Source organism: Cervus elaphus, chromosome 2 (assembly GCF_910594005.1).
Source record: "Cervus elaphus chromosome 2, mCerEla1.1, whole genome shotgun sequence".
NCBI classification, from domain to species: Eukaryota; Metazoa; Chordata; class Mammalia; order Artiodactyla; family Cervidae; genus Cervus; species Cervus elaphus.
In genome coordinates this window covers 5,928,008-5,992,671 of record NC_057816.1, presented here as the reverse complement: position 1 = coordinate 5,992,671, position 64,664 = coordinate 5,928,008, and the positions used below count along the sequence as shown (strand labels likewise).

Here is a 64,664-nt window from a genome sequence, read left to right as displayed (position 1 = left end):
TGGCTGAGACGGACCTTGGCAGCCCCGCTGGCGTCAGGATCCAGGAAAGTGGGCCCGACCGCAGACCAGACGGCCGCCCTGGGGCCTCCCAGGAGGTGGGCTCTCCTTTAGCGCCAGGGCTGGGATGGGCGTGGGAGGAAGCGCCGTCTCCTCGCACACCGCTCCCCACCACCACCCCACCCGCTACTGTGGCGGACGCTGAAACCCCCCTGCCCCCACCCACCGCCAGGCTCCCAGCTCTGAGCACCAGGGCCAGGCGATCCATTCAGCCAACACTCAGCAAGGCTCACTTGGAGCCCCGCTCCTGCGAAGACTTCAGAGAAGATGACAGGCATCGCCCTGCACGCGCCCCGGGGTGACAGTCCGGCAGTGATCCAGCACTCCAGAGCCGGCTAGGGAGCAGAAGTGCCCAGAGAAGGGCGAGGTTAGCTCTTGGAAGGAGGGCATCAGAGCCGGCTTCCTGAGTAGTGGACAGAAGAGCTGAGTGTGGTTCACCCCCGTGGAGGGTTGGAGAGGGCGTGGCAGGAAGAGGGAACAGCAGGTGTGAGGCATGGAGACTTGGACCAGACGGAGCATTTGGAGATCAAGGCATGACTCTGTTTTGCTGGGGAGAAAAATGGGAGTCGGGGAGGTGAGGACAGACAGGCAAGCGGGAGGAGCTCAAAGGACCTGGGATGGACTTCACCTGAGGAGTCCCAGGGAGCCGCGACAGGCTTCCAGGAGAGGAGAGGAGGGAACGGAGAGACATTCCCCGTGATCCCGGGAGGATGGGGAGGGGAGCAGACCGAATATTCCCACATTACAGCTTAGAAGCTCAGGGGTCTTGGAGGGAGGCAGGTGGCTCAGATGTGGACGGTATTGCACAATCAACACAATGTAACCAGGACTTCCCTGGGAGTCCAGTGGCTACCGCTCAGCGCTCCCAACAGGGGGCCAGGGTTTTAGGGAATTAGATCCTACAGGCCATAACTAAAAGTTCGCATGCAGAAACTAAAGATTCTGCAACGAAGATCAAAGGTTCCACGTGCTGCAACCAAAGACCTCGCAGCTCAGACGAGTAAATAAATAAATGTTACAAAACAAAAGCAATGTAATCAATGCATATCTAACCACAGTTCCTGGTCTAACTCTATTGGGAGGGTGGTTGAGGGGTGATCAAGGAGGGCTCCTCTTCCATTGTAGAAAGCCCATGGATGATGTCTACATTTGAAACACCAAGAAATTGCCATGAAAGCATATTATCTAGAAATCCAGAGGTAAATCCCAGAGGAAACACCTACCCAAGCTGAAGCTGTGTGTGTGTATGTGGGGGTGGGGTGGGGGGGGTGGAATGGGAGAAAGCAAGAAAATGCTGCTGTCTTCACAAATTTATTGTTCAGTCACTCAGGCGTGTCCAACTCTTTGTGACCCCAAGGACTGCGGCATGTCAGGCTTCCCTGTGCTTCACCATCTCCCAGAGTTTGCTCAAATTCATGTCCATTGAGTCAGTGATGCTATCTAACCATCATATCCTCTGCTGCCCTCTTCTCCTCCTGCCCTCAATCTTTCCCAGCATCAGGGTCTTTACCAATGAGTTGACTCTTTGCATCAGATGGCCAAAGGATTGGAGCTTCAACTTCAGCATCAGTCCTTCCAGTGAATATTCAGGGTTGATTTCCTTTGGGATTGACTGGTTTGATCTCCTTGCTGTCCAAAGGACTCTCAAGAGTCTTCTCCCATACCACAGTTCAATAGCATTAATTCTTCAGCTCTCAGCCCTCTTTATGGTCCAACTCTCTTCATAAGTGTAGACTTCTTTTGAACTAAGTACCTTTATTGCTTCAATAATTAAAAAAAAGAAAGAAATGAAAAAATACATTTAACATAGATTTCTTTTTTGACCACAGATTGAACCTGAGCTTTCAGCAGTGAAAGCTCAGAGTCCTAACCACTGGACTGCCAGGGAATTCCCTAAAGTCACTTTAAAAAGTAACACAGGGCAACTGGCAAATTTGGAGTATGGTCAAGATACTAGATAATAGAATGCCATCTTTGTAACATTCCCTGAATTTGATGGGTGTGGCATAAGAAATATATATTTGGTCTCTGTCCCTATTTCCTGGCACAGAGCTCCTAAAACCCTAGGAATTTCCTGAGTGATAGAGGTGTTAGGAGCATCTTTTGTTATTTGTAGTAAGCCCTTTTCAGCCAGATTCTTTACCATTGAGCCACTTGGGAAGTCCCATATTCACTTTATTTGAATACTAATTCAAACTATACAAAAAGTAAAGATTTATGAAATATCTGGAACTTTGAATATTGACCAAATTTTTTATGACGTCAGAGAACAATTCCTTCTTTGACAGTGAAAATGATATTATAGTTATACTGATAAAAGACTTTCCATCTTTAAGATTAGTCTTAACCTTTGTGGATAAAATGATACGTTACTTACTTTAAAGGTGAGGGAAGTAGACAGGAATGAAGATGAAGCAAGATCAGCCCTGAGCTGATAACTGTGAATCGGGGGGATGGGGACTGGGTGAGGGTGGGCCTTCTGCTTAATTTTGTATATTTCAAAAGTCTTCATAATCAGGTTTTGAGAAAGCAGTCCTCTGTGTCAGTGGTGACCCCATGGAGCTGGCTAACATACCTGAACAGCTCTGGACCCCAATTCACCTGCCTGGATGTGAAGCTGGGGGCAGGGTGCTAGTGACAGCGTGTTAGATGACTCTCAAAAGGGCTTTGTCTGGTGACAGAGACGCTGTTGTCCAAGGTGTCTGGGGAGACTCTGTTCCCAAGTGTTTCATAAAATGTGAATGTTGGAAAATGTATCCAAAGCAGGATGTGGCTGTTAGCTACTCTGCTCTTGTTGAGGATGATGGCGATGCCCGTGGTACAGGCTTGGTACAGGCTTCCCCTCCCCCGCACAGTGGAGGACACGTGCTACTTTCCACTAGGACTGAGACCCTGAGCCTGACACCAGGAGGAGCAGAAGAGAGGGGCCGGATGTGTGGAGTTCCAGACCGTCCTGGCCAAGGCAGGAGGGACCACTTATCTCTGTATATTTGGAAATCTGTGGGCGGTGTTTATTTGCTGGGAAGTCTGGGCCCCTTCCTCTGGGGGTGCTAGAAGCCACAGGAGCCAAAGAACACAAAGTGGAGGTGGGTCTAGATTGGCAGCGTGGGGTGGCTGAGGCCAGGGCAGGTCACAGTGGGAGAGAAACAGTCGCAGACTTGGTGGGGTCAGAAGTGGCTTAGGCAGTGTGGGAGGGCCTGGGCAGCAACATCGACTTGCCGGGTGGACTCAGATAAGCGTCCCCTCTCTGGACCTCAGCTTCTACATCTAAGCAGTTATACACAGGGTCAGACAGACCAGGTAGGAATCCTGGTTTTGCCACTTGCTGGCTCTGGTGTGGTCTTCCCAGGCGGCACTAGTGCTAAAGAACCCACTCACCAGAGCAGGAGATGCCTGAGACAAGGCTTCGATCCCTGGGTTGGGAAGATCCCCTGGAGGAGGCCATGGCAATCCAGCGGGGCTCATTGCAGGGATGATTCTGCTTTCTCATCCATGAAATGTTGTCTACAAGGGGACCAGCATGACAAGCTGTCCTCAGAAATTGGGGAGGTGACCTGCAGAAGCTCTTAGGATGGGCTAAGTGCTCCAGGAATGCTTGCTACATAACTATAGGTGCCATAAGCAGTTCAGACCAGAGTGTGCTCAGTCTTTCAGTCGTGTCTGGCTGTTTGTGACTCCATGGAATGTAACCCACCAGGCTCCTCTGTCCATGGGATTCTCCAGGCAAGAATATTGGAGTGGGTTGCCATTTTCTACTCCAGGGGATCGTCCCAACCCAGGGATCTTACGTCTCCTGCATTGGCAGGTGGGTTCTTTACCTCTAGTGCTACAAGAGATGCCACAAGAGATGTGGAAATAAAAAGTAACTAGACAGTGGAGAAGCCTGCCCAATACCACATCATCATCTAACCTATCAAATGGATGGTGCCCAGTGTTGATGAGAGTGTAGGGAAACACGTGGTGCTGGCAGGAGTATAAATTGGTACAATCTTTGGAGGAGGCAATTGGGCTGTAACTTATTATTTCTTTATTTTGGCTGCACTGGATCTTCATTGCAGAGTGAGGGTTCTTCTCTGCAGTATGCATTCTACTTGCAGCATGCACGCTTACTTGAGGCATGGGGGGGGGTCTTAGTTTTCTGACCAGGGATCGAACCTGGGCCCCCTTCACTGGAAGCACAGTCTTAACCGCTGGGCCACCAGGGAAGTCCCTTGGGCTGTAACTTTTAAAATAAAAATGCCGGTGCCCAGTGTGTTCACTGTAACATTATTTGTAATAACAAAACTTAAGAACAAACTTGACCCTTCAATAGGAGACTATGATGCACCCATACAATGGAATATTTTTCAATTAAGAATAAGTGTGGAGATTTCCCCGGTGGTCCAGTGGATAAGACTCTTCACTTCCAGTGCAGGGGGCTTGAGTTGGATCCCTGGTCAGAGAACTAAGATCCCACATGCCGAAACTAAGAACCCAGAGCAGCCAGACAAATAAATAAAAGTTTTGTTTTGTTTTTTTAGAGAAAAAGCATGAAGTAGACCAACTGCACATTGAGTGTAACAGTCACTGTACCAACACTGTATAGTTCATCGAATACTTGCCTCTCTTAAATGTCATCTTCACAACTCTGGGTTAATTATTATGCTATTCCCATTTTACAGGTGAGAAAATTGAGTCACAGAGAGATTACGTAATTTCCTCAAGGTAACACTTGAGGAAATAGCAGAGTGAGGATTTGCATCCAAGCAGGCTGGCTCTAAATGACACTGATGCACAGTCACAAATCTGTGTGCATAAGTGCATGCGTGTGTGCTAAGTCATTTCAGTCGTGTCTGACTCTTTGCAACCCCATGGACTGTAGCCCACCAGGCTCCTCTGTCTGTGGGATTCTCCAGGCAAAATACTGGAGTGGGTTGCCACACCCTCCTCCAGGGATGGAACCCGTGTCTCTTACGTCTTCTGCACTGGCAGGCGGGTTCTCTACCACTGGAGCTGCCTGGGAAGCCTGTGCCTATATGTATATGCACACGTGTAAACAAACACTTGATGGAGATACTTACCTTCAGACAGCAGCGTGGGGGATGGGGCAGGGGAGGGATCCACCCCATCTGTGTAGTAGAGTGTATTTTGATCCTGCAGTTGTTTTTGTTTTCCCTTTCATTTAACTCTTCCCTCCCCCCTCCTCCACCACCTCTGCACTGACCTCTGGAATTGGGCTCCTTGGCACTGATTCCTGGGAGTGGGGTTGGGGAGGTGGGGTGGGGGAGGCGGGTGCAGAGGAACAAAGAAATCCTTGATCAGCTTTGGGTTTCAAATTAGACTTTTTAAAACTCACAATAGAAATAATACAAGCATCTCCCCGAAGGGGCTTTCTGTTGTGGGGCTTTCTGTGGGTCATGAGGTTTGTTGAGAAAAGAAGGGCTTCAGGCCTTGGAGGGCTCACAGTAAAGTTTTCTGCAGTGGGAAAGAGGGGCATGGGGGTGTTCCATGTGCCCAGCAGGTAGAAAGAGCAGACCTAGGGGCCTGAGACCGGCCCCAACCCCACACACACCTCCATCGCTGTCCACCTCCCCAGCACCTGCCCCCCACCCCCGTGCCCCAGAAGAGCTGTGAGGCCTCAGGTGAAACCAGGGGGCTGACCAGCTGGTGCGGGTGGTAAAGAACCCCCCTGCCAGTGCAGAAAACATAAGAGACTCAGGTTGGATCCTTGGGTCGGGAAGATCCCCTGGGGGAGGGCATGGCAGCCCACTCCAGTATTCTTGCCTGGAGAATCCCATGGACAGAGGAGCCTGGCGAGTTACAGTCCATAGGGTCTCAAAGAATCAGACATGACCGAAGCCACTTAGCATGCACACCCGGACAAGACCTGCAAGGAGGTTGGCTTGAGCCCTTGGACCCCTTGACAGAGGCCTGGTCAGTGGTAGCTAACACTAGACAGAGGTCAAGGTCCAGGAGCTGAGGGACAAGCCTCCCTCAAGTGGGGACAGAGGAGTGCCAAGTGGGGACCTGGCATACTTTTCCTGGCTCTGGAGCCATACCCAAACCCACAGAACTTCCCTCTGCCCTGATGTAAGCAGATAGGGTACAGGGTCCCCAGGGAAAGAAAACCAGTCATGGCTTTCTTGACATAAGAGAAGCCAATTTTGGCCTAAGCCATTTTGCAATCTAAGCCTGGCCACAGTGCTTGCCCTTGAACAGCTCTCAGTAATTACTGATCTTACGGGAACCAAGGAATGCAGAAACAAAGGAAAAGCAGTCAACGCAGTCAAGAAACAACAGTTCAGTGATAAAAGGGTCCCAGTTCCTTCTTAAGGGATACACGGAACAATCTGACACTGACCTCAGGTGACCTGGGCCTGCAGGGGCTTGGAGCAGCACTTGGGTTTCCAGCCAGAGATTGAGGCCAGGTGGTGGCGGTGAGAACACCAGATCCTAACCACTAGACCAGTGGTCAGTGACAAAGATCCTGGCCCCTCGGCTTTGTAGAAAAGAATTCCCACAAAGATGGAAAGTAGTGAAACAAGTGAAGTATTTATTAAGAGGAAAAGAGTACAGTACGTGTGTATAGACACACGCAGACTCAGGGAGAGAGAATTGCTGAGTCGCGCCTTCATGGCAGTTGGAACTACTTTCATGAGATATTTCTTCCCGGTTTCCTTTGGCCAATAATTTTGATTTGCCTGGTTCATAGTCCATACTTGGTATAACTCAGGATCCTCCTATGGTGCGCAGGCGTCTCTTAGCCAAGATGGATTCTATGGAAGAGGCCTGTGGGTAGCCTGGTATTAGTTAACATCACTCCCCTTTGACCCCTAAGGAGCCTTTCGGTGAATGCGTGTGTGTGTGTGGGGGGTTCTCCTGACTTCAGGAATGAGAAATATGTGGTCTGGGGAGGGCCTAGCCTCCTTTCTTAACTGTTCTGCTAGTCTCATCTTGGAGTTTCAGTCCGCAGGGAACAAACCTCCTATCTTTTTACCCTGGGGGATGGGGGGCATCTGTCTCCTTCCTCAATACACACTACTGTATAGCACAGGGAACTATATACAGTATCCTGTGATATTATCCTATGATAAACCATACTGGAAAAGAATGTATAAAAGATGATATGTTTATTTGTAAAACTCAATCCCTCTGCTGTGCAGCAGAAATTAACACAACACTGTAGATCAATCGTACTTTAATCAAAAAAAGAAAGAAAAGCAACACTCTGATATACATCTTCAAGTTGTGAACTACACGCTAATACCCCAGACACCAGACTGGTGGGAACCTAAAGAATGATGACATTGACCTTCCAGCAGTCAACTAAGGCTTGGACTCTGTCAACCTTTGCCTCAATTCTGTATTGAATTCTCCTCTATTCAAACGCTTTCATGAATATGCATATGTCATTCAAGCCCCCTTCATGAATATGCATATATGCTTAGCTTACAACTTCCCTAATTTTGCTGTTCAGGGAGATACTGCTTTAGAAAAGATCTCTCGTGTTTTCATCATTTGGTGCAAGTGATAAATCCTTCCGTCTCCTGATCTTTGGCTTGGCTCTGTCTTTTGACTTGATCCCCACCAAGAGGCAAACTTAGTTTTCAGGAAACACTAGAAGAGGAAAAGGGCAGGGGGAGAAACTGGCTTAATACCCATCAGTGGTTCTTAAAATTCAGTGAGTCACACAACAGACTAGAATCAAATAAAACAACACAGAATAGAATAGAAAATAGAAACAGGATAGAAAATGTCAGAGAGTATCAAATCAGGTTTTATCTTATGAAACTTTTGCTCCTGATTACTGATTCAATGTTGCACTGGGTTCCAAAGTGCAATGAGTTTCCTACTGTTGACCAAGGTCAAAGATAGTAGAAAAACTTTCTCAAAGATGACAAAATTTAAGTACACATGGAAAGTGCCCAGTGGTAAATTTGGCACTATTAGGGATTTTACTGCTATTGATCAGAATTGTGGATTCAGAATTGAGTTCAGTTATTGCAGGGTTTTTTGGTACCCATTTTCAACTGGTACAAATTTTCCAAATTCCAATCTTTAAATCTTTTAAAAAATATATATTTATTTATTTAACCACACCAGGGGTCTTAGTTGAGGCATGTGAGATCGTCAGGCTTCATTGAAGCAGATAGGATCTTTAGTTGCAGCTGGCAAACTCTTAGTTGCAGCACGTAGGATCTAGTTCCCTGACCAAGGATCAAACCTGGGGCCCCTGCATTGGGATCTGCATTGCAAAGTCTTAGCCACTGGACCACCAGAGAAGTCCCTTCAAATCTTAAACAACAGCCATTTGTTTGATTTTTGTACAGGGAGGATTTGATTGTATGGCTTCCTTAATTGAAAAAAACAACGCATTTCTTTTTCTTTTTTTGCATGTATTTCTTAAAGGCTATCATGACTGCAAATAAAAAGAAAAAAGGACCAAAGTCTGTAGATCATCTGGGGTTTTGACTGATTTAGTTTTTTAAAAGCCACGTGATTGAGAATCCAAAAGATCAGTCTCTCATCTGACCTAGAAGTGGCCAACTCCTTCTCCGTTTCAGCACATGATCCTTCCTGCACCCTCCTGGGTACAGTCAGAAAGGATCTGGGGGAAAACCATCCAAGGTGACAAGCCTAAGCCTTGCCTTCAGTGGAGCTTATCATTTATTGTACCTGCTCTGTGCCAACCTGTGCAAGGCACCAGGGTGAAGATGATGACAAGAGTCCCTGTCATTGCAAAGACACCAGTGGGACTGATAGACATTGGCCACTGTGATGTGAGATGGTGGGAACTCCAATGGGGTCTGAACTCCAATCAGATCCCAGCCATGGGGACCGAGGGAGGTAGGCAGAAATAGCATGCAAGAAGAGGAGGGCTCTCGGCACATTCTGAAGGTTGAGCATGAGTCAGGCAAGCAGGAAAGCACCATCCAGGCAGTTGACTAAGTCCCTGAAGTGTGTGTGTGCCCCCCACCTGGTGGAGGAGACTGTCTGACTCCACCTTCCTCCAGGCCTGGGGAGTCCCCTGGCCCTAAACAGTGACAACAGACCAGATCAGGAGTAGGCTGAAAACAAAGGGACTTTCCTGGAGATCCAGTGGGTAAGACTCCACACTTTCAATGCAGGGGGCATGGGTGCCATCCCTGGCTGGGGAACTAAGCGCCCACTTGGTAGGGCCAAAAAAAAAGGAGTAGACTGAATAGGGCACAGTTCTGTCCCAGGGTGAGGAATCCAAGAGAAGGCAGGCCATCACTAAGGAGGAAACCAGAGCCAACTCCAAGGGACAGTGTCACCAAGCAGGTCCAAGGAACAGGCATGAGGCCGTGCTCAGGCAAAGGGGCCAGGACGCAAGAAGCTCAGTGTCAGAGGTTGTGTTAGAAAACTGTGTCTCCCAACAAGTCATGTGTGGAAGCTCTAACCCCGCAGTGTGACTGCATTTGGAGGTAACTAAGGTTAAATCAGGTCACTAGAGTGGACCCTAATCCAAGAGGCTGGCAACCTTCAATATAGTAGCTAATACATGTTTTAAATATCTATTTATTTATTTGGCTGTGCTAGGTCTTATTTGCAGCATACAGGATCTTTACTTGTAGCATGCGAACTCAGTTGCAGCATGTGGAATCTAGTTCCCTGACTGGGGGAGGGGGTCAACCGTGGACCCCTGATTTGGGAGTGTGGAGTCTTAGCCACTTGACTAGCCAGGAAAGTCTCTGGCACCTTTACAAGACACGAGCACATACTGTCTCTCCATAGGCACAAGGCCACTAAGGACATAGCAAGAAGGCCAGCCCTAAACATGCCAGAAAGAGGAGTTTCACCAGAAGTGAACCCTGCCAACACTTCAGTCTGAACTTAACATGTCCAGACATATGACAAAGTCAATTTCTGTTGTTTAAGCCACCCAGTCTGTGGCATTTTATTACTGCAGCCCAAGAAAACTTAGATGGATTGAGAGGAAGAGCTCAAGGTGGGGCAAGGAGAGACACAGTCCCAGCAATTTAATTTGCAGGGCCTCATGCAACACGAAAACGCTGGAATCAATTCAAAAATTATTGTGCAAAAAAAAAAAAAAAGTTATTGAGCATTTCAAGAGGGCAAAAGCTGGGCATTATACCACGCACAAATTATACACCCATGAAGCTGGGCCTGAAGAGGGGATCAGCATGAAGGCCTTAAAGTAACACAGGGGTGGAGGGTCAGTCTACCCTGCATGCTGCAGCCTTCCTGTGGGCTTGTACACAGAGACAGCTACACACGCACCAACTCAGACAGAAAGCAGAACGCGATCGGAGCTTAGATGGAATTACAAACGAAATGCAGAAAGCACAGGCAGAGAGAAATTAATTCCTCAGGAAGAAAGGGGGTGATGAGTGAGCAGGCAGCTAAAACATCTTCTCCGGCTCAACCACCTCGTTCTCTGAGGGCAAGCCGCCAGCCGCCATATTTGTACCACGTGAAGGCACTCCCGGCCAAGGGGATTGGAGTAGGGCTGATCACCTGATCCACAACGGCCAATCAGAGCTCTTCCCTGAGACTGTGGCCCAGATAGATTCTAAGGATGCAGTTAACCAGGTAGGTGGGGGTGAGTCTTCCCCCGTAAATGGGCTGAGAAAAGGAAGAAGAGGAAGTCGGAAGCTGAGCCACAGAGGGGAGCCATTAGGGCTCGTGAGAAGTGTTTCCGTCTCTGATTCTTGTTCTTTATGGACTTCTGGCGCCACTGATGCTCTGGGATGCCTTGAAACACTGGATCTTTTTCTTAAATTCCCCTTCTTTGCTTCCAGTAGTTTTCGTGAGTTTCTGTTACTTGCTGGCAAAGACTTCACAGAGGAGGGGGAAGTTTTCAGCTCAGCCCTGAAGGATGAGCAAGAAGTAGGGAGTGGATGACATGATAGGAGAGTGGAGTTCCTGGTGGGGTGTTCTGCTGAGCAGTTCCTTCACACTCCTTCAGGTTTGCTATTTTTACATGAGAGTTCTCAGTTCCAGAGTGGGAGGCAATAATGAGAGGGAGTCAGAGAAGGAAGAATATATTTCTTTATTAAAAGATTTGGATCAAATCTTTTTGATCCAGACATTCTCTGCATGTCTGAAGGGGACCCCCTTCCCCCCAATCCTGAGGACATCTTCTTATTTGATTTTCTCCTCCTTTCAGTCCTTTTACTCGGTGTGATCATTCATCAGCTCATGATTTATTGTAATATTATTGCAGCTTGTTACTCTTTGGAATCCCACCTCTGCCTCTTGTTAGTGTTTGCTCTTGGTCACATTTCTTTTTTCTTTCTTCCTTCCTTTCTTTCTTTTGGTAGAAAAATTACTTTATTGCCCCCCCCCCCACCAGATAAAAGTATAATCTAATTATAGGATCATCAAATACATGAATGCCTTCCTCAGGTCTCATTTATATTTGTCAGAAACCATTCTGTTTCTTTAAAAAAAACTTTTCCCCAGATTTATTGAAGTATAATTGACATATAACATTGTGTAAATTTAACGTGCTGATTTAATACACTCATGTATTGCCAGGGATCCACAGAGTTAGCTGACACCTCCATCACATCAGGTAATTACCATTTCTTTTTTGTGGTGAGAATGTTGAAGATTTATTCTCATAGCAGCTTTCAAGTATGGAATACAGTAGTATTACCTATAATCACCATGTTGTGCATTAGACTCCCCAGAACTTACTCATCTGTAACCAAAAGTGTGTACCCTTTGACCAACATCTCCCGCTCATCCCCGCCTTCCCCCAGGCCCTGGTAATCAGCAGTAAGCAGAATTCTCTGCTTCTATGGGTTTGACTATTTTAATTCCACATGTGCTGATACCATAAAGTATTTGTCTTTCTCTGTCTGAGTCATTTCACTTAGCATAATGCCCTTGGGTTTCATACATGTTGTCACAAATGGCAGGATTTCCTTCCTTTTCATGGTTGAATAACATTCCATTGTGTATAGCTATCGCATTTTTATTCATTTATCCCTTGGCAAACACTTAGCGTATTTCCATATCTTGCTGGCCACGTTTTTTGACCTCTCTATGCCTATGTTTCTGAATACACTGAGTTGGGACTGATAAAGTAGTCCTCATTGTAGGGGTGTTCTGTGCTCAGTCACTCAGTTGTGTCCAACTCTTTGCGACCCCAAGGACTGTAGCCCACCAGGATTTTCTGTCTGTGGAATTTTCCAGGCAGAAATACTGGAGTGGCTGCTCCCACTCCTTATGCCTACTCCCAAGGGATCTTCTAGGTCCAAGGATAGAACCCATGTCTCTTGCACCTCCTGTATTGGCAGATGGATTCTTTACCACTAACACCACCTGGGAAGCCCCCTGTAGGGGTGCTGGAAGCTTAAATGAGTAGACACATGTAATGCTCCAAAACCTGTGCCTAGCACTGAAGATCTTCTTTAATGTGGGTTCTTGGGACTTCCTGGTGGCCCAGTGGTTAAGGCTTCACCTTCTAATGCAAGGAGTGTGAGTTAGATCCCTGTTGGGGGAGCTAAGATTCCACATGCCTTGCAGCCAAACAACAACAACAACACATAAATAGGAAGCAATATTGTAACAAATTCAATAAAGACTTTAAATGTCCACATGTCCACATCAAAACATGTTTTAGAAAATATATGAGTTCTTGAGTTTTAAATATTGACAAGGGTTAGGGTTATAGGCTGAGCCTGAAGGATTGAGAGATGACTAAGAAATGGCTTCTACTCTTATAATGGCCAGCATCCAGTAGGGACAGGCATGGAAAGAAATACTTCCAGGAAAGACACTCTATGTGATGTGCTAGAGGGAGGGTCCAGGCAGTGTGGGCAAGGAGACTGACTGACCTGCTGGCACAGAATCATAGAAGGCTTCACAGGAGAGGGTTTTGAAGGATGAAGAGGGGTTCACATGGAGCAAAGCAAATAGAGGGCATTTCAGGGGAAAGGAATTGGATTGAGCAAAAGCTTGGAATCAAGAAAGGACTTGGTGTGTTTGGGAAATAGTAGGGCATCATGGATGAAGCTTAAAGAGTGTGGCCTGAGGGGATGATGAGGGCTAGACAAGAGGCTAAAGTGATGGGTGAAAAATACAATGAAAATATCTGACCTGATTTCTGCCTCACTGAGACATTTAGAGAAAATACTCCACCACCTCCCAGGCTAAAAAAAGAAAGAGCAGAGTCTTAAGAATTACCCTGAAGAAGAATCTTCAGTCATTCATTCCTCCCCCATGGAAGCATCCGTGCCAGCTCTATCCCAGGCTCCCTTGAGTGGGAGGGCATGGCATAGTTTTGGAGCTCTGATGTGCTGGTCTCGGAGGGGTGGGCAGGACAGGTTATGGCAAGGTGGGGGGTGGGAGCCAGTGTCCAGACAGGAGGTTTTGTGATGGAGCTGGAGGTGGACAGTGAGTGTCCAGCCCCACCAGACGCCTTCCTGGGCTCCATGCCCAACCCTGAGCTCATCCCCTTTCTTCTCACCAGGGCAGTTCCAGTTGTCTGTTAGCTGCTGCCCAGTATCCCCCTGGTGACACCTGCCACCACCTCCAAAGGCTTTCTGCGGCTGTCCCACACCCTGCTCACTCCCATAAGGCCCTGATGCCCCTCACTGGGTATTCCCCTGGGAGGGCAGCCTTGGACGCATCTCAGGGTCCTGGGGGTGGGGGGAGCAGTGATCAAGAGATGCATTCCTGTGGTTCTTCTGCCCTATTTTTTCTTTTCTTTTTTGGCTCTGCTGCATAGCTTGTGGGATCTGAGTTCCGGGACTTGGGATCAAACCCATGCCCCCTGCACTGAAAGTGCAGAGCCCTAACCACTGGACCACCAGAGAATCCCCTCTGTTGCCCTGTGTTAACAGGGACTCTTGGCGATGGTGCCCATACTTTCTGGTCTCAATCCCTAGAAGAGGCTGTGAAAGAGAAAGTGAAAGTCGTTCAGTCGTGTCCGGCTCTTTGTGACCCCATGGCCTATAGAGTCCATGGAATTCTCCAGGCCAGAATACTGGAGTGGGTAGCCTTTCCCTTCTCCAGGGGATCTTCCCAACCCAGGGATCGAACCCAGGTCTCCTGCATTGCAGGCGTATTCTTTACCAACTGAGCTATGAGGGAAGCCTCAGAAGAGGCTGAGCCAAGACAATTCCAGGCCTGGGGAAGTGGGAAGGACTTTGAGGTCCAGGCCCATTTAAGACTTTCCTAGGCCCCAGGACCTGTTTTTGCTGAAGGCCACATACCAACCCATCATACAAAATGGGTCCACTCTTGACAGTAAATAGAATTCTTTATCATGTTATATTGACCTGCAGTTTATTAGTTGACAAAATATTTCTGTGAGATCAGGTATTAGCTTCGATTTTCTTTCCTTCTTTTGAAGGGAGTAATTTTCCCAGGTCTCAGATGTAGGGCCTTTGCCAAACTAGGTTGGAGGCGATAGGCTTTTTTTTTCTATCTTTTTGGCTTCTCTGTGCAGCATGCCAGATCTTAGTCCCCTGACCAGGGATTGATCCCATGCCTCCTGCAGTGGAAGTACAGAGTCTTAACCACTGGACCTCCAGGGAAGTACCAAACCAGGCTGTTTTTGAAGAGCCTCTCAAAGAAGCTCCCCACCCCTCAGCCTTCTGGAGCCTCCCGCTCTGAGCTTCCCAGTGTCCCCTGGGACAATCCCACCCTTAGTGACAAACCTGGGAAATCAACATTCTTACTAAATATGAGGGACATGTCTCCCAGTCTAACCCAGCAGCACACAGTGGGTGCTTAATAAATGCACTTTGCCTGGCTTCCCCGTGCCCTTTCCTCCTGGAAGCAGGCCTAGAGATGGGGAGAACCTGACCCTGAGCTGGGAGGGCTGGCCTGGCCTGCCCCATACTTCCCCGGGGCTGGGTCCCCCTTCAGAGTAGTCACAACACACACTCAAGGCAGAAACCAAGATGTTCCCCTTGGGTAGTAGGACTTCAGGGAATCATGTTTGGTTGTCTTTTCGTGTTTACTAGCGTTTTACAATTTTTCTCTCGTGAACATGTCTGACTAATGGTGAGAGGGGAAAAAGGAAAACCATGTATATTTAGTGTGCTTTCCTTCCATTTTGGATGAGAGAGACAGGACAAGGAGCACCCATTGTACAGATGGGAACACTGAGGTTCTTAGGTCAGATCCCTAGTGACAAGAAATTTATTACAGGACTTCCCTGGTGGTACAGTGGATAAGAATCTGCCTGCCAGTGCAGAGGACACGGGTTCAATCCCTGGTCCGGGAAGATCCCCCATGCCTCTGAGTAACTAAAGCCCGTGGGCCCCAACCACTGCTTGAATTCTAGAACCCGAGAGTTACAACTACCAGAGCCCATATGCCTACAGCCTGTGTTCCACTACAAGAGAAGCCACCACAATGAAAAGCCTGTGCACCGCAGTGAAGAGTAGCCCCACTCGCCACAACTAGAGAAATCCCGTGTGAAGCAACGAAGACCCAGCACAATCAAAGATATAGAAATAAATAATTTTTTATGAACACTTTCATGAATTTACAGAGAATAACAACAGCAAAAACAAACAAACAAAATATATTAAAGAAGAAGAAGAAAGAAACCTATTGCAAAAGACAGAGGGAGCCCCCGCCGCCTGTCGCCTCGGCAGCAGGGCTGACAGTAGGGACAAAGGCTCAGGGTCTGGGGTCGTGCTGAGGGGCGGGTACAGCACCTGGAAGGACGCAGAGCTTCAGGGACAGGACCGGATGAGGGGAAGCCTGGGCCCAGGGAAGGAGGCCCCAGGGCTGGACAGGTCAGCAGGCTAGGGACTTGGACCTGGAGCCCAGGGACCCGTGTGGGTGGCAAAGCCCCCAGATCTCCTTCCCACACCCCTCTGCTTCCACCGTCTCATCCCAGCAGAAGAACCGCTTCTGACTTGCATTTAAGCCCTCGAGATAAAGTCTGAACTCTGGGACCCACGAGACCCTGCTTAGCCCTTCCCCTCCTCCGCAAAACTCATCTGGCTCCTTTCCCTCCCCAGGTGAATTTCATTCCCTCAGCAAGTATTTATGGGCACCTCCCAGGTGCTGGACATGCAAGGTTGGTCAGGTCAGAAGCCTTCCCTGCTCTCCCAGAGTTTACCGCCTACCAAACTGCAGCTCCTTGGTATCTTCAGCTTCTCCTGCTTGGGATGCCTTCTCCAGTCCTCTTTGCCTGGCCTATACCTGGTCATCTTTCAGGTTTTGGCTTAAAGGTCACCTCCTCCAGGAAGCCCTCCCCACTCAGACTGGATGAGCCACCCTTATTTTGAGATTCTACAGTGCTCTGTACTCCCTTTACCACAGCATCTTGTAACTTGGTCATAAGTTGGCCTCCTGTACCAGACTGTGATTTCCTAAAGGAAATCAACCCTGAATATTCACTGGAAGGATTGATGCTGAAGCTCCAATATTTTGGCCACCTGATGCGAAGAGCCGACTCATTGGAAAAGACCCTGATGCTGGGAAAGATTGAGGGCAGGAGGAGAAGCGAGTGGTAAAGAATGAGAGAATAGGATGGCATGACTGATTCAGTAGATATGAGTTTGAGTAAACTCCGGGAGATGGTGAAGGACAGAGAAGCCTGGCCTGCTGTAGTCCATGAGGTCTCAAAGAGTCGGACAGGACTTAGCCACTGAACAATGGCAACTACATCCAATGTGATCTCATCTTGAGGTTAATTACCTCAGCAAATATATTTCCCTAATTTTCCAAATAAGGTTACTGTCACAGGTACCAGGGTTAGGACTTGGATATATTTTGGATATTCTTTGGACGGAGGCACATTTCATCCCACCACATCATCCCATCAGGGGTCAGCGACAGTGTCAAGCTCACCTACACATCTCCACAGAAAAGACTCATTGGAACAGAAAAGGTGTCGGTTACAGGACTCAGTGACTAGGGATCCAAACAACGTGCCCAGAACAGATGCCTGGGGGGCTCGACAGATGGAGTGGATTAAAGGGGGTACCACAGATACTGCAGGCCAGCATCTCTGCCTCCCACAGCACCAGCTTCTCTGGAGAGAACTGAGGAAAGGCCTGGCTGCCCTTTGTCTAGGCACTGAGGCTGGGCTGTGAGCATAGCCTGGTCCTCAGCATCTGGGACCTGGTGAGCAACAGGGGCCTTGTGGGCAACACCCAGGCTGGAGAATAAAGTGATTACAGCGGGGGTGGGGGAGGGGAGAGGATGAGGGGGCGGCAGCAGCAAGGCTTTTGACCTGGGAGTCTAAGGACACGGATGGGCGTAGTGTCCTCTCCTGGCCCCCACAGGCAGCTGGGACCCTCGTGGCCTCCCGGCACTGCCTGGAGGCTGGGACTGCCAAAGACAGTGGTGGGGACAATGCAGGGACCATCTCAGTCCTTGAATGTGGGCCCAGAGAGCTGATGGGCTTGAGAGTGAGGTGGGGACAGTCCCAGTACCCCTGGGCCCCTGAGCCTCAGGGGCAGGTGGACAGGTTGAGACCCAGAAGCAGAGAAGGGGCTGGCAGACAGGTCGCCCTGAGCACATGCTGGGTGGGGGCCCCTCCATCCAGAGCTGCAGCTCCTTCTGAGGTTTCCTCTGCCCTAATGCCAGTGGCAGCTTCCTCCCCAAGCTAGGAGCTCCTAGTTGCAGGTGAAGGAGGCAGCCCAACTGGACCATAAAGAAGGTTGAGTGCCAAAGAATTGATGCTTTCAAATTGTGGTGCTAGAGAAAACTCTTACAAGTCCCTTGGACAGCAAGGAGATCAAACCAGTCAATCCTAAAGGGAATCAACCCTGAATATTCACTGGAAGGACTGATGCTGAAGCTGAAGCTCCAATAGTTCTGCCATCGGATGTGAAGAACTGACTCACTGGGAAAGACTCTGATGCTGGGAAAGATTGACGGTAGGAGGAGAAGGGGACGACAGAGGATGAGATGATTAGATAGCATCACTGACCAGTGGACATGAATCTGACCAAACTCTGGGAGATGGTGAAGGACAGGAGAGGCTGACATGGGGTCACAAAGAGCTGAACATGACTTAGTGGCTGAACAACAACAACGAGGCACCCCGGAAGATTGCCCTCATCAACACTTGCCCATCCTGAGTCCCAGCCTCTTGCTTCTTGCTCTCCGCATCTCATTCGCAACTCTCCAAGGAACTGTGTTGGTAGCAACTGCTCAAGGGGCCACTTCCTTACCTGGCATAGATAAGGGAGGCAGGTAGGATCAGGCAAGGTGGGTGCCCTCAGATGATGGGGTGATAGCAAAGAGAAGTTAAAGGGCTCCTCGGAGAGAGAAAGAGCTCAGGATTTGGGGCCAGGACTCGTGGGCTCAACAGGGCCCATGATTTCAGCTCTCCTGGACTTGGGTTCCTCATCAGCAAAACAATAGCAGCAGCAGCCTGGCAGGATCAAAGGGGATGATGAATATAAAGAGGTTTTGGAACACGCCTGACAGATCTCAGCTGTGTGGCTTTGCTGCTAGAATCCCTTTGTGTCTAATGTTCTGATCTTTAAAAAGTCCCTTCCTGTACGTCACCAGAAAAAAAATAGACTGTGAACACAGAAGTGTCCAGTGGTCCTGGCCTCCTTTGCTGGCAAGGAGGGCTCTGGACCTCTAGAGGGTGGGAGGGGAAGGGAGGTGGGTGGAGAGGCCAAAAGGAAGCCAGAGAGCTCATGGCTGGAGAAAAACAGTGTGAGGCCAGGAGAGGGAAAGCCCGAACAGAGAGCCCGGGAAAGAGTGGGTAATTGCGGCAGCTCCCGTTTGCTGAGGACTTGCTGTGCTCCGGCCACCAGCTCCTTTAATACTCCTCCAAGCTCGTGAGTTGTCATGTATGGATGTGAGAGTTGGACCATAAAGAAGGCTGAGCGCCAAAGAATTGATGCTTTCAAATAGTGGTGTTGGAGAAGACTCTTGAGAGTCCCTTGGACTGCAAGGAGAGCAAACCAGTCCATCCTAAAGGAAATCAACCCTGAATATTCATTGGAAGGACCGGTGCTGAAGCTGGAGTTCCAATACTTCGGCCACCTGATGCGAAGAGCTGACTCATTGAAAAAGACCCTGATACTGGGAAAGATTGAAGGCAGGAGGAGAATGGGGCGACAGAGGATGAGACGGTTAGATGGCATCACCGACTCAATGGACATGAGTTTGAGCAAGCTCTGGGAGATGGTGAAGGACAGGGAAGCCTGGTGTGCTGCAGTCCATGGGGTCACAAAGTGTCAGACATGACTGAACGACTGAACAGCAACAAAGCTTGTGAGCTGAGAGCAGCTTCATTCCCATTTTACTGATCAGGACATTTTGCTCAGAGGTGCGAAACCACTTGTCAGGTTCATATCTGCCTGACCTCAGAGACTTAGGCTGAGCCTCTCCAAACACAAAAGAGTTGGGCCTGCAGGCGGAACAAGTCTCAAGACTGCAGAGCAGACAAGCTTCTGGCCAGGGCCTGGAGAATGTGGAGTTGCTGCCGGAGAACTGGCCTTGGGGCTCGGGTTCCCGTCTTGTCTCCAAAATTCCCCCACTGAGCAGCCTGGGCCAGTCCTTCCTTTCTCTGGATTGTAGCTCTTTGATCTGTAGATGGGCTGACTCCACACACAACATCCCAGAGGCCAGACCAACCTCAGGGCGATTCCTCAACTAAGGCGCCCTTGGATCTTCAGGAACTGGTCACAGTTGTCCCAGGGGCTGATGAAGAATGAGGAGTGTCCCTGCTGGGAGACGGGGTGAGCAAGCCCGCAGCCACGACAGCTCCATCAGGACCAGGTGGTGGAGAAGATGGGGAACCGGTGATGCGGCTGGCTCCAGTTACTAGGGCACGGGGACTTCATGACAGGCCCAAGGGAGGTGACCTCTTTAGGGTGGTGTGCAGAGGGGAGGAAGCAGGATGTGGCCTTCACCAGCCGGCCCCGTAGCCACACCTTAGACTCCGAGTCACACAAGACCTTCTCGTTCCTGGGGAGGGTCCAAGGTCCAGAGAGTTTCCAGCCAGAAACAGTGTGGGCCATGTCCCTCTCCCCAGGGCCACCCCAGCCCGGGCACCTGGTGGGTGGCATCACCCGCCGGGGGGCTTACATCTTGCAAGGGACCCCAGATAGGGTGTATGCCCTCAAGGCAGACCCCACTCCATGAATGACTATGTGTCTCGTAGGGTTTATAAGGGGCACTGAAGGTGGGCTGCCCTTGGGCGGGAGATATGTCCAGACCCAGGTAAGACGTGGGCCCTGACTGCAGCTTGCAGTTAATTCCAGCTGTCTGGGAACCTCCACCTGCTGTCAGTTCCCCGGTTACCCTGCTACTGGGACTCCAGATTCCGTGACACGACCCCTCCCCTCAACGCCCACACTGGGCTCCACCCGTCCCTCTGCCACTGCCTCTCCCTAGCACTCCATTCACTCATTCATTCACAGAACATCTTTTTTTGGCTGCACTGGGTGTTGGTTGTGGCACGCAGGCTTCTCCTGTTTCAGCATATGTGGGCTCCAACAAGCACAGCCTTGTGGCCCCAAAGCATGTGGAATCTTCCCCAACCAGGGGTCTAACCCATGTCCCCTGCATTGGAAGGTGGATCATTAACCACTGGACCACTCCACACATTTATTAAGTACCTACTGTGTGCCATGTACTGTATCAGATATATTACAGGGGGGGGGGGGAAATGGATCTGTCAAACTGTAGAGTTAAAAGAAAGGACTCTGGACCCAGGGAGTTCAAGCCCTGGCTCTGCTACTTTCAAGCTGTGTGACCATGAACAAGTATTACAACCTCTCTGAGCCCCGATTGCCTCAACTGTAAAATAGGGCTAAGAATAGTATCTCCCCATGGAGTTGGGGTGAAGATTCAATGCCTTAATACAACGCTCGAAGAGCACTTGGCTCATGGTAAGTGTGCCGAGTGTTTGTGGTTATTAGTCTCATGGTAGATGCATAAAATGAACTGTAAACAAATAAAATAATTGCCAGTTATGGCTGGTGTTCTGCAGGGAATAAACAGTGTGCTGTGGGTGGAGGGAGAGATGGGGTGGTCAGGAGGGTCTCTCTGAAGAAGTGATTTCTTTGGGGTGCCCACGGAGGAGGAAACAGTCTTGGCAAGAGCGAGGAAAGTGCTTTCCAGGCAGAGAGACCAGTAAGTGAGAAGCCCTGAGGTGGCAACAGCTTGGCAGGTGTTGGGAACGGCAGAAGGCGGAGAGGCAGGAGATCGGAGGGTGAGGAGAGCGCGGCGGGTCCTTGTAAACCACAGAAAGGAGTGTGGCTTTTATTCCAGTGCAGTGGGCAGCCACACAAGGTTTTCGGGTGTTTCTGTAAGTCGTACTGGAGTGTATCACACACGTAGAAAAGTACACGGATCAGAGACTTCCCTGGTGATCCAGTGTCGAAGACTCCGTGCTCCCAATTCGGGGGCTTTGGGTTCGATCCCTGGTCAGGGAACTAGGTCCCACATGCTGCAACTTAAGACGCCTCATGCCCCAGAGAAGATCCTGCGGGCTGCAACTAAGACCTGGCAAAGCCAGATAAATAAATATTTTTAAAAAGAAAGAAATGCATACAAATCAGAAGTGTGCAGTGCCACAAATTTTCACACACACACACACACACACAACAGAGCCAGGAGTGGGGAATGGGGGTGCAGAACCAGCTCTGAGATCAAAACCAGAACACGAGCAGCACCCTGGAATCCTCCTCCCAGGCACCACCACCCCTGGGGTAACCTCCATGCTGACTTTTAACAGCAGAGGGTAGTTCTGCCTGCTTTTTGAGTTCTGTGAATGGACCTGTACACCATGTGATCTCCTGTGACTGTTTTCTTTCGCTCACTATTACAAAGTAACATTCAGCCACCCTTTGCAGATGGTGGCAGCTCTCTTTGCTGCGCAGTGTCCCACCGTGACTGTCCCACTACACGCTCAGATACTCGTCTGTGGGTAGGCACCTGTAACCCCAGGCTTTGGTGCACGTACTTATGTTTTTTTCTGGTCACTGAAGGTTTTTTTAACATGAAATTGACAAGATCTCCTTTCAGCTTCACTCCAGACTCCAGTTTCCACATCAGCCCGCCGCACTGACACCAGAAGCAGACCAACTTCAACCTCACCTTTTTTTATTTTTTAAATTTTTGGCTGTGCTGGGTCTTCACTACTGCGTGCATACTTTTGGCGAGTCGAGGCTACTCTCTAGTTGTGATGGGCGGGCTTCTCATTGCGGTGGCTTCTCTTGTTGTAGAGCAGGGGCTCTAGGGCACTTGGACTTCAGTAGTTGTGGCGCTTGGGCTCAGTTGCTCAGAAGCAAGTGGGATCTTCCTGGACCAGGGATTGAGCTGGTGTCCCTTGAATTGCAAGGTGGATTCTTAACCACTGGACCACTAGGGAAGCCCCTTCATCTTTTTTAAAAATTTTATTTTTATTGAAGTATAGTTGATTTACAACGTTGTGCTCATTTCTGCTATACTGCAAAGTAACTCAGATGTACACATATATACATCCTTTTTTAATATTTTTTGCCATCGTGGTTTATCCCAGAGATTGCATATAGTTCCTTGTGCTATACAGTAGGATCTTGTTGTTTATCCACTCTAAATGTAATAATTTGCATCTCCTAAGCCCAGATTCCCAGTCCATCTTTCTCCCTCCCCACTCCCTCTTTGCAAACCACAAGCCTGTTCTCTATGTCTGTGAGTGTGTTCCTGTTTCTTAGATAGGTTCATATGTGCCATATTTCAGATTCCACAGATAAGTCATATCATAGGGCATTTGTCTTTCATATCATAGGGTATTTGTCTTTCTCTTTCTGACTTATTTCATTCAGTATGATAATCTCTAGTTGCATCCATATCACTGCAAATGCCATTACTTCATTCTTTTTTAAGGCTCAATAGTATTCCACTGTGCATATGTGCCATAGCTTTTTTATCCATTTGTCTGTCAATGGACTTTTAGGTGGTTTCCTGTCTTGGCTATTGTGAATAATGTTGCTATAAACGTAAGAGGGCCCGCATCTTTTTGAATTATAGTTTTGTTCAGGTATATGCTCAGGAGTGAGACTGCTGGGTCATATGGTAGTTCTATTTTTAGTTTTCTGAGGAACCTCAATACTGCTTTTCATAGTGGCTGTACCAACACTGTAGGAGGGTGCCCTTTTCTCTATACCTTCTCCAGCATCTGTTATTTGTAGACTTTTTAATGATGGTCATTCTGACTGGTGTGAGGTATTGGTAGTACCTCACTATAGTTTTGACTTGCATTTCTCTAACAGTTAGTGATATTGAGCATCTTTTCATGCGTCTACTGGCCATCTGTATGTTTTCTTTGGAGAAATGTCTGTTAATGTCTTCTGCCCATTTTTCAGTTGGGTTATTTGAATTTTTTGTTGTTGATCGACCTCACCGTTTTGCTGCTCCAACAGAAGCCTACCGGTATCAGAGTATACCATTTTATGTGCTGGTGGTGTGTTTAATTCAATGCTCCCACCTGAACCGGGAGCCCTTTAGTGCCTCAGTGTCCTCATGTGGAAAATGGGTCAGTCATCCCGAACTGCAGGTGGCTGGCTATGAAGATTAAGTTAAATGAGAAATGTCAGTGAGAGTCTATGGCCCTTCCTCCTTCCAAGGAGCATAATTAATGCCTTTTGTCTCCTTTTTCTTCAGAATCCATAAAATGAACTGAAAAATGGATGCCCCCTGTGAGTGAGAGTGAAACTGCCTCCCTGGCTCCCCGGGGTCCGCCTGCCTTCTAGATCAAGGGTGCCCCCTCCCTGCCCCAAGACCAGCACAGACCCAGCCCCTAGACCCCACAGGTTGCCCTCAGTCTCTACGTCCCAGAGGGTGGATGATCCAGAGACTACTGCTGCCTTAGCACTCGGGCTCGGGGCCTGAGAACCTCGCCCCCTCCCCATCCTATCCCACCCCAGACCCTACAGATCCCCTGAGAAGCCCCACCAGGGACTCACCCAGCCTGCTCTCAGGGTTACTGCGCCCACAGCACGTGGCACCTTCCAGCGCACATCCTAGCCCTTCCCAATGCGTGTGCGCCTCCCTGCCAGACTGTGCCGGCTGGGAGGGACCTGTCCCCCTGTTCCCGGAAGATGGAAGATCGCCCACACCTGGCCCTGTGCCTAGCATCCAGCGGGGGCGTCCTAAATATCTCCTGAATGATTCATTCATTCCTTTGGAAAGAAAAGCACGGACCCCTAAGTGGTTAAGAGTGCGGGCTTTGAAGTCACATCCACCTAGGTTCAAGTCTTGGCTGACACTTGGCTCTGTGACCTTGGGAAGGTCATCTCACCTCTCTGAGGCTGTTTCTTTCTGCTAAAAAGGGAAGAAAAAGAGAGAGAGAGATTGGAATGACCACGACCCCATTAGGTCATTGTGAGAAGTGAGATGACGTTGTTTTACCATTCAGAGAAGGGGCCACCTGCCGCTTCCTGTTTTCTGATTGGTACTTAGGAGGTGCACAGTATCAAGTCCGATTTACAGAAAAAGAAACTGAGGGCCTAGAATGGGCACAGGATAACAGGGTGCGGTCGCTTGAGCTAGAACCGGGGCCTGCGGACTTGGAGCCCAGTGCTCCCGGAGCTCATGGTCAGCACATCCCCAGCCCCCACTCCGACTCATCCTGGGCCTGGGAGTGTGGGGCTGATCTCGGCCTCGGACGACCTCTGGGATCCGAGGCGCGCTTGGGGATCTTCGGCTCAGACCCCGGAAGCGCCGCGCAGCTCCCGGGAGCGGAGAGAGCGCTCGGGGTTGTCACTTTAAATTAAAAAGAGAGCGGGCGGGCGAGCGCCAGGGAGCGCGCGACGGGCTCCTGGGAGCGTGCCCGGACTGCGGCGCAGCTCCCGACTGCCGCCCCGGCCCGGCAGAGCCCCCGGCCCGCGCCGCGCTCCTCCCAGGCGGGCGCGGGGCGACACTGCAGGGGTGGCTCCGCCGGCGACCGCCGAGCTTGGCGCCGGTGCGTGCGCGCTGCGGGAGGCCGGCGGGAGCTGGGAGCCAGGAGCCAGGAGCCCGAGCCTGAACCCGGACCGGAGCGGCGGCCCCTCCGCGGAGCCGGGGTGAGTACGCGCCCCGAGCGCGGATGAACGCAGTGTCCCCTCGCAGCGCCGGGGACCCCCGGGCTCCGCGCGCCCCGCTCATCTGCACACCCGCGCGGATCGCACACCCGCGCCGCGCTTGCACACACACACGCCCGGAACAACGCACGCCGGGCGCCCTTCCCCGGCCCGGCCACTCCGCGCACTGCGCATCGCCTCGCGCCCCGCACGCCCGCCCCGCGTGTGCACACACGCGGCTCTCTCGGCCATTTACACGCCTCCCCGGCGCCCGCGCTGCACGCACACCCCTCACGCGCACAGCGCCCTGCCTGCCCCCGCTGCCCCGGCCCCGCCTCGCACCTCCTTCCCAGCTCCAGGGTCGGCCCCCCAACGCTTCGGTCCCCAAATATCCTGAGGGTCCCCGCGGGATGGGTGCTGGGTTTTCAGGAAATGCCTCATGTCGCACCCCATTGCCAGGAGGCCCTGGGGGACCAAGGGGATCCTCAGCCTCTGTCTGCTGTCACCAGCCTGGGTGGGGAGCTGTCCAGGGTCTCTCTGCCAACCTTTGATACCATTGCATTTTGGGAGAGGAAGCCTGCCAGTCTCAAGGCCCTGGGGCTGTAGATTTGGGCTGAAGGTGGGGGGAACTGGGGCCAAACAGGGGGACCTGGAGCCAGGCCTGTGGGTGGAGGATCCCTGAGCCAGCCATCCTAGTGACCCCTCTTCCATGGGCTGGAGAGGGACTGGGTGCCCCTCCCCCTCAGCCACTGAGGCCACCCTCCCCACAAAGCACCTGGCAAGTCTGCACCCTGGAATGTCAACCTCTTCCTTGGAATGTCAACCTCTTCCCTGGAATGTCAGCCTCTTCCCGAAGCTAGGGAGTGGGTGACAGGTTGGGCAGCAGCAGCAGCAGCTATGCCTCCTACTAGAAATAGGGAAACTGAGGCTCAGAGAGGGCATGAGACTCACCCAAAGGAACACAGCCAGTCTGGAGAAGGGTCAAGACCCAAGCCCCTGGCCTCTCCACCCTGAAATCTGAAGCCTTCCCCAAGCAACTTTGGAGAGTGGGGTCTCCCAGCCTGGGGTTCCAGCTTGGACCCGGCTTCTCATCAGCGCTGGTGACTACGGGCAAGTAGTGTCCTGCCCTTCAGTTTTCTTACCAGTGCAGTGGGCAGAGGAGCAGCCCTCTCAGAGGGCAGCAGGGAGGGTGTGCTGAAATAACACCTGGTGAGCCCTTGGTACAGAACTCAGCACACAGTATGTGCCCAGGAAATGCCAGCTCCCACCACCCTCTCCGGTTTGTACTGTGGTTTTGTGGGCTTTAGGGAGGGGACGGTGGCAGGATATGGTTATTCCAGAAAGTGGGAGGGAGCCCTTGAAAAGGATCTCAAACCTGAAGCTCCTAAAGAGGCTCCCAGTCAGCGATCGAGGGCTCCCCTGTCCCCACCCCCTGATCCTTCCCATTGCCTGCTGGCCTCCGGGTGAGGGGAGCCAAAAGCTTGCTAGCTCAGGGGCACCGAGCAAGGACATGGGGTGAGGGGGAGCCCCACCCCTGCCAGAGTCACCAAATTCCTGGAAAGCCATGTCTTGATAAGCCCAGGAGGGGTCCTCGGCCCGTGGTCAGATTCCAGTAAGTCTCGTGGCAGGTCTTCCCACCCATCTCCACCCCCAAAAGGCCTGCTCAGGAGGTGGCATGGTGGCCAGGAGCCCAGGCCCAGATCCATCGCACCTTGGAGTCAGTCCCAGTGTTGCTACTCATAGGCTGAGTGACTCCAGCACTGGCTTCCTCATCTGTCAAAGGGAGATCCGTTCACCCATTCAGTGGTCAGGTTTATATCACATGCATACAAGGAGCCAAGCACCACGGGAGGCAGTTAGCATGGACTATGTCTGATTCTCACAGCAAAAGGTAGGTGTTTCTGGGTAGGTATGATTAAGCCTGCATTTGAACCTAGAGGGGTTTTCAGTGAACAAACTCCCTGCAATTTAGGGTGTGGAGGGTTGGGGCCAGAATGAATGGATGGAGTGAGGAAGAGTGTCAGGACAAGGTTCAGATGAGGGTTTGGGATGACTCTGACCGACCCGCGCTGTGCCCCGTCCTGCATGTTGGAACTCAGGGCAGCTCTGGTCGCAGGCTGCCCTGGCCTCGGATCTGCCGTGTCAGCATCGTGTTCCAAGCTGGAGCCGCAGCCCCTCTGCCTGGCAAACCTCCAGGCTGCCAGCAGGAGACTGCCGAGGTTATCATAGTGAGTGGGATGGGGTCAGGGGGTCTCAGGAGTGGTAAGTAAAGCCAGCAGGAAGGGCGCTGGCTGCAGAGCCAGCTCTGGCTCTGTCTCAGCTCTCTGCTTACTGGCTGGTGACCTTGGGCAGATTCACTGACCTTCTCTGAGCCTCACTTTCGTCCTCTGAGGAGTGGGGATGATGACAGGCTCTGCTCCCTAGAGGTCTTGAGCAAGGCCATGGAGAGGGCGTCTTTGAAGTCCACACAGGGCTGTGGCTACTAATAGACAAGGCGCTGGACAGGATGGCAGGCACCGCTCCACCACTCCTGGCTGTCTGTGCAGCTTTGGGCAAGTCACTTAACCTTTCTGAACCTTCTCTAACTCATCCAAAAGCCTGCTTACCATGCTCATGAACCAAGATGCTTCCAGGGGCCAGCAGGTTCTGGAAGTGAATGCAAGGGTAGAAGATGCCAGGTCCAAAGAGCAGATGCCCCATCTGAAGGGCGCAGCCTACTCAGCTCCAGCTCTGGCTCTGGGGTGGGGGAGGCTGAGACCCATTATTCCTAAATCTAACTTTTAAAAGGAAGCCGAAAATCTATTTTCTTTTAAACAAACCCATTTTTCAATGGGAAATCTCCCCAGTTTTTGAATGCTGGCAACTCACTTTGAGACAAACATACCACATCTGCAGGCTGGTAGTGCTGCCCACACGATTCCACTGCTCAAAGTAGGGGGCTTGGGGGCCTTTTGGACCCTGGTGGCTCAGATGGGAAAGAATCTGCCTGCAGTGCAGGAGACCCCGGTTCAATCCCTGGGTTGGGAAGATCCCCTGGAGAAGGGAAAGGCTACCCAGTCCAGTATTCTTACCTGGAGAATGCCATGGACAGAGGAGCCTGGTGGGCGATAGTCCATGGGGTCGAAGAGTCGGACACAACTGAGCAACTAACACTTTCACTTTCACTGGACCATTTACAGGCTAATAATCATAGCAGCTAAGATTTGCCAAACCCCACCTCACTTCCTTCTCCTTCCTCCCTCCTGACACCCTGATCAGGCAGTCATAAACCCCATTTTATAGATGGGACAACTGAGGCTCAGAGCTAGTGAGGGGTAAAATCTGGGGTTCAAAGCTTGCTCAGGTTGCCCTCCTCCCAAGAACCTCAACCTCTCTGTTTCCTCTCCTCCCTCCTCTCAGGCAGAGGTGCTTTGGCCTCTGCCCCTTCACAGGGGTTCTCTATGGGACCTTCTGGCCTGGCTGAGCCTAGTCAATGGTGCCTTCAATGAATGCACAGCTCCCAGGGTGTTGTGATTAGGGGAGGGGAAAGGGTGGGCCATGTGGGAGCCTTGGAAAGATGGGGGCTCCTTGACGGCCAGATGCCCAATATGGCAGATACAGGGTTCGGTCCCCAACTATAGGAACTTGCCACTAGGATGTCCTCAGCCCACTCTAGTATGCTGCTGCCATGGGCTGTCCCAGTGCAGGAAGTCAGCTTGGGCCAGGTAAGCAGGAAATAAAGTCGATAATATGACCAGATTCCAAGCAAGACAGAGGCAGGCCGGGACATGAGTGTTCATATTAACATGTGTGTTTCAACATATCCAGAACCCCTTCTGCCAGGAATTAGGGCCGCCTTGGGCGTGTACACAGTGCCTGATTTGGCCCGCGGGTTCTCAGACAGCTTTTGAAGCCATATGCCCTCCCACAGTAAGGCACAGGGGTTAGGGAGCAAGTGTGGAACAGAATGGCCTGCACTGAACAATTTCCTAGCTGTGTTGCCTGGGCAAGAGACTTCACTGCCCTGCCTCAGGGCTCTCTTCTGCAAACCAGAGATAATCATAGTCCTTACCTCAAGGGGTTGTTAGAGGATTAAATGAGGTAATGTATATGCAAAGTGCTTACAGCTTGAGTGTAAGAAGTACTTGGCAAGGTCCTTATCACCATCTCCAGCCCAGGTTCCAGGAATGAGCTTCCACTTGAACTGGCATGGGTGAAGCCCTTCCTAGTTAGTACGGCCCTCCCATCACCATGACAACTCACATCTCACCGTGGGAGTAGGGGCATCGTCAGGGACCTGGGAGGGAGCAAGGAGCTGTCTGTGGACCTGGGCAGGCTTCGCCCCAGGGCCCTATCCTCCCTGACTTCTCAAGGCCTGCTGCCCTGGGACCCATAGCACTTCCACATGTGCTGGAACACCCTGTCTAGATCAGGAAGCGGCACCCCCGCTTCTTGACTTCAAAGCTACAAATTGGGGAGAACCCCAGGATTCCAGAAAATGCTCACTCCCTGATTGGACCCCAGTCCCAAAGGGAGCCCACAGCCTCCTTTGAGGAGTTGTAAACGGGTCACCACCCAGGAGCTTTTACTTTCTACTGAATGGTGTTTAGATTTTTTGTGAATTGTTTGCAACATTTAAAAATCAAGAAACTGCATGTTAAAAAAATACCGGTATCTGGCTTTTCAGATCTAGCCAGGCTAGACTGGCATTCCCGTGGGAACAGAAAAGCAGCTGCCCTTGGGTAGACAGACACTCTGAAGGTCTGACCACCCATGTCATCCGCATCCCCCAACCCACGGGCACCCCAACTTACCTGCTGGTAACCACCTCTCGGAACCCCGAAGGAACGCAGAGGGTGGAAACCATCCTGTCCTCCATGTCCCTTGAGCTGAGATCCTTACAGCTCACCCCAGCCTTCCTTTAGCAAACCCCCACCCCACTTAGAGCATGTCTGCGAGCTGGTTTACTTGTTAGCAAACACAGTAATAAAACCTGAGCAGTCGCCTGGCTTCAGGTAATGGGTTGTATGAGCTTCTAGACCTTTCTAGAACACCTTAGTCAAACCTTCAGTGGTTCATAAAACTTGGGAGTGGAGGATGGGGAGGAAACCATCCCAAGCAGAGAAAGGACTGATAACAGAATATTGCAGAAATGTAGCATTTCCGGTTCAATGTAAACAAAAACATTTGAACTCAGTCCTAGGGAACACCTGAGGGGGCTGCTCTAATGAGTAGCCAAGTCGCTGATGGTCAGTCTGTTGTTGGTAGGATGGGAATGAAATAGGGTTGCCAGATTTAGCAAATATAAATACGGGATGCCAGTAATTTCTGAGTTTCAGATAAACAGTGAATTTTTTTTTAGTATAAGCATGTCCCATGCAATATTTAGACATACTTTTACCAACAATGAATCAGAAATTCACGTGTCCCTGGGCATCTTGCATTTTTTTCCATCTGGCAACCCTGAAATGGAGAAGAGGGTGGCAGAAGATGAGATGGTTGGATAGCATCACCGATTCAATGGACATGAACTTGGGCAAACTCCAGGAGATAGTGAGGGACAGGGAAGCCTGGTGTGCTGCAGTCCATGGCATTGCAGAGTCGGACACAACTTAGCAACTGAACAACAACAACTCTGAAATGAGGTTTCAGAGTGCTTGAAAAGTGCTTTAAACACTACTTTTTTTTTTTTTTTTAAGGGACATTTTCTATGCTATTTTTTAGAGACATCTTTGGCAGCCAGTGGTTAGGACTCCACATTTTCGCTGCAGAGGGTCCAGGTTCCATCCCTGGTCTGGAAACTAAGATCTGGAAAGCCACAGGGAGTGGCCAAAAGTAAATAAAATGCTATTTTAAAAATCTGCTACTTTTAAGTGATACAAATGAACTTACTTACAAAAGAGAAACAGACTCACAGACTTTGAGAAGGAGCTTATGGTTGCCAGGGGGTGGTGGAGGGATCAGGGGAAGGGATGGTTAGGGAGTTTGCGATGGGCAGATACACACTGCTGTATTTTAAATGGATAACAAACAAGGTCTTACTGTAGAGCACATGGAACTCTGCTCAGTTATGTGGCAGCCTGGATAGGACAGAGGTTTGGGGGAGAATGGATCCATGTACATGTATTGCTGAGTCCCCTCATTGTTCACCTGAATCTATCACAACATGGTTTGCTCATCAGCTATACCCCAATACAAAATAAAAAGTTTAAAATAAATAAAAGTCCACTACATTTGCCCAGGTCCCCTCCACCTGAGTGTGAGCGCTGGATGCTGGGCATGTGGGGCGTGGCGGGGGGGTGGTGACCCTCTGAAGCCCCCTCCACTGACTCTCTTCTCCCTTCCAGTCTCAGCCCCGGCGGCAGGCGGCATGGCTGTGGATGTGGCAGAACACCACCTGAGCGGTGAGTCCCCGCGGCCAGTGAACCACCTCACAGGACCCTCCCACCAGGCCCGGGGTAGGGGTGTCGGTGGGACCCCAGTCATAGCCCCGATCTACTGATAAGGACAGTCAGAGAGTTGCCCAAGGTCACACAGCCCTGGTGGCTCAGATGGTAAAGAATCTGCCCACCAGGTGGGAGACCTAGGTTCAATCCCTGGGTCGGGAGGATGCCCTGGAGAAGAGAAAGGGTCACCCACTCCAGTATTCTTACCTGGAGAATTCCATGGTCGGGGGAGCCTAACAGGCTACAGTCTATGGGGTTGCAAAGAGTTGGACATGACAGAGCAACTACCACTATCACTTTCACACCGGATTGGGACCAGTCTGAGGTCTCTTCTTCTGTCTCTTCCAGTCGCTTGCCTTCCTATGGAAGGACTTGAGGGGATCCCCCAGGAGGCCCCTGTCCTGCTGCTCCCTAAGGTTGAGCCTGTCGTGTGGAATCCACTGCCCTGGGGGCATTCCTGGAGCCAAATGCAAGGAAAACCAGGAAGGTTGATATTAGATGCACAGGATATTGAACCCAGTGGTCATCCAGTCTAGCCATGGCAGCTCCCTTGGGACCAGCCTCAAGACACCAGACACACTCAGGCTGATGGCGGATGGTATCACAGCTGAAATGCACTCGCCATATTTTCTCCTTCTGTTCCCCTCTCCATTTACAGATGGGAGAAGGGAGGCTCAGGAAAGGGACCGTGACTAAGTAACAGACCCAGGACATGGACCCAGGTCTCCCAGGCCGCAGATCCCCATTCCTCCAGCTCCTTCCCTAGCTCAGCCCCCAGCCAGCCCAGGGCAGAGCTGAAGGGCAGACCACCTTTCCCAACTCCCAGCCGGGAATTTTCACTTTCCACCTGCAGGCTCACAGGCCTTGGCCCAGGCCCTGGCGTGGCCTTCAGTGAGTGATGAAACCTCTCTGAGCCTCCACTTACTCACCTGTAAACTGGGGGTGATGCTGCCAGCCTCTGTGAGCTAACATGTGTGAAGTGCCCAACTGTGCAAACACGGCTCTCCCCCGACCTCCGGGCCTTTGCACATGCTATGCCCTTCACTTGGAGCGCTCGCTGCCTCTGCCTGGCTAAGTCCTCGAGACCCGTGTGAGGTTACGAGCACAGAGCTGGAGCCACGTTGTCTGGCAGCTAATCGCTTGTCTATCTCTCAGCTTCCCCGTCTGTAAAATAGGGATAATAATAGCACCATCCTCTCAGAGTTGTCCTGAGGACTCACTGGGTTAATATACAGGAAGTGTTTGGAACAGAGCCTGGCAAAGCGAGGAACAATTATTCCTAAGGCTGCTTCTCTTCATTCCTGGTCTCAGCTCAGACCTCACTTCCCCAGGGGAATTCTTCCCATACGGTCCTGAGGCTGGTACACAATAAAATGAGTAAATAAATGCACATTAACTGTCATCGTTTCATGTCAGCTTCCTGGGGATTTGTCTGTCCTGCTCCCGTTTTGTGCCAACCGGGCTGCTGGCTTCAGGCCCTCAGCCCCTGGGACCCTCACTCTCAGGAGAGCCTGGTGATGCTTAGCCCCCTTGCCTTGTCCACTGCCTGTGTGGACTGTGTCTGCCTCCTGCCAGCACCCAGGCCCCAGTGAGCCTGCTGGGCTGGTTGTGCGTCTGGGTGGGGGACCCGCCCCCCCACCCCCACACACTTCACTCTCCAGTCACCAGGTCCAGCCCCTTCCCATCCCCCACTGACTGGACGTCTGAGAGCCTGGCCCGCTCTGGGCCCACCGTAGCTCCTTGTTCTGATTTTATTTATTCCACAAATTACATTCTTGCAACAGAAGTCAGGAGCACACAGGTTTGCTCGCTCTCTCTCCATCCGCATTTCTTCTGCCTCTTCTTGCCTCTCTGTGGTCTGCCCAGCCCTTGCCTACACGCTGTGTGATTTTTACATCAAATCATGTGGTTATACCGTGTCGGGGATTGATTTTTTTTCCTTTCTCATAACAATGCCTCAGACGGTTCTCTGCATTGCCACAGCGACATCCCGATGACCTCAATTGTCATTCTCAAAGCCCAGTGACCGTCCCTCCTGAGACAGCGGCCACTGGCCCCCTCGGTCAGACCTTGGGGCTGTTTTCAGATTTCTGCCATAAATACAGACTCGCTGACTCACCGCAGACAGGAAACTTGTTGAGATTTTTCCCTTAGAATAACCGTGCCCCCCTCCCACCCCGGGTGGGACCACTGGATGGTGGATGATTTTGGTGTCATGCCCTCTTTCTGGATGAGGAGACAGGAGCCAGGGAGGCGACGTGGCCTCCGGGAGCTGAGGCATCTACACCAGACTCTCCATTTTCCACCCCAGTGGCCTTGAGCCCAGAAATATAAAGAGATGTGTTCCTTAGCTTCTATTAGCCTCAGTTCCCCTCTAGAGACTTCCCAGGTGGCTCAGATGGTAAAGAATCAGCCCGCAGTGCAGGAGACCTGGGTTCACTCCCTGGGTCAGGAAGATCCCCAAAGTGAAGGAAGGGACCCCATAGGATGTGGAGAGCTGGGTAAATGCCAGGGCTGAATGCTGGGCCCTGCCTTTCTCTGGAGCGAGTGTTGTAAATTCTGGTGGAGCTGGCCAGGTTCAGCACAGCGGAGGGTGGGCTGGGGCCTCCCGGGGCTGCATGACTCCGTCCCAAACGCCCCCTTCCCTTACTGTTAACCGGGTGCTCTGAACTCTCTGAGCTTTGCATACCGTCCTCATCCCCAACCAGGGATCGAACCCCAGCCCCCTGCATTGGAAGCAGGGACGTTTGCCACTGGAGCACCAGGGAAGTCCCCTGGCCGCACACTCCTTGCTGCTCCTGCATGTCCCATATTGGGCGTCCCTCTTTGCGAAACCCTCCTGGGATGTTCTCATCATGACGCCCATCGCTGTGCTGTAAAGATTTGCCCACCCCCGGGGACTGTGACCCACTTAAGGGACTGAGCCTGGGGCTCCAGGGGGTCCTCGCACGTAGTAGGTGCTCAATGGCTGTGTGATGAGAAACCTCCCCTCCTGAAACACCCTCCTTACATCTCTCCCCCCTGCTGCTGGGGACCTGTGCGGGCAGAGGCCAGGTGGGGCAGTGGTTACCCCTGCTTGCTCTGGAGTCTGGCGGCCAGAATTGGAATCCCAGCATCACCCCTTCCTGGTTCTGTGACCTTGGGCAGGTTCTTGTGTGCCTGGGTGTCCCCAATTGAACCCAGTGTAGAGGCAACACTGAGAACGCTTTAGAGAACTGTATTTGCCAACAGTTCAGTCTTTTCCGAAATGAACCTTACTGTCTCGTTGACTTCTCTGGGGGATTGAAGAACCAGGTTTCCCAGTAGAGTGACTTAACATTTATGGTTCTGCCATGGGCCAAGCACTGTGCTAGGTGAGGACCTACCCAGCACAGCTGAGGGGATGGTTAATTACCATTTGGGGACAGTGAGGCTCAGATAAGGAAAGTTATTGACTCACCAGTGCACAAAAAGCATCTGAGCATCTAGATTTGTCCCCAAGCCCTGCACAGCCTACAGCCACCTCTCACTTCTGGTTGGAGTGTTTTTGTTTGTATGTTGTTTGTCTTTCAGGAATAATTTTAGGGATATAAAACTCACATGCCATACATTCACTTACTTAAAAGGTACAGTTCAAAAAAAAAAAAAAAAGGTACAGTTCAGTGGGCTGTAGTTAGTCTATTGTGCAAGCATGAGCACAGTCAATTTTTAGAATATATTCATCACCCCAAAAAGAATTCCCATACTCCACGCCCCCCACCGCTCCCCGCACCAGCCCTTGACACTAATTTACTTTCTGTCTGTAGAGATTCCCTATTTTGGACATTTCATAGAAATAGAATCATACAGCATACGGTCTTTTGGGACTAGCTCCCTTCACTCAGCATGATGTTTTCAAGGTTCATCCATGTTGGAGCATGTATCAGTACTTCATTCCTTTTTATTGATGAATAATATTCCACTGTAAGAAAGTACTACATTTTATTTTTCCATTCATCGACTAATGTGCATTGGGTTCTTCTTGATGAAGGTTGAGGCATAAAGGGGGATCATTTCTTTTTCCCCCCCAAGCCCCCTTCCACTTCCCCGCAGATCCCAAAAGTCTGCTTTGATTATCCAGAAGCAGAAGTCCTCTAAAGGCTGAGAGAACTCAAAGAGGCATGAACAACCCAATTCGTGTAAAGCCTAAGGAATATTTAACTACTGTTCTCAGCTCTTCATCTGCTCTAACCAAGTGTTGCTCCTGCTAGAAATGTGTTTTTGTGGAAAGCAGCTGAAAGCAGAAATCAGAGAGTGTATATCTCGTTCCACACTGGAACCCCAGCACCCAGCACGACACCTGGCATAACAGACACTCAATAAATATTTATTCAGGGACTTCCCTGGTGGTTAAGACTTCACCTGCAAGGGTGCAGGTTCAATCCCGGGTTGGGGAGCGAAGATCCCACGAGCCTCAAAGCCAAAAAACCAAACCATAAAACAGAAGTAACATCATAACAAATTCAATAAAGATTAGAAAATATATATATTTGTTCAATGAATAAGCAAGTCAGTGCTGAACTGGGGGCTCCCTGGGTGGGGATGTATAATGATTGAGAGGCCCCAAGGCCCATTAATGAGAGACTACTCTGCTCTTGCCTTCAGTCATCAAGAGCCCCCCTGACTGGGAGGTGGGTGTCTACGCTGCTGGGGCCCTGGCACTGCTGGGAATTGCAGCCGTGAGCCTGTGGAAGCTCTGGACGTCGGGGAGCTTCCCCAGCCCCTCCCCATTCCCAAACTATGACTACAGATACCTTCAGCAGAAGTATGGTGAGACCTACGCAGAGGCCAGGCAGAAGGTGAGGCTTCTGTTCCCATGGGTGCACACCCCCCACCCCTGCCTCCACCATCCACTCTCAGGATTGACCCCCAATCCCTCCCCAACTCGCTCCCGGTTAATTTCCTCCTGTGAACAGAGTCCCTTGTCCTCCTCCACATCTCCAACAGAGCCCAGCTAGGTAATCAATGAATACTTGGTGAATGAATGAATGCTTTGCATTTAAAACACCATCCTGGGAATTCCCTTGTGGGCCAGGGGTTAGGACTTTGTACTTTCACTCCCGGGGCCTGGGTAAACTGGGTAATTTGGGATTCCACAAGTGATGCCAAATTTTAAAAGCAAAGCAAAAAAAAAAAAAGAAAAAAAACCCAAACAAACAAACCCTCCCCACCATCTTGTGAAAAATACAGGAAAATAAAAACAAGAAAAACTTCCCCAAAAGCCACAACCCAGAGGTAAGCTACCATGAGTTATTTTCCAGTATTTTAAATCTAGCCCCCGCCCCAATCTTTTTTCCATGCATAGTTTTTATACAGTGGATGTCATTTCTCCACAGAATTTAACACCCTACTCTTTTCATCTCACTTAAAGTTGAAGCACTTTCTCATATTGTTGATCATAAACATCATTTTAATGACTGCATAAGATTCTTTTTTATGTATGTGCCGTGATTTACTAAATGCCACCATAAATAATACAGTAAGTGGTTTATATGTCAAACTTTGTCTTTGTATGGGATTATGTACTTTGAAAGGATGCCCAGATGTGAAATTACTGTATCAGGGAGTGTAAACATTTTTAGGGCTCTCTATATATTGCTAAACATTTCATCACTTGACACTTGGCAGAGGATTTTGCTAACATCATGAAGAGTTCCAGAAAGCACAGCCAGAACCTGTTACCAGACAAGGGCCCCTCGTGCTTCACTCATTTGAGGTTTTGGAAGGAATGATCTCTTACTCTGTTGGGAGGACTGTAAATTGGCACAACTTTTTCAAAGAGCGTTTTGGACACATGTGTCAAAAGCTGTCAAAAGGACTGTGTCCTTTAAGTCGAGATTTTAAGAAAGTTATTCAATGCTTTATGGTTTATGTTTGTGAAAAACAAGATAAATGTCCAACAGTAGGGGAATAGTAACATAAACTATGGCTATCCACTTAACAGCAAATTAATGGGGCCATTAAAAAATACGATAACGAAAACTACCAACAAGGGAGATACTTACTGCACACAGGCTTTTGTTTTCTCAAATCCCAAGATCAACTTAGAGAAAAGAAAAATTTGCCTATTAGAGTTAGTGTTATCCAACATGAAAGCTTTCTCATGTGGTAGACTTTTTGTAAGCTTCCTTTGAGGCTGCTCCATTATCTGTTGAGTATCTGTAGTCTAGTTTTCTTACCCATTCCCCTTCTGCTGGACACTAAGATTGCTAACTATTTCTCCTTTTCCTACACGTCATCTCAGTGAACATCTTTATTAATGAAATTCAGTTTATATAAACAAACATTTTGAGAAAAGGCTCTCTTGTATCTTGGATAGAGACAGAAAACTAAGTAACATGAAATAATACTAAAGAAGGATGTTCCTGACTAAGGCATGCCCTGTTTTTGCAAAAGGGGAGCTAGGAGGTGTCTTGCCTGAACCGGGCTAACCACATGTCTTCAAGACCAAGCCTATTGCCCTCCGATGCTCCCACGCCCCTTCTTCTCACCCTAGAGAGTACCGGCCTGGAATGCACAGCGCGCCAGCACTAGGGGGCCCCCCAGTCGCAAAGGCAGCCTCAGCATCGAGGACACCTTTGAAAGCATCAGCGAGCTGGGGCCCCTGGAGCTGATGGGCCGCGAGCTGGACCTGGCCCCCTACGGGACCCTCCGGAAATCCCAATCGGCCGACTCTCTGAACTCCGTCTCCTCCGTCAGCAACAACTTCGGGCAGGACTTCACGCTGGGCCAGGTGGAGGTGAGCATGGACTACGACGCCGCCTCCCACACCCTCCACGTGGCTGTGCTGCAGGGCAAGGACCTCCTGGAGCGGGAGGAAGCCAGCTTCGAGTCCTGCTTCATGCGTGTCAGCCTGCTGCCGGACGAGCAGATCGTGGGCATTTCCCGGGTGAGTGGCGGCTTGGGGGCGGGGCAAAGGGCGGGGGCGGGGCAAAGGGCGGGGCGGGGCAAAGGGCAGGGGCGGGGCGGGGTGTGCCCCGGACTCGCAGGAGTCCTGCCCCTGCAGGCAGGGCTGCTGGGCCAGGCAGGATCTGAGGAGGGCGCCAGAGAGCGAGTTTGGATGGTGATCCCAGAGTGGAAGGTGCTGGCTATAGCGAGGACAGACCTGAGAGTCTGGGGCCTCCACCTGGGGGCCCCCACTGTGTGCAGTTCTCGGCAATCCTACCACACGAATCCAGTGTAACTGTCCATTTGTCAATTGTGTCAACTTCAGGTCCTGGCAGGGAAGGGATGACAGGTTCATGTTGGCTCATTTGGGGAGAGTTCGGTAACAGGACCGTTATAAAGTTGTGGTGGTATGTAGGGCGACCTCAGGGATGGCGTGGTATCCTGGTCCGAGGGGATGGGGGCAGGGGAAGTTACCCAGAGACCACTGTGTGCCCAGGGCCATCTGGATAAGGACTATGTCCCTTGGTTAAGGAGTGCGATCAACTCATAGCCATCCTGCTGAGAAGGACCAGGGGAATAAGCACCCTGACCTCCCTCCAGCTTTTGTTTTCCCTCCAGTGACCCCTACTGGCCAGCCCCAGGGAGCCTGGTGATGTAGCCCTTGGAGGTCAGCTCTTGGGGCTGAAAGCAGTGGGAGGGAGGCTGCAGAATAAGCTGGAAAGGGCATGAAGAGGGACCCAGCAACCTGCTCCAGGCTTCCGCTCCAGATGGCACCCCCGCCTTGCCAAGAGAGAGCGAGGTCTACACCATACTGCCCGGCACCAGCAAAGGTCAGCCCAGCATGGCCTCTGACCACAGCAGGAGGAGCCTGAGGTCCAGGCCCCAGTGTCCAGTCCTGTTTCCCATGCTGAAAACGGGCTGCTCCTCAGCGGTGAAGACTATCGTTCCCCTCCTGTCCCACCCTGCCCCCTCACTCCAGGAGGGTCTAGAACCAATGTAGGGCTAAGAAGGGGAGGCCAGCTTCAGAGAGGCAGTGCAGGGTATGCTTAGGAACAGCACTGTGGAGCCTGACTTCCTGGGTTCAAATGCTGCTTCTCTGCTTCCTTGAAGTGTGACCTGGAGTGAGTCACTTAAACACTCGTGACTCAGTTTCCCCATCTGTCAGATGAGCATCGTCATGCTTGAGGAAGGAATGCATTAATATCTGCAAAGTCCTGGGACTTCCCTGGTGGTCCAACGGCTAAGACTGTGCTCCCAAAGCAGGGGGCCTGGGTTTGACAGCAGGGACTAGATCCCACATGCTGCAACTAAGACCCAGCGCAGCCAAACACATATAGTGCTCAGCCATGTCCGACTCTTTGCGACCCCATGGACTGCCCACCAGGCTCCTCTGTCCAGGGGAGTCTCCAGGCAAGAATACTGGAATGGGTTGCCATGCCTTCCTCCAGGGGATCTTCCCAATCCAGGGATCAAGCCCAGGTCTCCTGCATTGCAGGCAGATTCTTTGCCAGCTGAGCTATCAGGGAAGCCCAATATACATATATATGCTGCATGCTGTCTCTTCAGTCGTGTCTGACTCTTTGCGACCCTATGGATGGTAACCCGCCAGGCTCCTCTGTCCATGGGATTTTCCAAGCAAGAATACTGGAGTGGGTTTCCACTTCCTTCTCCACTATGTGTGTATATATATTAAAAGTGCGTAGCCCAGTCCTTGGTCAGCTCTGCATGGATTGTCTGTCAGAACCGTGAAGTGTTCTCTGGCCCAGAGCCACGCTGCCTGCAGCCTCAGCTGCCTGGAGGGCCCTGGGTGGTTCTGGGTCCTTCCCTTGAGGGGACAGGCTGACAGCTGCCGCCACAGCCTGATGTGTGCTGAGAACCTGGTTCACAGCGCTCGGCCCATCTGCATCCCTCTCATTAGCCCCAGGGATGGGGGATGGATTGAGGGCATCTTACAGATGAGGAGACTGAGGCTCATGGAAGTCCTTTGCCCATGAGATCCCCAGCAAGTGAGCTGGAGATCCAGAACTCGACCCCAGAGTTCTCCGTCTACATGCTCATAGAGTGCATGGATGATCAGGGAGCCTGCACTCCTATGGGCAGGGGACAGTCAAGAGGCTGGTTTGGCCAGAGGAAGGAATTTAGGGCCAAAGAAGACCTGAATGCCAGGGTCAGGATCAGGAGGTGGGCTTTGTCCAATGGGGGAGGAGCCCTTGATGCTTGAGCAGGTGACCGGGTTGGGTGTGCAGCTCCCAGGTCGGTGTAACAGCCTATCCTCAGCCCGGAGTGTGACTGGAGAGTGTGACTCAGGACACTTGGAGGTGCTGACAGGTTTATTCCCAGAAATGCAGGCGCCTTAGCACCCCAGCTCGCCAATCTCAGTGAATAGGGGGGCAGATGCCCAGCTTCAGGCAAGGTACCAGGGATGACAGCTCCTCTCTTAAAATATCGCCAGGCAGTGACTAAGGCAGCCCCCCACGGAGAGGGGAGCAGGGCCCGCGCGTGCACCTGCCCAGGGGACAGCCCACAGCTTCCTGGGAGGAAGCCAGTAGCGCCCACCAGGCAGGACTAGGCTTAGGAACAGAGTCTTCCCAGTCCTGCCTCATCATTCCATCCATCCATCTGCCCCATGACATTCAGAGCATCCTGGGCCAGGCCCCACGGGGGCTGGACATCTAAGGCTCTCAGCTTCACAGGCAGTTATCCCTCCTCACTGTATGCCTGGCCCCAGGGCTGGACTTGAACATGTGCCAGAAAGATGGCCATCTCAGCTGGCACATGGCAAGGGTTCTGTGGAGCCATGGGCACTGAGGATGGGAATTAGTTGGGGTCAGTTTGTTAAGCTTTGAATGCCAGCCCACTAGATGGCCACCTCTGAGAGGAGGACAGGGGGCTTTTATATCATCAGGGCTGAGCCACCAAAGAAAGGATCGACATTGAGGTGTGGGGTCAACAGAGCTCGATGGTAGCCCAGGCCTCCGGGCTCCCCCGTCCAGTGCTCTCTCCCTACCATGGGCTCGCCGGCATCTTCTGCTGCCTCCTCCCCAGCATCGGACCTCCTTCTACCGCCCTTTCTCTCTGCAGATCCAGAGGAACGCCTACTCCATCTTCTTCGATGAGAAGTTCTCCATCCCGCTGGACCCCGCAGCCCTGGAGGAGAAGAGCCTGCGGTTTTCAGTGTTTGGTATCGATGAAGATGAGCGGAATGTGAGCACGGGGGTGGTGGAGCTGAAGCTCTCTGTCCTTGACCTCCCGCTACAGCCCTTCAGCGGCTGGCTCTACCTGCAGGACCAGAACAAGGTCAGTATGCCCACCTGCATGTGCCAGGATGGCTTCACGGGTGTATACTTTAGATGAGGGAATCCACTGTCCTCAAAACAGCCTGAATGCCAACATCTTTAGATTAGCTCAGTTGGTAAAGAATCCACCTGCAACGCAGGAGACCCCAGTTTGATTCCTGGGTCTGGAAGATCCGCTGGAGAAGGGATAGGCTACCCACTCCAGTATTCTTGGGCTTCCCCTGTGGCTCAGCTGGTAAAGAATTCGCCTGCAATGCGGGAGACCTGGATTTGGTCCCTGGGTTGGGAAGATCCCCTGGAGAAAGGAAAGGCTACCCACTCCAGTATTCTGGCCTAGAGAATTCCATGGACTGTCTAGTCCATGGGGTCGCAAAGAGTCGGACAGGACTGAGAGACTTTCACTTTCACTTTTAGGAGATTAGAGAAAGAGAGCCACATTCAGAGAAACTGAGGTTACTGCATGCAAATGAATGGCCATTGACCACTGTTTACACCTCTTCTACTGCTTCTACCACCAAACCTTAAGAAGCTCGACTCCTGTAGAGGTTCTGTTAGGGAAGTAGCTCTCTGGCCCTCAAGTGAGTTATTTCAGATGGAGGCCAAGCTGAAGTTCAGCTTCCTAAGTGTAGTAGTGCTTGGGGAGCATCACTGTTATTTAAGTAAGTGAACATGACAGTGTTCATCACTCAGTTTTGGCGACCCTATCGACTGTAGCCCGCCAGGCTCCTCTGTCCATGAAATTCTCCAGACAAGAATGCTGGAGTGGGTTGCCATGCCCTCCTCCAGGGGATCTTCCTGACCCACGGATCGAACCCAGGTCTCCTGCATTGCAGGCAGATTCTTTACCATCTGAGCCAGTATTTAAGCAAATGATCTGTTAATTCCAGTCCACCAGGACCCTCTAAGTGCTACTACCACAGAATGTTTTCTTCGGTCTGGAATGAGGGAACGTAACTGCATTTGTTGTGACATTTGACAGGCAACCTCTGGTCCTCCTTCCAAGGCAGGACCATACCCAGTGGGAGGTGGGGAGAGTACCATGGAGTAGGGGAGGGGTCCCTCTCTCAATCCCACCAGCTTGGTGCCCTGGGGTAAGGAGCCTTAAGAGCAGCAACTTCTCAATGGAGAAGGAAGGGCAGAAGCCCTCTGAGCCACCCACTTGTCCTCCAGGCCGCCGACGCCGTGGGCGAGATCCTGCTGTCCCTCAGCTACCTCCCAACGGCCGAGCGCCTTACCGTGGTCGTGGTGAAAGCCAAGAATCTCATCTGGACCAATGACAAGACCACAGCGGGTAAGGCCCTGCTGGCTGCCTGGCTCCTCCGTGTGGCAGGTGGGAGCTGTGCCCTAGCTGCTAAGCCCTGGGCACCTGAGGGCATCAGCAGGTGTAGGGCCCAGCGCCAGGCTCCCCACCCCCGGCCTAGGCTGAGCTCAGGAGCTCTGGACGGTGGGAAGATTAAGCTCGCTGGGGAAGCATGGGAACCATGGAGCGGGGGCAGGGAGCCCCTGGGGGGAGGGATGCGACTCTGAGAGCAGGAAGCTAGGGCACTGGTATGAAAACAGCGGGCAATCCCAGAGGCTGGACTGCATCCCAAATCCCAAACGGGGACCAGGGCCACCGAGACGGTGTGGGTATCAGGCGGGGCCTGATGTCTCAGGTCTGCGTGAACCTCAACCCCAGGTAACTGAAGACTGAGGGCTGCAGGAGCCTGGCTGGGAGCCTGGGGGACCCCGGGTCCCGGCAGGTGTAGCAAGGACACCGAGTGGGCAGTAAGTGACGAGCAGACAGCGACTCGTTATTCCAGAGCCGCACGTCCTTGAGTCAGGCTCCACTGAACTGGCGTCGGGTGACTCAGGGCTGACGTCTGCGTTTGGGCCATTTATAGAGTGAAAAATGATGGATCTGTGGAGCTCCCCCAAGCATCACGTGAGGGGAGCATGCACATGGGCTGGGAGGCAGGCTGCCAGAGTCCAAAGCCCAGATCTTCTCTTGATGTGCGTGTGAGCCTCAGTTTTCTCATCTCTAAAATAGGAAAGAAAGGACTGGTGACGGAACTGCGAGAGAGAATGGTGATAGAGAAGGTTTGGAGGGACTTCCCTGGTGGTCGAGCGGCTACGAATCTGCATTCCCAATCCAGGCAGTCTAGGTTCGATCCCTGGTCAGGGAACTAGATCCTACATGTCTCAACTAAGAGTTCACAGGCCACAAAGAAAATTGAAGCTCGTGCCTGCTGCCACTAAGATCTGGTGCAGCCAAAGAGCTTTGTTAAAAAAACAGTGAATGTTTGGGGAGTTTGGAACCAGTGCGCTGCCGTGACTGGGCAGGTCTATGCCAAGTGAGTGGCCCTCACGCCATCCCCCTCCCCACCCACAGACCCCTTCGTCAAGGTGTACCTGCTGCAGGATGGGAGGAAGATGAGCAAAAAGAAGACAGCTGTGAAGAGGGACGACCCGAACCCAGTGTTCAATGAAGCCATGATCTTCTCCGTGCCGGCCACTGTGCTCCAGGTGAGGGGGGATGGCGCAGGGGAGGGGCCCTCCATTCCCTCCAGCCTCGATCCTCGGGACTCCTGCAGACCCAAAGCCATCACCTTTCTAGTGAGCAACATGTACTGAGCACCCGCTAGGTACCAGCCCTCTGGTGGGTGCTGGGGATACGGGCACTGCTTCCTGGGCGCTCACAGCGGACAGGCAGGGAAGTCCCCAGACAGTGCCAGCCCACGAGGAACACCCAGACCTTGGCAGCCAGGCTCGGCTCAGCAGGTGGGGCTAGCTAAGCTGAGATCTGGGGGAAGACGGTTCCCAGGGGAGGGAACTGCACAGGCCTAGGGATGAGCCGGGGCTGGGCCAAGGCCCAGATGTCAGGCCCCCCGGTCTCCTGAGATTCTGCCTGCAGAGGCCTGGCTGACCTCCCCAGACGCCCTTGGCCTTCAGAAGGCAATGTGCTCCAGGGAGACCCCCTTCCCGGCAAAGATATCACAGACCGAGGGTGGGAGGACTGCAGAGGATGTGGCCTGGGCCACACTGGTAACCTGGCTTGCCTGCCTCAGAGGATGGGGAGCTCATCACCTTCCTTAATCTTTCCTTCCATCCATCTTTTTTGTACCTTAAGCCCAAACCTGCCCCTTGGCCCTGGGGCTGTACAGAAACCCCTAGTCTCCCCTCCTGGGACACCCTGTCTGAATTTGAAAACCCAGAACTCCACCTCACTCTGGGTGTTCTGAATCCAGGCAGACATCTCAGCGTCCCTGGCTGGTCCTCCCCTGCCACTCTCATGGGGCAGGCCACCCCTCTGCCCTCCGCTTCCCCTGGGTGGTCATCCTGCCACTTCTGCTTCACAGCCTCTTAGGGCGGGCTGACTCTTGGGACGAAGCGGGGTGAGGGGGTGCTGAGGGGTGGGGGAGAGGAAGGAGAGAAGTCAGGCTGGGTTCCAGTCTCAGCTTCACTACTTTGATCTCAAGCAACTTCTTTCCTCCCTTCCTAAATTATGAGTCCAGCATATTATCTCAGGCACAACATCAGACATCCATAATGTTCTGACTGCATGCAGTCACTGTTGTAAGTGCTGTACGCTTTTTAACTCATTTTGTTCCTGGAACAGATAGGAACTATGAGTACCACCCGTTTTAGAGATGGGGAAACTGAGGTAGAAAGAGCCCAAGTCATTGCCCAAGTTCACCCAGAAAGGAAGCATTGAGGCGGGGCTGTGGGGTCAGACAAGTCACAGGTGAGGATTCAGGGGGGCCATGCCTGGCACCCTGCTGGGGTCTGGGGGCCACGGGGGACCTCTGGCATTGCCCCTGGTCCCCAGCACCTATGTCACTCCCTGCCCAGGACCTGTCTCTCCGTGTGACGGTGGCTGAGAGCAGCAGTGACGGCCGTGGGGACAACGTGGGCCACGTCATCATTGGGCCGTCGGCCAGTGGCATGGGCACCACCCACTGGAACCAGATGCTGGCCACGCTGCGCAGGCCCGTGTCCATGTGGCACCCCGTCCGGCGAAACTAGCAGCCGGGGCAGGGCCAGGGCAGGCACCAGAGCCTGGCATGAGCCAAGCTCTGACACCCTTCTCTGTCGTCCGGCTGGAACCATGAACGCCGGGGTCCCCGGTGGAGCCCCCGTGAGCCATCATGATCCCTCTGTGCAAGCTGTGGTGGAGGAACGGGCCTGGCTGGATGTCAGAGGACCCAGGGCTGTCTCCCACTGAGGACCAGCTGTGACTGGGCCGGGACCCGGGGAGCACAGCCAGGCATCGGACCCCTGTGCCCCCATTTTCAGATCCCCAGCAGGTCTGTCCCTCGGCCTGGGGGGACCTTGGCCTCTCAGAGCTCCCCACACCCCACCCCTGCTGGGAAGCCATGCACAGGGACCCTGTGAGTCTTGGGGGCTGGGTGCTGTGTGAGGCACAGGCTGGGGTGACATGAACAAGGCCAGCCCCTAGGACATCAGGGAGATGAGATCCCCCCTGCCCCGGTGATCTCGGTGCAGATGGAGGCCCTGCTTCGAGGACCTGTGGAGGGCTCAGGGGTCCGGGGCGGGGAATGGGGGGCAACACGGCAGCTGCGCTGGGAGAGGCAGGGAGAGAGCTCAGTCCCGGGCCGCAGCCCAGCCCAGGCCAAGCTGAGTAGGATTGTGACCGCGTCACAAACGCAGTCTTCCACTGCTGCCGTGGACACAGGGCCCCTCTCTAAGCAGGAGGAGAGGCCGAGGGACCAGGCCAAGCGGTGGCCCACAGGCCACCTGGGACAGCACCTCCAGCCTCATCCTCTGTGAAATCTAATTCCTAGAACTGTAACCCTCATAAGGCCCAGGGGTCCAGAGGCCCAGCCCCAGCCCAGGCCAGCCCAGGGCCAGGGGACACGCAGCTGGCCAGCCCCTGCAGCCTGGGAGACCCTCCTCTCTTTTCAACCCAGATCTGTGTTAGGCCCACACAAATCAGGCCCTGGCTCCACCGTGTTGGTTGGTGTCCCTCCAGGCCAGGCCCTGTGGGGAAGAGAGACGCCTCAGCTGAGGGGGGCTGGGGGGCAATGGGGTGGACAGGATATAGACTGCCGGGGGCCTGGGAGAGGCTCTGTGGGCGCAGGCTCTGAGAGGACGCGGTGGAGTCCCCGGGGCGGGACCTTGGAGAAGGGGTGGCCGGAGCGCTGGTCAGGAGGGGAAGTTGAGGGGGGTCAGGATGGAGCTGGGGGGACAGGTTTGAAGCCCAAGGAAGGAAGGAGGTGGCTCTGGAGGCCAGTTCAAACCATCAGAACACCAGATGCCTGAGGCTGAGCTCCAGAAGCAGACCCTGAGATTCTCAGGCGAGGGGTTGACTCGGGGAGAGCCATCAGGAGAAACATTTAAGGCCAGGATGGAGCTCTGGGGCAAGAGAAGAGGCCGGCAGGTTGTGGCTTCAGGGGAGCCCAGCTTCGGCCCCTTGGGGAGGGGGGTGCTCTGACGTGTGGATGGCACCCCAGGGGGCTCCAGCCTGGAAGCCAGGGCAGGGTTGTTACAGGCCCACAGGAGTCTTTGGCTCCCACCCCACCCCAGCTGGAGGGAAGGTGTGCCTGGCCTTCCAGGTATCACCAAGGCAAGCTCCAAGCTGCCAGAGGCAGCCCCAGAGAAGCAGGTGGGGGTGCGCCCCTTGTCCTGAGGGGTTGGGGGTCCCCCAGGCCACAGGGATGGGGGTGGGGAGGAGACACGGTAACATGCCCCGCAGGCCCACCCTCCGGTGAGAGGTGGGTTCTCCGGCTGGCTGCCTCTGGAGACCCAGGCTCACCCAGGTACCCCCCAATGAGGTGGGGGGCCCCGGGGTGGTCATGGGACTGGAGGCCAGACGGTGGCTGTCCCCACCTGATGTGGCCATGGCCCAGCCCTGAGGCCAGGTTGTCCAGTGGGTGGAGGTCTGCGTGCCCCAGGCCAGCCCAGGGCCGGGGGACATGCAGCCTGCCAGCCCCTGCAGACTGGAAGACCCTCCTCTCTTTTCAACCCAGTGGCTCTGCCTGGCAGGCCGTGAGGTGTACTCCCCCCTTCTCGTCCCCCTCCACCCCTCCCCCTAACTGCATGAAATGCCGACTGTGCACCCGGATGGGCGTGGTGGGGACCGAGTATGTCGACTGGAATGATTCTAGAACCAAAATAAAGCTGGGGCAGGAAGGAGGGGGCTGCCGGGGAGCCCCGCTCGCCCCAAATCACCTTTGTCTCCGGAAATCAGGGCCTCGGGCCTCGGTGAGGGTTGCTGTGAGCATGCCTTCCCCTGCTGCTTGGACGCCAAAGGGTCAGGAGGCTCCCCCGTGGGGAGGCCATCCCAAGGACCAATGCCATCAGGCTGTCAGGGAGGCTCTGAGAAGGGGCCCTGAGCCCGCCTGACTGGGAGAATGGCTGTCAGGAGTCTCAAGGAAGGCCACTCAGGAGTGTCGCTGAGCTGTCTTCAGGGCAAGAGGGACAAGTCACTCCAGTCGTGTCCAACTCTTTGAGACCACATGGACTGTAGCCCGCCAGGCTCCTCTGTCCATGGGAGTCTCCAGACAAGGATACTGGAGCGGGTTGCCATTTCCTTCTCCAGAAGATCTTGCCCACCCAGGAATCGAGCCTACATCTCTTATGTCTCCTGCACTGGCAAGCGAGTTCTTTACCACCAGCGCCACCTGGCAAGAGAGATAAGGCCAAAAAAAGGTGGATGAGACCAAAAGAGCCTTCCTGGCAGGAGAAACAGCGTGTGGAAAAGGGCAGGAGTGGAAAAACCTTGGTCAACTTATCAGCCTTGCTAGAGCAAACTCAGGGAGAATGGGGAGAAGGGAACCGGGGGAGAGGCTTGGAGGGGAGATAGGCCATGTGCGTTCAGTGAGAGCTGGTGCCTGGCCTGCAACCCTGCAGACTTAAGAGGCAGGTACTGTTGTGGGCCTCTTTTTTTTTTTTTTGCAAATGTGGAAACTGAAACTCAGAGAGGTTAGGTAACTAGCCCAAGGTCACACAGCCAGAGCATCTCAGAGCTGGGGTTTGAGCTCAAGCTCTGTGGCTCTTGAGCTTATGACTCAACTAACTAGACCACACTGCCTCCTTCCCCAGCTTCTCGAGGGCGGGGCTGAGGGGCAGCAGAGATGCCCCTCCGGATCCCAGGTTGCTCTGGTTTTCCCCTCTCCTGTCCTGGAAGATCACAGCAAGCATGGGAGAAGGAGAATCTGGGCCAGGGGGCAGAAGGGGAGCACGGGGGAGGGTTCCCAGGAGGCCTGCCCACCTCAGGGCCCAAGTGAAGAGCTTCTGTAGAATTCCTGCCCCCCGCTCCCCCACACCCAGTAGACAGTGGTAACCAGTGAATCAGGCTCTGCAGGAGCCCAGAAAGAGAGGAATCAGGGAAGACTTCCTGGAGGAGACAGCAGAGTGGGACGGACTGAGCACGTGGTGGAGGGAGAGAGCTCAAGGCAGGGAAACCACCTGCACAGGTGTCTGGGAAGCCAGACAGCTAGCTGGGGCTGGAAAGGCCAGGTGGGGCTGAGCTGGGGAGGCTTCACGTCCAGGGTGAGTCTGACCGTCCTTGACCTGCTGGCAGTGAGGTCCTGGGTGGGAGCGGGGCAGAGGGAGGGAGACCGGAGGCGGATGGCACTCTAAGCGGCTTTGGGAAGTTGTGAGGAGCAGCCCCGCTGCTTTTAGGTTTTAGGGTCATTCAGCAGGGCCCAAACCACGGTCTCCCACCTCTTCCCGCCCCTTCCTCCCCTTCCATCCCACTTTCCCCTGCTCCTCCAGCCCCAGGCCTCAAGGGTCCCAGGCCCCTCTGTCTGGGAGCCCTCAGGAACAGGCCGAGCCCCACCCAAGAGGCCGGGTGTGGGGGTCGCCGTCCTGACAGCGGCAGTGGGGGGCCAGGCCTGCAGTGGGAGGGGCGGGAGGAGCCGCAGCAGCAGCCACGGGTGACAGCAGCTCAGACTCTCCCTTCCTCTCTCCCGCCTTGTCGCCTACGCCTGCAGACCCCTTAGGGACAGACCAAAAAGCCAGATGGACACTCGGGCTGGGCCACAGGCCTGCCTCACTCTCCACCCCGCCCCACCCCACTATCAACCTTCCCGTCCCAGCCAGAGGGGTCAGTAAAAGCAAAGCAGGGACGAGAGGCCTCGCCTCCAGCCCTGAGCTCCAGTTAAACGGCGACCAGAATTGCGTGGGTCTGGGGAGGCCAGACAGAAGGAAACGGGACAAGAAGCCCTTCTGGGTTCCACGTGCCACAGACTGAGTCTGCTGCTTGCTTGTTTGTGAGACAGATTCCTTCCTCTCAAGAGCCTCAATTTCCCCATCTGAAGAATGGGCATATTGATCAAGAAGGTCTCTGAAGGCACCCGCACCCCCACGTACCAGTTGTGGGATCTTGAGCAAATTATCTGTCCCCTGTGGGCCTCAGTCTGCTCATTCGTCAAAGGAGGATAGGAATTAAACACACTCCATAGGATAGAAAATCGCTCAGGCATGTCCAACTCTTTGCGACCCCATGGACTATACTATACAGTCCATGGAATTCTCCAGGCCAGAATACTGGAGTGGGTAGCCTTTCCCTTCTCCAGGGGATCTTCCCAACCCAGGGATCGAATCCAGGTCTCCTGCCTTGCAGGAGGATTCTTTACCAGCTGAGCCACATAGGAAGCTCTTAGGATAGAATGAAATGCCACATGTCAAGCGTCTGGCACACAGTGGGTGCTCAGGAAATGTGAAGCCAAGGCTTTGGGTGGAGGGGTTCTGGAGCTCTGGGAACTGGTGTTTGGGATGAAAAGGAGTGGAGGCGGGGGACATTGGGAGGTTTGAAGAGCAAAGTGTCTGTGTCCCCTGCCAAGACATCCCAAAGGGCAGGACGCAGGACCGGGCCTCTGAAGTTCCACCCCCTCTGGCACCCACTCCAGGTGCCTCCATCCCCCTCCATGAACGCCCCACAGCGCAAGCCAGGAACACCGAACAGAGGCCGCAGCCCTGCGTAATGACGGTGCAGGGAGCAGAGTGGCCACACGGGGGCAGCAGAGACTTGGCCCGGACAGCAGGGAGTTCCGGCCTCACGGAGGATGGGGGCGGACCGTCAAAAATGGGGCAGATGGGCCAGGGCCGGGGGAGGGGGGCTTGGAGCAGATGGGGGCCGGAGGGTAGTCACCTGTCTGCTGACCCCGCGCTCAGGTCACATTCTGAATTCATTCAGCCAAGCAACTGTTGGTCCTTTCTTTATTTCTTCAGTTTGTTTATTCTTTTGAGCCACCCCATCTTCCTTTGTTTCTCTCTCCCTCACTCCTTCACCTGCCTTCCTTTTCCGTTTGTCCAGCCAGTCAACTGGACATAACATCCTGAGCCACGGCTAAGCTCCAGTCTGGGGCAGGACTCCCATCTAGGGGACAGAGGTGGGTGGGCCTCGGTCCCTGCCATTGGGGCGCTCAAGGCTCGGCAGGGGGCTGGGAGAGCCTGCCTGGCTATTGCATTTGAAGGAAGGACTTCCGCCTCAGGCCAAGGACCTGGGGTCTGCAGGTCAGTGACCCGCTGAGCGGGGTACTGGAGGACTCTGGGCCTGGGACTCCTGGGGTCTCAAAGGGCTGAGTCACCCACAAGCTGGTGGTGAACAGCAGCCACAGAAAACCATAAAACAGCGAACAGTACCCTGGTCAGGCCGACTGTGACCCGGGCCACCTCTTCATCCAAAACAAACCTCAACAAAACAGCACCATCCTGGGCCCGGCATTGTCTGAGATTTGGGGAAATTCCCTGGCAGCGGGGCAGATTCTCTGGCCAGTGACTAAATCTCCGTCTGGCAGAAGCAGGAGCATAGAGTGAGAGTGAGGCTGGGTTTAACATCAGGGGATGTGGGTTGAAATCCTGGCTCAGGATTATGCTAGCCTGACACAAGCCACTGCCTTTCTCTGAGCCTCAGTTCCCAGATCTGTAGAATGGGGGAATCCGATTCCTCACTCTGCCCAGCTCACAGTCTGAGCACCAGAGGAAATAACGCATATGAGGTGTGATGTTGGGAGAGAGAAAGCTCAGCTCTGCAGTCAGAACCGGCTTCCAATTCGAGCTCTGCCTCGTGCTGGCTATGGACCTTAGACAAGAGCTTAAACCTCTCTGGGCCTCAAGTGCCCCATCTGTAAAATGGGGCTAACACTCCCCAGCTGCTAGGGGGCAGAAGAGCCTCCACACGGCTGGCAGTCCATTGATGGGCGCTGTTACTATTAGGAAATGTTCAGTGAAACTCTAAAGCATGACACACATCAAGAGTGTCATTAGAGTGATTATCCCCGTAGCAACCAAGGCCAAACACCTCTGCCTGACTCTCAGCTCCCTCCACCCCTAGTCTTGCCCCACCTGCCTCCCAGCCTTGCCACCCAATGCCTGATGACAGCAGTCCTCAGGGAAGCCTAGGGGATGACGAGGCCGACAGCTGATTGTTGGGGGTGGGGTTCCTCCCCACCACTCCTTGGGGCGGGGAGCCCTGATCAGTGGCTACACACCCAGTCCGGTGCCAGGTCACTGCCCAGCCCTTTGGCAGTTTCGGGGAGGAAGGGGATGAAGGCGCTCCCTCCATCCAGGTGAGGCTTCATTCGGCCTACTGACCACGGCCCTGGGTGAGCCTGGAACAGGAGTCAGCCCCTTGCCTCTGCCGCTCAGCAGAGGGGCGGTGACTCTTGCCCGAGCTGCCTCTTTGGGCCACTGTGAGGTTTAAGGGGGCTGAGAGTGGTTTTTCACCTCTTGGCTTGGAACTGTGTGAGGAATGATGTCATGACCTGTGTGGGGGAAGGTGAAAAACCCCAAGACTCCTGCCCTGTTTCTCTGAGCTTCAGTGAAAACAGTCCATGATCTGGGGAGGTCCTTGTGCTCATTTTAGAAATACATATTTCAATTCTGGCTGCTAACAGGAGAAGGAGGCCTTCCCAGATGTCGCTAGTGGTAAAGAATCTACCTGCCGATCCAGAAGACGACACAGGTTGGATTTCTGGGTCAGAACCCGGAGGAGGAAAATGGCAACCCACTCCAGTATGCTTGACTGAAAAATTCCATGGACAGAGGAGCCTGGCGGGCCACAGTCCACGGGTTCACGAAGAGTTGGACACAACTGAGTGACTAAGCAGACACAACTGGAGTAGGAGGTCAGGTGACAGTGAGTTTCCAGTTCAATTCTGTATTAATTCCTGGTGCCCAAAGTGCTCCACTATCCAGGCCCCATTTAACCCTCAAATTCACCCCCAGGACCAGCTCCCTAATCCAACCTCACCCATCACCATAGGGGAAGACAGCACCCCTCTCCACTGCGAACCACCCCCCAACACACACACCTCTGTACCTTATACACGCTGTTCCCTCCATTTGGAACCCTCTTCTCTTCCCCCATCTAACTGTGTTTCACTTTTTCCTCCAGACTCTGGCCCCTCTCTCTAACCACCCCCAGCCTGAGTGCGGGGCCCTTCTTCCTGACTCCCGTCCACTGCCTGTGCCAGCCATCGCTGGAGCTCTCATCACATTGATATGTCCCGCTTATCTCCCATTCTAGGCTATGAGGGACTTTTTTTTTTGTTTTTAATTTATTTATTTGTCTGCATCAGGTCCTAGTTGCAGCTTGCAGGGTCTTTCGTTGTGGCTCGAGGGGCTTAGTCACCCCACACGTGGGATCTTAAGTTCCCCACCCAGGGATTGAACTCACATCCCTAGCATTGGAAGGCGGATTCTCAATCACTGAACCACCAGCGAAGTCCCTGTGAGAGACTTGAACTTCTACAGTTCAGAGTCCCCAGGCCCTTGAGCACAATTGGTCATCAGTGTTGGTTACATAACAAGAGTCACACATGACATCACCGACCAGGTATCAGACCCTGCTCTGAGCACTTTACAGATGGAAGGTTCCATCGCTTTCCCCAGGCCATGTCCTAGGCAGAGGGGAGATCCACTGCTAATGAGAAGTCTTGGTACTGGCTGCGGGAGGGGAGGTCCAGCTGGCTGCCCCGGTCACCCTCTTCCCACCTGCCCTGGAACACCTGCAGGAGGGCTGTGGGGTGTTCTGTCTCCAGCGAGATGGCGGGGAGGGGATGCATATTTATTCATTCACTCATTCATTCATCCACCAAAAGTCACCAGTTCCTGCTCCGTGCCCTGCAGAGACTAGGCACTAAGGACCCCGTCCCTGCCCCCCACCAAGTTGGTGGGCCAGCAGGGCTGACCCCCTCCCCCCCGCCCCGCTCGGCAACAAGTGGGCCAGAAGCCTCGTCTGTCCCCGTCCACCCGGTCACTGTCCAACTACGAGCCTTCTCTGCATCAGACCGGGGTGCGCTCCTGAGGGACCTAGGCCAGATCTGGGTCCTCCACTTCCTGCAGCCTGAGGGCCCCACAGAGCAGGGGTTCAAGAAGAGTTTGTCTCGGGCCTCCTGGGTCCTGGGCCGTGGGCCGTGGGACGGGAGGGGCAGGGCCGCGGAATGCGCCCGGCCGGCCCCTCACCTGGGCCGCCCGCCGCCCGCACTTCCTCCCGCCGCCCCGCCCCTTCCACATTCCTGCCCCGCCGGCCCCGCGGCCGCCGCTCCGCTCGCCCCGGCCCTGCCTCCCTCCCTCCGTCCCTCCGCGCCCCGCGATGAAGGCGGCCCAGGCCCCGGGCGAGGAGGCGCCGGGCGGCGCGCGGTCGGTCAAAGTGGTCCTCGTGGGCGACGGCGGCTGCGGGAAGACGTCGCTGCTGATGGTCTTCGCGGAGGGGGCCTTCCCCGAGGTGAGTGTGGCCCCCGGGCGCCTCCTGCCCCCCGAGGAGGGAGGGACGGGCACCCGTCCTGCCTCCCGGCAGAGCCTGGGGTCCAAGGCAGCTCTCACCGTGCCCCCGGGAGTGAAGGACTCAGTGGCATCGTCTGTAAAGTGCCAAGAACGGCACCTACCCGGGGGAGGTGTCTGGGGACGGACTTGGGCGTCCTGGGGACGTTGCGGGTCCTAAGAGAGCCCTCGGTGGCACCGCTTGGCTAAGAGGATCTGACCACTCTCGGGGGAGCTAGATCGCCTGGCTTCAAATCCTGGCTTTGGGACTTACAGCTGGGCGCCCTCCGGCAGGCCCCTTACTCTCTCTGTGCCTGCAAAATAGGAATAGCAATGGTGCCCAGCTCGCAGGGTCGCAGCGATGAGTGAGTTCACACAGGTCAGGGGCTGAGCTGCAGCAGGAAGGACCCACTGAAAAGTGGCAAGCGTTCTTCTTGGGAGACATCGCGTCTGCACCCAGCTCTTGCCCCTACGATGGCTGTCCCGTGGGCTCAGCCTTAGAGGGTGAGAACACAGCAACCTCGTCAGACAGCTGGGTTGGCATCTCGGTCTCCCCCAGCTGGGGCCCACCGTGCCTTGCTCAGCCTCTGTGAGCCTCCGATCCCTCATGCGACCTCCCTGGGTGGAGACACCCGAGGGTGGTGGTGAGGTAGCATTAAGGCAAGGCTAAGACACGGCCCCGGGTGGTACCTGGCATGTCGATGCCTGGGCACGTGGACTGTCTTTCCCTCCCCAGCATGCCCACCGCCTGTCTAGGCGGACTTGCCGGCCCCAGGGCAGGGTGAGACCCACCCAGTGTGCACCCCCTCAGCCCAGTTCCCCTGGAGTCCATGGGTCCCCTTGCAGCAGCACCGCCCCCTCCCCTAGATCCCTGCACCCTCGACCCGCAGTGGCGGTGGGAGTTGGATGGGGGAGGCTGGCGAGGCCCGGCCTGCTAACGGAGTCAGCCTTTCTTTCCACTGTGGCAGCATCAAGCCAACTCTTGCTTTGTGGTTTTGGGAGCTGACGTCATGTCCTTTGGCCAGTCACATTTTTTTTTTTTTAGTTGGGGGGAGGGATGTGTTTCCGGGCCCCCAGATGCTCCTTGTGAGAACCCAAACCCAGCAATTATGGCAGCGTTGCGGGGAGCTCCACGGAGAATCTGGGCGACCTGAGGCCTGGGAAAGGGGCCTGGGAGAGGGGCCTGGATGGGGGCAGGGGGTGGGAGTACCTCATCGCCACTGTCCTGGGCTCTGAGACATCCTCAAGGGTGAGACCCATCCCAACTGCAGAGGCTGCAGTGTGGAAATAGGCATTCCCAGTTGATGTGAACGAAGTGTGTGTTAGGGAAAGGGAGCACATGATTGTCACCAGGGGGCTGCCCTGCCACCGGTCCTCCCGTTTGGGGACCCTCATTCCCAGGGACCCGTCTGCCTCCAGGCACAAGAGAGATGCTTCATTTAAAGAAGCACAAGGTCTGAGAGCGGAAAAGGCCTTCAGTTTAAAGCTGGAAAGACAGCGGCAAGAGAGAAGAGTCTGGCCTCGGGGCACAGGGCCCGCCTATGAGAGCCCCGGCCTGGAACCCAGGTCTTCCTGGCCGTGACCAGGACATCCTCCGCAGCCCCCCAGAGCTTTGCGTGACCAGCCTCCTCCTGTCCTGGCCCTGGACGCCTCCTCCTGACAGCCCTCCAAGCCCAGGGAGCCAGCAGCTAGGAGACTTGGGGTCCCGTATGCCAGGCCTCCTGCCTGCGGGGAAGAGCAGGCTGGGATCTGGAGGGCCTTAGGGGTCTGGAGGGCCTCAGTGAGCCTTGTCTGGCTGTGGTCCGACCTCACGTTCAGGGCTAGAGAGTAGAGAGAAAGCTCCCGAGGCAGGGGGATTCCTGCTTGGGCACCGGCCCCTGACACTTGGGGCAACAACCGCAACCACAGGACCAGAAGCCTCGAGGCCCCACAGTAGAGGTCAGGGTGGAACGGGGCCGGGCACATCAGCTGACCTTCCAGGGCCAGCCGAGTTCTTCCTGGCCCCCAGCTGGGACTCCCATGGGTGTGCTTCCCCGGAGAAACTCCTGGGTCTCCTCTCTGGAGCTGCGTCTCCTCTGCTGTAATGGTCCATCTGTCTGTCTGTGAGTGCTGTGAGGTCAGACCCAAGCCTGAGTCATCTGCCCTGGTCTAGCTGGGCCCAGCCCTGTCTTTCTGCAGGAGGACAGATAAGATTAGGTCCTTATAGGTCCTGCAGGCAGAGAGTAACCCTGCCTGGGGGGTTCAAAGAACAAGACAGAAGGTGTCGATGGAGTCTGCAGGATGACATTCCAGAGGGGAGAACCCAGTCCCACTCCATGAACGGGGCTTTCCTGCTCAGCTCTGGTGCCAGGGGCTAGAGTGGGTGACCTCAGGAGAGACAGGTGAGGAGGGTCTAGCCTGGCCCCTGGAGCCTGAGAGACCTGGCCCCATCCTCAGCCATCTGTCTAGTGTGTTACTGTGGGCCGGTCACTTCCCCTCTCTGGGCCTCAGCGTCTTCAACAGGAAAATGGGGTGAGGGGAACTGCCCTGCTGGTCCAGTGGTTAGACCCCTACGCTGTCACTGTGGGAGACGCAGGTTCAATCCCTGGTCAGGGAACTAAGATCCCACATGGCGAGTGAGGCCAAAAAAGAGAAAATGGAGATAGTACCGACTTTCCAAGTTTACCAGGATCAGAGATGGTGCCCATAAAGAGCCTCGCAGAGCAGATCCCTCGAAAATGTGGGTGATGGTGTTATCTCCACGGACACTTGCAGAGTCCTGAAGTGTGTCTCCCGAGAACTTCATGGCAGGTTGCCCTGCACCTCAGATCAGGAGGGGTCCTGCCACAGGGGGCAGCCAGGCTGGGAGCTCAACAGATGTCAGCACCTCCTCGGTGACAGGCTGGGAGGTGGGGGTCGGGAAGGGGCACCTCCTGGAGGGATGGATGCTGCCCCTGGCACCCAGCTTCTTAAGCAGTGGGCGTTTGACCTTGCCTGCCAGCCAGCCTTCACTATCACACACAGATACTCGCCTCCTTTAACCAGCGGGGGCGCTGGCCCAAGGTCACACAGTGAGTGCCGGAGCCCGTCCTAAGCCAAGCGTATCTCATTCCAAAGCCCGTGCTCCTTGGACTTCCCCAGTGGTCCAGTGGTTAAGACTCTGCTCTTCCATTGCAGGAGGTGTGGGTTCGATCCCTGGTTGGGGAACCAAGAGCCTACGTGCTGTGTGGCTCATAGCCACCATGTCACACTGCCCCCCACCAGGCCCGAGGGGAGGGGGCGAGGAGGGGGCCTGGGAAGGAGGGGGCAGCCCGAGTCTGTGAGTGGAGGAAGTGCCAGCGACTAGAGTCCAGGGAGGCCGACCCCGGGGCCATCCTTGCCTTCTCCGTCCCGCCTGGTTGCCTGCTCTGTGGCCCACCTTTCTCCCCACACTCCCCACCGCTGCTTCCCAAGTGCCCTTGAAGGACATCGCTGACCCTCTGCTAAGGGACTGCCCCTCCCAGCGGCCAGGCCTGACTCAGAGGGCCAGCGGGCAGGCAGCCTCCAAGTCCTCCTGAGTCACGGGCAGGTGGGGGCCCCAGCTGGCATGGGAAGAGGCGAAAACAGGGTCCCCTGGGCTATGGCCCCACTGCCCAGCCCTGAGCAAGGGGGCAAGACGTGGGTACCCAAAAGGCAGGGGGTCCAGCGTGCCGCTTGGTGCAAAGGGCTTGTGGTGTGAAAACCTCCCCCCCTGTTGCTCGGCCCCCCTCTGTACAAGCTCCCCCTCTTAGTTCCTGCGCTTCTGTAAAAGCCCCTCCTGCTCCTACTCATCCGGCCTTTGTAGAGAGGGGGCGAGCTCAGCCTTAGCGGGCCTGGGGTGGAGGGGCCCCTGGCCGGGTGACCTCCCCCTGGGGCCAGGAAGGGCAGGTAAGAGAGATAGAAACAGGAGAAGCCTGGTTGGATTATGAGAGGTTGAGAGGCAAAAGAGGGGACCCCCCCCCCATCCCTGACCAAAAGCTAGGAGCTCCCCAGGGTAGGCAATGAGTCTTTATTACTTGCTCCTGAATGTCCAGAATCAGACCCGGAGAAGGTGCTCGTGAATGAATGAATGAGTGAGTGAGTAAATGAACAAACATAGGTTAATGTCATTCTAGGAGGCGGAGACAGCAGGAAGGAAGGCTCGGAAATGGGACAGTCTGGACGAGGACAAAGATAAAAATAGCAGTCCTGGCACCTGTAGAATGTTAGTCTGTACCAGGCCCTGGGCTCGGGGCACCATGTGAAGCTCCACATTGAATCCTTGCAGCAACCCGCTGTGGTGGGTCCTCTGGGAGACCCACGCTACAGTCTCAGAGGGGCCCAGGGAGGTTCGGTGCCTTGGGGGGGTGCACAGCTGCAAAGTGGCCTCTCTGGGTCTGAACCCCACCAGCCAGCTCCCTCCCAGAAACCACCCGCTCTGCCGACTGCCAAAGGGGCTGTGCCGCGGGCATTCCTGGGCTCTGGCCTGGTTGCCCGGACCACTGCCCTTCAGAAGCTGCCCTCTTAACCACCCCTGACTCCTTCTTCCTCAGAGCTACACCCCCACAGTGTTTGAGCGGCTCGCCGTGAATCTGCAGGTGAAGGGCAAACCCATCCACCTCCAAATCTGGGACACGGCAGGTGGGTGCAGGGCTGGGGGAGGGGCAGGGTGGGACGAGGGGCCCCACCCCCTTCCTTCTGAACCAGGGAGGCCGAGCAGTCTCCAGGGGACAGGTGTCGGCCTGAACCCTCCTCTCTGTAGCTCCCCTGACCCAGGGCAGCCCACTGGGTCCTGGAGACGAGGTGGAACTCTTGGCTCTCGAGAGGCGGACTGTTTCTGGCCTCCTGAGCGTTCCACCCTGGCTTTAGCTCCTATAAGATTGTTCGACCTTGACTTCTGACCTCCAGCTTCCTGACCTTGCCCACAAGAAGGTTCAAAGTCAACTACATCAGAACTCAAAGCTAGGAGACTTCCCTGGCAGGCCAGCAGTTACAACTCTGTCTTCTACTGCAGGAGGCCTGGGTTCAATCCCTGGTCAGGGAACTAAGATCCCACAGATCAAAAAAAAAAAGAATTCAAAGCTAAACTCAGGGAATCCAACAGCCCCCTTACCTTGTTGGGCTGTGACATCTTGGCCCAGGTCCCGCCTGCCTCTTTCTCCTCATCCCCCAGCTCCCCCAAGCCCAGGGCAAAGCAGGTTTCTGAGTGGGGGCCTCAGAAACCCCCTACTCCTGCCAGGACAGGGCTCTCTCAGCAAGTGGTCTCACCCAGGCTGGGGCTGGCACATCCCATAGGCCGGCCAGGGGGACATAGCCCCAAGGGGATCATTCACGGGCTGGACTCTGAGGCACAGAACTATGCCCTGGTCTAGTTCACCCGCTCAGCTCACACCCTCCCCCCTGGTCTTGGTTGGGGTGACTTCTCTGATGTTGGGGACATACTGACAGTGGGCAGGAGATCTGGAGGGAGTGACCGCCCCCCACTCTACCAGGGCAAGTGGACTATGACCGCCTGCGGCCCCTGTTCTACCCTGATGCCAGCGTCCTGCTCCTCTGCTTTGACGTCACCAGTCCACACAGCTTCGACAACATCTCTAACCGGGTAGGTGGCACCGGGGTGGAGGTAGGGATGGACAGGGAGGCATAACCCCGTAGCCCGTAGCCAGGCCACTCTGCTCCGCCCCTGCCCTGGACCCAACCAACTCTCAGAACCTCTCAGGGCCTGGATGATGTGTGGTCCAGTGTGTTTGGCATAACTGTGGGGAAATGGAGGCCCAGAGCGGCTTACCCAAGGTCCCACAGGGATCTGGTGGCAGGGTCTGGACGAGACCTCTGACTCCCAGTCCAGTACTTCCTGCCTGCCCACACCGCAGACTCAGAATGCTGAGGCCTTTCTACCATGACCCTGCCTCTCCCCAGTCCGGGCCTGTCTGAGGTCACAGGAACTGTCAGCTTCCCGTAGCGTGACCGCTGGCTCCCAGTGGCCGCCCAGGACATCCCCTGATCACAGTAGAGGTCCCCAAGGCTGCTCACAGGTGTTGGGGACGTGGCCTCTGGAGTTCCTCTGCTCCGGCCAGCAGCTCCCGCTGCCAGGGCCTCCAGGCGTATGTGAAGGGCGTCTCCAGGGCCCATCAGAACACAACCAGTGACAGCCGTAGTAACAATAACCACAGCGTTGATGGCAGCATTTACTGAGGACTTAATAAGGGCCAGGTACAGTTCTGGGCACTGACATATTTACTCAGCTAACCTAGAAATGTTATGGAGGAACTTCCCTGGTGGTCTAGTGATTAACACGCTGCACTTCTAGTGCAGAGGGTGCAGGTTGGATCCCTGGTCAGGGAACTTAGCTCCCGCATGCCCCACAGTATAACCAAAAAGTAAAAAAAAACAAAAACAAACAATTTATGGAGCAGATACTATCGTCCCCAGATTGGGGCCCTTGCTCTAAGATATACATCTACTAAAGTGGTAACCCTGGGACTTGAACTCGTCTGCTCCATGCAGTCATTTGGAAGGTACCTCTATGTGCCAGGACTGTTCTAGGCACCAAGGACCAAGCTGGGACCAGGGTACCAGCAGAGGGGGTGGTGAGAGGTGAGTGGGTACCGAATCTGGAAGGTAGAACCAAACCACCAGGGTTTACAGATGGATTGGACGTGGGTGGGAGAGAGACATTTCGCTCAGAGCACCTGGAAGGTAGACTTGCCATTTCCCAAGATGAGCAGGAGCAAGCTGAGGGCAGGGAGGTGGGCCGTGGAGGCCCCTTGGACATCCCGGTGTTCCTAAGAGGGGGCAGGGCTGGGCAGATCCATTTAGGAGCTGCTGGTGGGGAAGAGCTGTGGACTGGGGGTGGGGGGCAGAGGGGAGCTATCACCTGGAGACCTGAGGACAACCAGGAGTGTGGGGCCCTGGGGCACCGTGCCGACCAGCTTTCAGAGGATGGAGTGATCGCTGATGCCAGGGCTTAGCTAGGACGAGGTGTGATGAGATGCCCTGTTGGACTTAGCAAAGTGGAGTCAGAGAGAAGACCCTTGTCAAGGTCAGTTTTGTGGATGGGAGGGTCCCTGGGACCCCATACAGACCCCATATGTCTCCAGAAGCCAGACAGTTTGATGCCAGTTTTCCCTGAAACTGAGCCGGCGTGCGCTGCTGGTTCCGGGCTCCCAGGTTATAGTCCAGACTGAAATAACCCAGCCATGAGGCCTCGCATTCCAGAGAGCAGCTGGCAGGACAGGAGTGCCCCCTCTGACAGGCCAACAGCTGCTGCAAGCATTTCGTGAGCGGCTTTAGTTTTAGAGCCTATTTCTTTATAAATTTTGCCACATTGGGGAGATGGTCCTGGGACCCCTTACCTTGCAGAGCAGGTGGGGACAGGGCTCTGGGCATTAACCTCTGGATTCAAATTCTAACAGTTCTGGTCTTGTGACCAAGCCCAAGTTATAGAGCCTCTCTGCGCCTCAGTAAGTGTGTCTGTGCAATGGGACTGATGATAGAGCTTGCCTCACGGAGACTCGGGGGTTCATGTGTTCATTATGTGTAAAGTCTTAGCCTGGCCCAGAGTCCCTTCTCTTCTTAGGTACTTAGCCAGTGAGTTGTTCCCTTGCTCAGTTGCTCGGTCATGTCTGACTCTTTGCAGCCCCATGGACTGTAGCCCGCCAGGGTCCTCTGTCCATGGAATTTTCCAGGCAAGAATACTGGAGTGGGTTGCCATTTCCTTCTTCAGGGGATCTTCCCTGACCCAGGGATTGAACCCCTGTCTCCTGCATCGGCACTGCATTACCCCTAGCGCCAAGAGTGCTCCCTAAGCTGGCTGTGCTAAAAGTACCATCATCAGAGTCTACCTGGAGGTCAGGACAGCGGCCCGCTCCCCTGATCACTCACACAAGCGCCCTCACCACCCCTCTCCCCACAGTGGTACCCAGAGGTGAATCACTTCTGCAAGGAGGTGCCCATCGTCGTCGTGGGCTGCAAGACTGACCTGCGCAAGGACAAGTCGCTGGTGAAGAAGCTTCGGAAAAACGGGTTGGAACCTGTGACCTACCACAGGGTAGGAGACGCAGCCCAGGGTGGGGGGCAGGAGAGGGCACCCCTGGGCTGATGCCACTTCGGCCCAGCCTCTCAGCACACACAGGATGTGGAGCAAGGGTGGGGGTTGTTTTGGAAGCAGCCATGGTCAAGAACTGCCAGGCTTGGAAGTTTCCAGTGTGGATGGAGAGTGAGTGGAGTGCACATTAGATGGTCCTGCCCCCCCCACTTCACAGCCAGGGGTTCCTCCTAGCTCTTTAGTCTGCAGGCCCCTCTCTGTGGCACGCCTGGGTCAGGCCGGGAAGTTAATTAGTTGGTACCTGGAGAGGCAGAGACCCAGCCAAGAACTGAGGCAGTAAACGATGAAGCCATCAGGGTGCTTGGTCAGGCCTGGGGGCCGGAGTTGTGGGCACCCGAGGGGAGCGCGCCTCGGACGGCCAAGGGGCCTGGTTGGGGGCGGGTGTGGCTGAACGGGAGGCCCCCAGCGGTGGCCAGCTGACAGCAGCCCTGTTGCGCTCCCTCCTAGGGCCAGGAGATGGCGCGGGCCGTGGGCGCCGTGGCCTACCTCGAGTGCTCGGCTCTGCTCCAGGAGAACGTCCACGCCGTCTTCCAGGAGGCGGCCGAGGTGGCCCTCAGCAGCCGCGGTCGCAACTTCTGGAGGCGGATCACCCGGAGCTTTTGTGTGGTGACCTGAGGGCCTGGGCCCCTCCGCGCCCCACCGCCCCAGCAGCACAGGAAGGAGCTGGTTGCTGACCTTCTGCCCAGCTGGCTGGGCTGGACCCAGTCCCGAGGCTGTGACCACCGAACTGTACCTCAAACAGATGGGCACCCCCGAGGCCAGCCCCTCGACCCGGGGGCTGGGATCCTGGATTGCAGTGAAACCCCTCTGAGGCCTGAGGAAGGGGGTCCCGGGCTCACCAGTCCTATGGAGGGCTGGTCCTGGAGACCCCTGGCTCACTCCCGTCTCCCTGCCCTGGACCACACGTCCTGGAGCGGCCTGCGTGCCCTGGCGCCACCTTGTGGCTCTTCTCAGGGCTGGGCCTTCGGGACCCTCCAGCCGGACCGCTCACCCCGCCCCACCCCCCTGCCCCCTGCCCATCCCAGTGGTAAACACTTTTAAGATGACATCACTTGTCCGTTGCGTCATGCCTCTTGTTTTGAAATGCCTTTACACACGTGTTCCATGTGGGGGATAAAAGCGCACCCTGTGTAGGCACTGGGTCCAGTATAACTACCTGGATCCAAACCAGGCTATCACTTTTGGACCTTGGGCAAGTTACTTGGGCCTCTTGCCTGTGAAAGAGGCTGGTGCCTGGCACACACAGGGTGCTCACAAAAGGCTCACAAGTATCACTTTTATTTATGATAAATACAATAGATAATATTCACGGGTGTAATGTACACAGTATATTACACGGGTATAATTGCACAGTCTATAATATTGTACAGTCAGAGTTCTCCAGAGAAACAGAACCAATAGGATGTATATTCAGAAGGTGATTTTAAGGAATCGGCTTAAAAACACAATTTTGAGGACTGGCAAGTCCAAAACCTGTAGGACAGGTTGGAGGTCGATGTTGCTGTCCTGAGTCTGAATTCTGAAGGGCAGCAGGCTGGAAATTTCAGGCAGCATTTCTGTGTTGTTGACCTGAGGCAGAATTCCTTCTTCCTTGGGAAACCTCAGTCTCTTCTCTTAAGACCTTCCACTGATTGCATGAGGTCCACGCACACCGAACCAGCCACTCACACCCACCCCCTCAGTTTCATTAGAAACAGCTCCAGGGGTGGGACTGCTTCCTCCAGGTGAGGGCTCCTAGCTCAGGTTACAGAGCTGAGCTGAGACAGAGGAAGTGATATTAGGGACCTGCTCAGAAAACCCCACCTGGATTACAGGCTCCACTCCAGGGTCTTAATATAAGCTGCTCAGGGGTGGGAAACAACTGTTCCTGGCCTAGATTTCTAGCCTAGCTGCTCCTCCCCCAAGCACACCCCATGCCCAGAATATTCTTTCTCTTCTCCCCTTCCTGCCTTCCCCAACCCAGTGAGCTAAGCCCAGCTCACACATCTCTAATTTCCCGAAATGTGAGTCCCTGGAACCCTTGATAGTTATTCTGCTAAGAAGCTAGTCACATTGACTTCTTGCACCAGACCTGGGCGTCCCTGAAGAAGGCGGTCTGTCTTCCTCGTCCCTTTGTTGGGGATGTGGCTTGGCCCCTTGGCATTGCAGACAGGCAGAGTGCTCCGTCTCTGGAGTCAGTTGCAGATCTGGGTTTGAATCCTAGTCCCGTCATTTTCCAGAGCCAGGT

The 64,664-nt window shown here is 53.9% G+C and overlaps 2 protein-coding genes across 4 annotated transcripts; both read left to right on the top strand.

Moving 5' to 3' along the window:
* The first annotated feature begins 24,305 nt into the window (after positions 1-24,305).
* On the top strand, positions 24,306-47,814 carry SYT12 (synaptotagmin 12). Of its 3 annotated transcripts, XM_043925463.1 has the most exons (8): positions 24,306-25,019; positions 31,343-31,399; positions 36,065-36,258; positions 37,956-38,348; positions 41,429-41,644; positions 42,814-42,934; positions 44,015-44,148; positions 45,475-47,814. In XM_043925463.1, exons 2-8 carry the CDS (start codon positions 31,366-31,368, stop codon positions 45,646-45,648), a joined length of 1,266 nt encoding a protein of 421 aa, XP_043781398.1. In that variant the 5' UTR covers positions 24,306-25,019; positions 31,343-31,365; the 3' UTR covers positions 45,649-47,814. The 3 variants fall into 3 exon arrangements, with proteins under 3 accessions (XP_043781398.1, XP_043781407.1, XP_043781417.1); XM_043925472.1 differs by lacking the exon at positions 24,306-25,019 and having other exon boundaries at positions 31,337-31,399; XM_043925482.1 differs by lacking the exons at positions 24,306-25,019; positions 31,343-31,399 and having other exon boundaries at positions 36,128-36,258; positions 37,856-38,348.
* Positions 47,815-54,003: 6,189 nt separating this feature from the next.
* On the top strand, positions 54,004-63,485 carry RHOD (ras homolog family member D). The gene is made up of 5 exons (XM_043925447.1): positions 54,004-54,319; positions 58,884-58,971; positions 59,823-59,932; positions 62,246-62,380; positions 62,885-63,485. Exons 1-5 carry the CDS (start codon positions 54,188-54,190, stop codon positions 63,050-63,052), a joined length of 633 nt encoding a protein of 210 aa, XP_043781382.1. The 5' UTR covers positions 54,004-54,187; the 3' UTR covers positions 63,053-63,485.
* The last annotated feature ends 1,179 nt before the right edge of the window (positions 63,486-64,664 follow it).

What these genes read in the sequence shown, in the direction of transcription:
- SYT12 (XM_043925463.1), top strand. Translation starts at nt 31,366, where the DNA reads ATGGCTGTGGATGTGGCAGAACACCACCTGAGCG. An exon ending in GGCAGAACACCACCTGAGCG is followed by an intron (nt 31,400 to 36,064) that starts GTGAGTCCCCGC and finishes TCTTGCCTTCAG; the next exon opens with TCATCAAGAGCCCCCCTGAC. An exon ending in CAATGACAAGACCACAGCGG is followed by an intron (nt 42,935 to 44,014) that starts GTAAGGCCCTGC and finishes CCCCACCCACAG; the next exon opens with ACCCCTTCGTCAAGGTGTAC.
- RHOD (XM_043925447.1), top strand. Translation starts at nt 54,188, where the DNA reads ATGAAGGCGGCCCAGGCCCCGGGCGAGGAGGCGCCGGGCGGCGCGCGG. An exon ending in CGGAGGGGGCCTTCCCCGAG is followed by an intron (nt 54,320 to 58,883) that starts GTGAGTGTGGCC and finishes CTTCTTCCTCAG; the next exon opens with AGCTACACCCCCACAGTGTT. An exon ending in AACCTGTGACCTACCACAGG is followed by an intron (nt 62,381 to 62,884) that starts GTAGGAGACGCA and finishes GCTCCCTCCTAG; the next exon opens with GGCCAGGAGATGGCGCGGGC.